Genomic DNA, 53465 nt, shown 5'->3' with positions numbered 1-53465 from the left:
ACATGTCAGTACACACGACCAGTAGGTCACATGTCAGTACAAACACACAACCAGTAGGTCACATATCAGTACAAACACACGACCAGTAGGTCACATATCAGTACACACACACACGACCAGTAGGTCACATATCAGTACACACACACACGACCAGTAGGTCACATATCAGTACACACAACCAGTAGGTCACATGTCAGCAGCAGCACGGCCAGGTGGACTGGGGACATGTCAGTACATGTTCCATGCACTCATGGCTCTGGATAATACTGCACGTTTTCTTGAATTTGTTCTGGATTTGGGGACTGTGAAAAGACCCCTGGTGGCATGTCTGGTGGGGTAAGTGTGTGTGTGTCAGTGCTGTGTGTGTAAGTTGACTATGCAAACAATTTGGAATTTCCAACACATGAATGTTTCTTTATAAAAATAAAAAAAAACAGTTTCTCGACTCTTAGCCAAGAGAGACGCATGTGTAGTATTAATATCAGCCCTCTGATTACAGTGAAGAGCCAAGACGGGCCGCTCTGTTCTGGACCAGCTGCAGCTTAACTAGGTCTTTGCAGCACTCGACCACACGACTGGACAATAATCAAGATAAGATAAAACTAGAGCCTGCAGAACTTGCTTTGTGGAGTGTGGTGTCAAAAAAGCAGAGCATCTCTTTATTACGGACAGACCTCATTCCCCCATCTTTACAACCATTGAATCTGTATGTTTTGACCTTGTTGACAGTTTACAATGTAAGGTAACAACAAGTAATTTAGTCTCCTCAACTTGTTCAACAGCCACACCATTCATTACCAGATTCAGCTGAGGTCTAGAACTTAGGGAATGATTTGTACCAAATACAATGCTCTTAGTTTTAGAGATGTTCAGGACCAGTTTATTACTGGCCACCCATTCCAAAACAGACTGCAACTCTTTGTTAAGGGTTTCAGTGACTTTGTTAGCTGTGGTTGCTGATGCGTATATGGTTGAATCATCAGCATACATGGACACACATGCTTTGTTTAATGCCAGTGGCAGGTCATTGGTAAAAAATTGAAAAGAGTAGAGGGCCTAGAGAGCTGCCCTGCGGTACACCACACTTTACATGTTTGACAATAGAGAAGCTTCCATTAAAGAAAACCCTTTGAGTTCTATTAGATAGAGAGCTCTGAATCCATGATATGGCACAGGTTGAAAAGCCATAACCCACACTTTTTATTCAACAACAGGTTTATGGTCAATAATATCAAAGGATGCCCTGAAATCTAACAGTACAGCTCCCACAATCTTCTTATTATCAATTTCTTTCAACCAATCATCAGTTATTTGTGTCAGTGCAGTACATGTTGAGTGCCCTTCTCTATAAACATGCTGAAAGTCTGTTGTTAATTTGTTTACAGAGAAATGCCGTTTTATATTTGTTCCTGGACCAACAAGCACATCACAAGAGAACAACAATGTTACTATGTCTGGTGCCCCAGCTCTGCATTTGGTTGAATGTACGGTAGGCCCGTCTGTCTGTCAGTGGCCAACCACTCTGAAAGAACACGCGATGAGCGAAAACTTCTACTTTGATCAGTGCTTATAGCCTCTCCCACCTTTATCATGTTGTTCGGTCAGCTGTACAATGGTGAGACCCTTGTTTGGATACATTTAATGTGACGACACGATACAGATCTTCACTTGCCGTGACAAATGGCTGTGTAAGGGGGCAGTACATAATGTCTGAGCTCGTTGAGAATTCAACACTGGTCAGATCCTTCATGGACCTACGTGGACGGTGCATTGGGAAAGTATTTAGACCACGTCCCTTTTTCTGCATTTTGTTATGTTACAGCCTTATTATAAAATGGGTTAAATTGTATTTTTCATCTTCAATCTACACTCAATGCCAAAGTGAAAAAGGTTTTTAGAAAATGTTGCTAATTTATTCAAACAAAAAAACTGAAATACCTTATTTATATAAGTATTCAGGCCTTTTGCTATGAGACTCTAAATTGAGCTCAGGTGCATCCTGTTTCCATTGCTCATCCTTGAGATGTTTCTACAACTTGATTGGAGTCCACCTGTGGTAAATTCAACTGATTGGACATGATTTGGAAAGGCACACACCTGTCTATATAAGGTCCCACAGTTGACAGTGCATGTCAGAGCAAAAACCAAGCCATGAGGTCGAAGGAATTGTCCAGGATTGTGTTGAGGCACAGATCTGGAGAAGGGTACCAAAATATTTCTGCAGCATTGAAGGTCCCCAAGAGCACAGTGGCCTCCATCATTCCTAAATAGAAGAAGTTTGGAAGCACCAAGACTCTTCCTAGAGCTGGCCGCCCGGCCAAACTGAGCAATCTGAAGAGAAGGGCCTTGGTCCGGGAGGTGAACAAGAACCCAATGGTCACTCTGACAGAGCTCCAGAGTTCCTCTGTAGAGATGGGAGAACCTTCCAGAAGGACAACCATCTCTTCAGCACTTCACCAATCAGGCCTTTATGGTAGAGTGGCCAGATGGAAGCCACTCCTCAGTAAAAGGCAAGAGTGTGCAAAAACTGTCATCAAGGCAAAGGGTGGCTACTTTAAAGAATCTAAAATATTAAAATATTGTAATGACCTGACTAGATCATAAAGGAACAATTGTCCAGACTGAGGCTTGAGTTAACGAATGGACGGTTTATTAACCCAACTTCACACAGACTACTGTTTGGCCGTAGCCCACGCCAAATAAATGACAGATACCCTATGAAACAACCGTGACCTTCTCTTGTGAAGCCCAGACGTAAGAGAGAGAACAATGATTTAAAGAATAAAGCTGAAACGTTTTGAGTCAATATGTATTGGCTAAGTTAACATGCTAACAACCTGTTGTCATATTCGCGTGGCTGTTGTCCTCAAGCAGAAAAGTTTTTTTTAACTTTTCAAAGTTTTTAAACTTAATTACTCAAAATGACAGCGCTGAGACAGACGTGATTTTAATTTTTTATTGTGAAAGAGGCTTTATCTATGTTGGTTGTGTTGATACGGATTCACAAACCTCCCTGTAACTTTAAAATAAAATAAAAAGCCATGATACCGAGGTGAGTGAAATAAGTTCATTAACAGCAGGCGTTGTGAAACTTGGAGAATAGCGAACAGATACGTCAAATAAGCTTGTTGACCAATCAGGGCCTGAATATGACCGCACGGTACGTAATTAATAATTTAACACGTTCGTGGTTTTTTTTGACGTAGTTATTACGCATTGATTACGCTGCCGCTCGTATTTCATATGTCACAACGATTCACACCGATACCTGTGTGCTGTGAAGCTCTGGACACAAACAATGTTCTTTCCCCAAAAGCAGAGCAAAACGACATTAGTCTGTTTCAGAAGCTATAGTTAGCTAACTATCTAGGTGTTATCATCTAAAATAGCCGTTCATTTTAGAAGAGAGTAATTTATTTGATTAAACGTGGTCAGAGCCACCTATGTGAAGATGGCCGCAATAAGGTTTAGCCACAGTCCTGGACTCTGCCGTTCGACTACAACATAATATGTAAATGACCGTGATGCAAATGAATTATAAATAGTGGAATTATACCATCATTTAATAGATCGTGCTAAACGAGTTTGGTATGTTATATAAAATCAACAAAAGACAATTTGTTAATTTGACAAAAAAAATCTGTTGAAATCACACGGTGTATTAGACTTTAGAATTGCATACTTATTTCACTGTACAGCTTTACCTATGGATTATTACACTGTACAGCCTTACCTATGGATTATGGATCAATGACATGGGGTATCAGTCTACTCAGTGGCGCCCAGAGAACATTAGCATCGCAGCTCAGTAGGGATGACCTGGGATGTTCTCTTGATAAGTGTGTGAATTGGACCATTTCCTGTCCTGCTAAGCATTCAAAATGTAACAAGTACTTTTGGATGTCAGGGAAAATATATGGAGTAAAAAATACATTATTTTCTTTAGGAATGTAGTGAAGTAAAAGTAAAAGTAGTCAAAAATATAAATATCAAAGTTAAGTACAGATACCCAAAAAAAAACAACTTTAGTAGTACGTTAAAAGTATTTTTACTTAAGTACTTTACACCACTGCTAATACCCCATTTCATTGCTCCACATTACAACATTCCAACCTTGTTCAACATTATCTAGTCTAAATATTGCATGATTCCACCAATTGTAATCTTCTGCGTCACTTTCAAAGAGGGACTTGTATTTTGAAGGCCAACCGCAAATTCCACCATTGTGTGTCTAATCCTTATTGTGGCTAGCTTCACAACACATATCCCTGTTCCAAACTGAAGCTGGTTACTGCAGAAGTTGCTAATAAAATATGTATCGAAGATATTTGCAAACATTTTTCAATCCTGATCTTATTTGAAATGCTCACGTAGATGTTTTCCCTCATTACTAAAGCGGTAATTGTAAACACATCGGTCATGGCTGGTGTGTGCTGGTTTATATTTTTTATTTAACCTTTATTAGGCAAGTCAGTTAAGAACAAAATTCTTATTTACAATAACGGCCTACCAAAAGGCAAAAAGCCTCCGTCAGGGACGGGAGCTGTTATTAAAAATATAATTATAGAACAAAACACACATCACGACAAGAGAGACCTAAGACGGCAACATAGCAACACAGCATGGTAACAACACATGTTTGCAGACGTATGTTTTTGTACAGCTTTGACAGCGCTACTGACCATAGTGGTGGTGCTTGGCTTGTACGTGCAAATTCAGAACACACAACATTCAATAATAGAATTGTGTTATTTGACGTGTAAAATTTAAAAGCTTATTTGACTAGTCAAATTGTGTTATTTAACATTTTTTGTTTAACATTTTTTTTATCCAATGTTTTATTTCATTCAATTAAAAAAAAATCTATTTTTTCTTTTAAATACGAAGCATCATCTGTCACTTTCACTAGTTAGGCATACAGACAACCGGTGGCTAGTTTAACAGTGTTACTAGCCACCGAAATGAAGGCTCGGAGTAATTTGTGTATTATCTGTTTGTCATGTTTGCTAGCTGCCTCGTTTTCCTGCTATTTGACAGCTGTCGTGTTAGGCTAGTAAAGACCCGCACAGTGGAGCTCATGATGATTTGGATATTTGTTTACATAGCCAGCTAACAACTTTCTTGTTTTTTTTGTCCTGTTTTTACCAATGCAATTCATGTGGAAACTGTCCCCAGCTTCGTGACTAATCAGCTAACATTGGCAAACTCTGTATTTAGTCTGTCAGGCAAGAAAGTAAGAGTTGATTAGGAGAGAGAGAGAGTGTGTGTGGAATGGGAGGCATGTAAACTGATTCACACAATTTATTATGGAAACCCCTTATTAGGAATAGAGTTGTGTATGGTTGAGAAAAAGAAAGAGAGGAAGGAAGCGAGACACGTTTGAGAGGGAGAGAGAGGGAGAATGTTCCTGACTACAATTGTATCCTATTTGTTGCTCTTCTCCTTTCCCTCTGTTACTGTGAGGGAGAGAGGACGCAGCGGAGGGAGAGAGAGAGGACGCAGCAGAGGGAGAGGACGCAGCAGAGGGAGAGAGAGAGGACGCAACAGAGGGAGAGGACGCAGCAGAGGGAGAGGACGCAGCAGAGGGAGAGGACGCAGCAGAGGGAGAGGACGCAGCAGAGGGAGAGGGCGCAGCAGAGGGAGAGGGCGCAGCAGAGGGAGAGGGCGCAGCAGAGGGAGAGGGCGCAGCAGAGGGAGAGGGCGCAGCAGAGGGAGAGAGAGGGGACGCAGCGGAGGGAGAGAGAGAGGACGCAGCGGAGGGAGAGAGAGAGGACGCAGCGGAGGGAGAGAGAGAGGACGCAGCGGAGGGAGAGAGAGGACGCAGCGGAGGGAGAGAGAGGACGCAGCGGAGGGAGAGAGAGGACGCAGCGGAGGGAGAGAGAGGACGCAGCGGAGGGAGAGAGGGGACGCAGCGGAGGGAGAGAGAGAGGACGCAGCGGAGGGAGAGAGAGAGGACGCAGCGGAGGGAGAGAGAGAGGACGCAGCGGAGGGAGAGAGAGAGGACGCAGCAGAGGGAGAGAGAGAGGACGCAGCAGAGGGAGAGAGGATGCAGCAGAGGGAGAGGACACACGAGAGTGCAGTATATGTTTCCATGGTGTGTGTCTGCCCTAAGTCCCACCATTCACCCTTGTACCACACAGCCTGGGCCTGAAATTACAGTTGCAAGGGGTTTTGGAGTTGTTTTTAAAAGTGGTAGGAACTTATATATTATTATTATATTATTAAACTTACAGAGTTTGTAATGGATTATAACAAGAAAATGACCATCTTGACCAAATGAGGAGCAATTACAATGTTGGACACGGGAAGAAAATGGTGGAAGTATGTGTTTTGGGGGATACTCAACATTGCCATCAAATGTGTACATTGTTTTTACATTTTAGTCATTTAGCAGACGCTCTTATCCAGAGCGACTTACAGTAGTGAATACATACATTTCATACATTTTTTTTTTTTTGTACTGGCCCCCCCGTGGGAATCGAACCCACAACCCTGGCGTTGCAAACACCATGCTCTACCAAGTGAGCCACAGCGGGGCCATTGTGTGAGGGACCCTGCAAAGGCCCCTTCCCAGAAAATGCAAGCGCTGGTCCATGAAGGCATTCAGATTGTCCATTCACGTTGTGACGTGGCTACATCAGCGTGAAGAGGGTGTGGCACCAAGGCAGGAAGAGGGTGTGGCACCAGGGCAGGAAGAGGGTGTGGCACCAGGGCGTGAAGAGGGTGTGGCACCAGGGCAGGAAAAGGGTGTGGCACCAGGGCAGGAGGAGCGAGTTGGAACTCATTTTGAAGGCAGGTGAAGTTTGAAGGGCACAAGAGAGCGTGTGGTGACGTGCATCCTGAGTGGACGCAGGGCAAAGACTGGGAGATGTGTAGAAACCTCCTTTGGGTGCTTTACGTGATCTGTGCCACTCCGCAGGATGGGACCGTGCTTCCAGAAGTTCTGTGACATGTTGTAGGCTTAATGAAAACATTGAAGTGACAGTGTGAATTTGTCCTACAAATGTTTTATTGTCTCTGAACAGTTGTGGTGTTTTTGTATCTTGTAACTCTTTATCTGTCGCTATCTAATAGTCGTTGCATTCACTGAATTGTTGTCAAAGTTGGCTACTATTTCTGAATGTTGTCAGGCCTGGTCTGAACTAAATCTACCATTTCTGAATGTTGTCAGGCCTGGTCTGAACTAAATCTACTATTTCTGAATGTTGTGTCAGGCCTGGTCTGAACTAAATCTACTATTTCTGAATGTTGTCAGGCCTGGTCTGAACTAAATCTACCATTTCTGAATGTTGTCAGGCCTGGTCTGAACTAAATCTTATTGAGAGAGGTTATCTACATCTTGAAATTAGTCTCTGATTAGTTGTTTGCATTTTTTACAGATGTAAGAATAACAGGGTTTTGAAATACTTTCTGAATATTGTCCTCTGTTATACATTTTTGGATAATTGTTTTATTTATATGTAAATAATATTTATAAGTATAATATATATTATACTTGGTACATTTTGAGTGAGTAATTTAGTCAAATGTACTACAATTTAAATACTGTAGGGTTTTTTGTTGTTGTGTTGAGTGTCTTTACACAATGGAAGACAGAACAAGTGTTATTCCTATTGACATGAATGTGGTGGCATATTATAGAAGAGGTGTCCTTTAAACTTAAGTTAACTTGTCTTTATTTGTTTTTTTTAGCCATGTCTCAGTAATCTACATCAGCATTCTAGAATTATAGTGGGTTCTAAAGGAGAGGTGGGCCGATTTTCAAGTTTTCATAACAATCGGTAAATCTGCATTTTTTTGGGGGGGGTCGCCGATTACATTGCACTCCACGAGGAGACTGCGTGGCAGGCTGACCACCTGTTATGCGCGTGCAGCAAGAAGGTAAGTTAAGTTGCTAGCTAGCATTAAACTTATCTTATAAAAAAAACAATCAATCTTCACATAATCACTACTTAACTACACATGGTTGATGATATTACTAGGTTAACTAGCTTGTCCTGTATCGCATATAATCAATGCAATTGTCAAACGGGTGATGATTTAACAAAAGCTCATTCACGAAAAAAAAACACAATTGCTGCATGAATGTACTTGACCATAAACATCAATGCCTTTCTTAAAATCAATATACAGAAGAATATTTGTTTTAAACCTGCATATTTAGCTAAAATAAATTCATGTTAGCAGGCAATATTAACTAGGGAAATTGTGTCACTTCTCTTGCGTTCATTGCACGCAGAGTCAGGGTATATGCAACAGTTTGGGCCGCCTGGCTCGTTGCGAACTAATTTGCCAGAATTTTACATAATTATGACATAACATTGAAGGTTGTGCAATGCAACAGCAATATTTAGACTTAGGGATGCCACCCGTTAGATAAAATACGGAACGGTTCCGTATTTCACTGAAAGAATAAAACGTTTGTTTTCGAAATGATAGTTTCCGGATTTGACCATATTAATGACCTAAGGCTCGTATTTCTGTGTGTTATTAAATTTGAATTAAGTCTATGATTTGATATTTGATAGAGCAGTCTGACTGAGCGGTGGTAGGCAGCAGCAGGCTCGTAAGCATTCATTCAAACTTTACTGTGTTTGCCAGCAACTCTTAGCAATGCTTGAAGCACAGCGCTGTTTATCACTTCAAGCCTATCAACTCCCGAGATTAGGCTGGCAATACTAAAGTGCCTATTAGAACATCCAATAGTCAAAGGTATATGAAATACAAAATGGTATAGAGAGAAATAGTCGACGCATCATAATTCCTATAATAACTACAACCTAAAACTTCTTATCTGGGAATACTGAAGAACTTGGAATATTGAACCACCAGGTTTCATATGTTCTCATGTTCTGAGCAAGGAACTTAAACGTTAGCTTTCTTACATGGCACATATTGCACTTTTACTTTCTTCTCCAACACTTTGTTTTTCCATTATTTAAACCAAGTTGAGCATTTTTTCATTATTTATTTGAGACTAAATAGATTTGATTTATGTATTTATATTAAGTTTAAATAAAAGTGTTTGTTTGTTGTTCATTCAATATTGTTGTAATTGTCATTATTATTATTATTTATATATATATATATATATATATATATTATATAATATATATATAATATATATAATGACAATATAATTTTATATATATATATTGCTCAAAAAAATAAAGGGAACACTTAAGCAACACATCCTAGATCTGAATGAAATAAATCATCTTATTAAATACTTTTTTCTTTACATAGTTGAATGTGCTGACAACAAAATCACACAAAAATAATCAATGGAAATCCAATTTATCAACCCATGGAGGTCTGGATTTGGAGTCACACTCAAAATTAAAGTGGAAAACCACACTACAGGCTGATCCAACTTTGATGTAATGTCCTTAAAACAAGTCAAAATGAGGCTCAGTAGTGTGTGTGTGGCCTCCACGTACCTGTATGACCTCCCTACAACGCCTGGGCATGCTCCTGATGAGGTGGCGGATGGTCTCCTGAGGGATCTCCTCCCAGACCTGGACTAAAGCATCCGCCAACTCCTGGACAGTCTGTGGTGCAACGTGGCGTTGGTGGATGGAGCGAGACATGATGTCCCCTGCGTCCCCTCTCTCCCTCCGATGTCCCAGATGTGCTCAATTGGATTCAGGTCTGGGGAACGGGCGGGCCAGTCCATAGCATCAATGCCTTCCTCTTGCAGGAACTGCTGATACACTCCAGCCACATGAGGTCTAGCATTGTCTTGCATTAGGAGGAACCCAGGGCCAACCGCACCAGCATATGGTCTCACAAGGGGTCTGAGGATCTCATCTCGGTACCTAATGGCAGTCAGGCTACCTCTGGCGAGCACATGGAGGGCTGTGCGGCCCCCCAAAGAAATGCCACCCCACACCATGACTGACCCACCGCCAAACCGGCCATGCTGGAGGATGTTGCAGGCAGCAGAACGTTCTCCACGGCCTCTCCAGACTCTGTCACGTCTGTCACATGTGCTCAGTGTGAACCTGCTTCATCAATGAAGAGCACAGGGCACCAGTGGCAAATTTGCCAATCTTGGTGTTCTCTGGCAAATGCCAAACGTCCTGCACGGTCTTGGGCTGTAAGCACAACCCCCACCTGTGGACGTCGGGCCCTCATACCACCCTCATGGAGTCTGTTTCCGACCGTTTGAGCAGACACATGCACATTTCTGGCCTGCTGGAGGTCATTTTGCAGGGCTCTGGCAGTGCTCCTCCTGCTCCTCCTTGCACAAAGGCGGAGGTAGCGGTCCTGCTGCTGGGTTGTTGCCCTCCTATGGCCTCCTCCACGTCTCCTGGTAGCGCCTCCATGCTCTGGACACTACGCTGACAGACACAGCAAACCTTCTTGGCACAGCTCGCATTGATGTGCCATCCTGGATGAGCTGCACTACCTGAGCCACTTGTGTGGGTTGTAGACTCCGTCTCATGCTACCACTAGAGTGAAAGCACCGCCAGCATTCAAAAGTGACCAAAACATCAGCCAGGAAGCATAGGAACTGAGAAGTGGTCTGTGGTCACCACCTGCAGAACCACTCCTTTATTGGGGGTGTCTTGCTTATTGCCTATAATTTCCACCTGTTGTCTATTCCATTTGCACAACAGCATGTGAAATGTATTGTCAATCAGTGTTGCTTCCTAAGTGGACAGTTTGATTTCACAGAAGTGTGATTGACTTGGAGTTACATTGTGTTGTTTAAGTGTTCCCTTTATTTTTTTGAGCAGTGTATATAAAAATCGGCAGATTAATCGGTATCGGCTTTTTTTGGTCCTCCAATAATCGGTCGATACTAAAGGGTGAGTTGCATGGATTCACTCTGTGTGTAATAATAGCGTTTAACATTATTTTTGAATGATCACCTCATCTCTGTACCCCACACATACAATTATCTGTAAAAGGTCCCTCAGTCCAGCAGTGAATTTCAAACACAGATTCAACCACAAAGACCAGGGAGGTTTTCCAATGCCTCGCAAAGAAGGGCATCGATTGGCAAAAAAAATTAAAGAAGCAGACATTGAATATCCCTTTGAGCATGGGGAAGTTATTTAATGACACTTTGGATGGTGTATCAATACACCCAGTCACTACAAAGATACAGGCGTCCTTCCTAACTCAGTTTCTGAAGAAGAAGGAAACTGCTCATGGATTTCACCATGAGGCCAATGGTGACTTTAAAACAGTTACAGAGTTTAATGGCTGTGAATGAATAAAGGGATTTTTTAAAATTATGTTACTTAGATTGACGTAGGGGTGCATCAATAGCTTATTAAGGATTATTAATGTCTGTGATAGGAGAACTGAGGATGAATCAACAACATTGTAGTTACTCCACAATACTAACCCTAAATGACAGAGTAAAAAGAAGGAAGCCTGTACAGAATAAAAAATATTCCAAAACATGCATCCTGTTTGCAACAATGCACTAAAGTAATACAGCAAAAAATGTGGCAAAGCTATTTAAGTGTTTTGTTTGGGGCAAATCCAATACAACACATTACTGAGTACCACTCTCCATATTTTCAAGCATAGTGGTGGCTGCATCATGTTATGGGTATGCTTGTAATAGATAAGGACTGAGGAGTTTTTCACAATTAAAACAGAATGGAGCTAAGCACAGGCAAAATCCTAGAGGAAAACCTGGTTCAGTCTGCTTTCCACCAGTGACTGGGAGATGAATTCACCTTTCAGCAGGACAATAACCTAAAACACAAGGTCAAATCTACACTGGAGTTGCTCACCAAGAAGACAGTGAATGTTCCTGAGTGGCCTAGTTAGATTTTCAAGTAGATTTAATTCAAAAATCTATGGCAAGACCTGAAAATGGTTGTCTAGCAATGATCAACAACTAATTTAACAGAGCTTGAAGAATAAAATAAAAAAATGGGCCAATGTTGCACAATCCAGGTGTGAAAAGCTCTTAAAGACTTACCCAGAAAGCCTCACAACTGTAATCACTGCCAAAGGTGCTTCCACAAAGTATTGACTGAGGTGTGAATACTTATGGAAATGAGATATTTCTGTAATTCATTTTCAATAGATTTGCTCAAGTCACATCTTCTTCTGCTCCTCCCTTCCGGCGTACGACGTCGCCAGAATACTAACCACCGGTCCTGGGATTCATCATTACGCGCACCTGGCACTCATCATTACGCGCACCTGTTAATCATTATGATTCACACCTGGACTCCATTACCTTCATCATTTCCTCCCCTTTATATGTCACTGTTTTCTCACCAGTTGGTATTGTTTGTGTTTACTGGCGTTGAAATGGAATTGTCTCGTTACTGATTTTTTGGTTGTTTTTTTTTAACATTTCATTGCTTCCTGCTTCCGACTCACAGCTCCGTTATTACCAACTCAAACTATCGAAGCAGCAGGAAAATCGGAAATCTCTCAGACGGTCGACGAACAAGCGTACCTTCTACGTCAACGCCATAACCAGCTGGCTCAACTGGGGACGGCCGTGGAAGAGGTTCTCCGAGAGACGCTGCATCCCAGTATCGGAGGAAACTCTAGAGCCAGTCTACCCAACGAGCCAGCGCAACGGCCCATTCAACAACCCACTCAGGTCAGCGACGCCCGTCTATCCCTGCCGGATGAATACGACGGTACACCATCCAAAATGCCGTGGCTTCCTCCTTCAGTGCGTCCTCTATTTTTCAACCAATTGGGAGCCCCCACCACCGAGAGATCTAAGGTTGCCATGGTTATTTCTCTGCTGACCGGGCGGGTATTGGAATGGGCTACGGCCGTCTGGGAGAGAGGAGAGGAGGAGCTAGATTCTTATGAGGGGTTCATGGCTCTGTTTTAAATGTATTTTTGATCATCCCGCGGAGGTCAGAGAGGGAGGTGAGCGTCTGCTTCAGCTACAGCAGGGGAATCAGACGGCTGCTGAGTATGTGCTTAACTTCCGGACAGTAGCAGCTTCCACTAGATGGAATGAGCCGGTGCTTCACACGCTATTCAGAAGAGGTCCAGACAGAACTGGCCTGTTGGGATGACTACCTCACCCTGGACACACTCATTGCGATGGCCATCCGCCCCGATAACCTCCTCCGGGAGCGTTGGTATTCTCATCGCTTCTTTCCCTCCTTCGGCAAATATTCGGGATGAGAGCCTGAACCCATGGAGGTAAGGGTCACACGCCTTTCTGTGGCAGAACGACGCAGACAGATACAGCTGGGGCTATGTCTGGATTGTGGGCAAGGAGGGCACAAGCTCCAGCGGAGTCCGGTACTTCAGGATCCGGGATCCACTAGAGCAGAGGGACGGTCACGTGATGTTCCATCCCCTGGACCAGGAGTGAGTATTCTAGATTCAGCTCTTCCTGCTAGACTCTTTTTGGTGTCCATCACTCTGGCTGACTGTCCCTCATGCCCTGTGTCTACAGCTTCAGTGGATTCCGGCGCCGCGGGAAACTTTATGGATCAGACCCTTGCCTCCTCCCTCAACATTACCATCTATCAGCTCTCCTCTCCTTTTCGAAGACTCGACTGTCGGCCCATAAGGATCTGGGACCATCACACACATCACTCAACCACTCACCCACTCACTTCGTGGAGTCCAATCAACAGGAGAACATGTCTTTCTTCAATACAAGTGCACCAGGTCACAAAATCATCCTCGGCCTCCCTTGGCGCCAATGCCATAACCCTATTATCTCATGGTTGAGGAGGAAAATCAGACTCATCTGAATGCCGGTAGACCTGCATCCCTGTTCCACGTCGGTTGAGAGTCCAATGGTTGCCCTTCAGCCCAACATCCCAGAGGAATACCAGGACCTTAAAGTGGTATTCTCCAAGACCCGCGCTACTTGTCTCCCTCCTCCTCATCGCCCCTGGGACTGTGACATCGACCTGTTTTCCGGTGCTACACCTCCACGCAAACACATCTACCCTCTGTCTGTGGCTAAGACCCAGGCCATGGAGGCCTGCGTCTGCTGGGTTCTTCTTCGTGGCCAAGGAGGGAGGATTACGCCCATGTATCGTTTACCGAGGACTCAATGACATCACCAAGAAGTATTGGTACCCTCTCCCGTTGGTGCCGTCAGCCATAGAGCAGCTCTGCAGGGCCCGGTTCTTCACCAAACTGGACCTGCGGAGTGCCTACAATCTCATCCACATCCGGGAGGGGGATGAGTGAAAGACGGCGTTCAGCACAATCTCTGGTAACTACGAGTATTTGGTTATGCCCTTTGGCTTAGCCAATTCTCCGTCAGTGTTCCAGGCATTCGTCAATGAGATGTTCAGGGACATGCTCGGACGGCAGATGATTGTATACATCGATGACATCCTGATCTTCTCGACCAACCTGAAAGATCACATCACCCACGTCCGAGCAGTCCTGGAACGCCTCTTGGTCAATCACCTGTTCGTCATGGCGGAGAAGTGCCAATTCCATCAGAGGGCTGTATCCTTCCTGGGTTACCAAATCAGCCCGCAGGGAGTGAGGATAGAGGACAAGAAGGTACAGTTGAAGTCAGAAATTTACATACACCTAATACAGTTTTTAACAATTTCTGACATTTAATCCTAGTAAAAATTCCATGTCTTAGGTCAGTTAGGATCACCACTTTATTTTAAGAATGGGAAATGTCAGAATAATAGTAGAGAATTATTTATTTCAGCTTTTATTTCTTTCAACACATTCCCAGTGGGTCAGAAGTTTACATACACTCAATTAGTATTTGGTAGCATAGCCTTTAAATTGTTTACCTTGGGTCAAGCGTTTCGGGTAGTCTTTCACAAGCTTCCCACAATAGGTTGGGTGAATTTTGGCCCATTCCTCCTGACAGAGCTGGTGTAACTGAGTCAGGTTCGTAGGCCTCATTGCTCGCACACGCTTTTTCAGTTCTGCCCAGAAATGTTCTATGGGATTGAGGTCAGAGCTTTGTGATGGCCACTCCAATACCTTGACTTTGTTGTCCATAAGCCATTTTGCCACAACTTTGGGAGTATGCTTGGGGTCATTGTCCATTTGGAAGACCCATTTGCGACCAAGCTTTAACTTCCTGACTGATGTCTTGAGATGTTGCTTCAATATATCCACATCATTTTCCTCCCTCATGATGCCATCTATTTTGTGAAGTGCACCAGTCCCTCCTGCAGCAAAGCACCCCCACAACATGATGCTGTCACCCCCGTGCTTCACAGTTGGGATGGTTTTCTTTGGGCTTGCAAGCCCCCCCCCCCCCCCCCCCTTTTCCTCCAAGCATAATGATGATCATTATGGCCCAACAGTTCTATTTTTGTTTCATCAGACCAGAGGACATTCTCCAAAAAAGTACAATCTTTGTCCCCATGTGCAGTTGCAAACCGTAGTCTGGCTTTTTTATGGCGGTTTTGGAGCAGTGGCTTCTTCCTTGCTGAGTGGCCTTTCAGGTTATGTCGATATAGGACTCGTTTTACTGTGGATATAGATACTTTTGTACCTTTTTTCCTCTAGCATCTTCACAAGGTCCGTTGCTGTTCTGGGATTGATTTGCACTTTTCGCACCAAAGTACGTTCATCTCTAGGAGACAGAACGCATCTCCTTCCTGAGCGGTATGACGGCTGCGTGGTCCCATGGTGTTATACTTGCGTACTATTGTTTGTACAGATGAACGTGGTACCTTCAGGCATTTGGAAATTGCTACCAAGGATGAACCAGACATATGGAGGTCTACAATTTTTTTGTCTGAGGTCTTGGTTGATTTCTTTTGATTTTCTCATGATGTCAAGCAAAGAGGCACTGAGTTTGAAGGTAGGCCTTGAAATACATCCAGAGGTACACCTCCAATTGACTCAAATGATGTCAATTAGCCTATCAGAAGCTACTAAAGCCATGACATCATTTTCTGGAATTTTCCAAGTTGTGTAAAGGCATAGTCAGCTTAATGTATGTAAACTTCTGACCCACAGGAATTGTGATACAGTGAATTATAAGTGAAATAATCTGTCTGTAAACAATTATTGGAAAAATTACTTGTGTCATGCACAAAGTAGATGTCCTAACCGACTTGCCAAAACAATAGTTTTTCAGCAAGAAATTTGTGGAGTGGTTGAAAAACGAGTTTTAACCTCTCTGGGACATCTGGGGGACACACTAGTCAACAGCCAGTGAAATAGCAGGGCGGCAAATTCAAAACAACAAAAATCTCATAATTCAAATTTCTCAAACATACAACTATTATATCCCATTTTAAAGATACACTTCTCGTTAATCCAACCACATTGTCCGATTTCAAAAGGGCTTTACGGCGAAAGCATAACATTAGATTATGTTAGGACAGCGCCGAGACAAGAAAAACCACACAGCCATTTTCCAAGCAAGGAGAGGCGTCACAAAAACCAGAAATACAGCTAAAATTATTTACTAACCTTTGACGATCTTCATCAGATGACACTCCCAGGACTCAATGTTACACAATACATGTATGTTTTGTTCGATAAAGTTCATATTTATATCCAAAAACCCCATTTTACATTGGTGCGTGATGTTCAGAAAATGTATTGCCTCCAAAACTGCCGGTGAATGAGCACATCAATTTACAAAAATACTCATCATAAACATTGATAAAATTTACAACAGTTATTGAAAAAATTACAGATACACTTCTTAATGCAACCGCTGTGTCAGATTTCAAAATAGCTTTACGGCGAAAGCACATTGTTCAATATTCTGAGTACAGAGCTCAGCCATCAAAGCAGTTACCCGCCAAGTTCTGGAGTCAACAAAACTCAGAAATAGTATTATAAATCTTTACTTACCTTTGCTGATCTTCGTCGGAATGCACTCCCAGGGCTCCCACTTCCACAAGAAATGTTCGTTTTGTTCGATAAACTCCATATTTATGTCCAAATACCTCCGTTTTGTTTGTGTGTTCAGATCACTATTCCAAAGGCACAATGCGCTTGCGCAAAACCCTAGACGAAAAGTCAAAAAGTTCCATTACTGTTCGTAAGAAACATGTCAAACGATGTTCACAATCAATACTTAGGGTCTTTTTATCATAAATCTTTGATAATATTCCAACCGGACAATAACGTATTCATTACAGAGGAAAAATAAGGAACGGCGTCCCTTTTGACTGCGCAGTAAACAACTCATTGGCCTCAGGCAGTCCACTTGTTGAGTCAGCTCTTATTCTCTCCCCAGTCACAGTAGAAGCATGAAACAACATTCTAATGACTGTTGACATCTAGTGGAAGCCTTAGGAAGTGCAAAATTAACCCTAAGTCACTGTATAGGCAATCACTTAAAAAACTACAAACCTCAGATTTCCACACTTCCTGGTTGGATTTTTCTCAGGTTTTTGCCTGCCATATGAGTTCTGTTATACTCACAGACATCATTCAAACAGTTTTGAAACTTCAGAGTGTTTTCTATCCAAATCTACTAATAATATGCATATCCTACCTTCTGAGCCTGAGTAGCAGGCAGTTTACTACGGGCACGCCTTTCATCCGGACGTCAAAATACTGCCCCCTACCCTAGAGAAGTTAATGACTCCAACCTAAGTGTATGTAAACTTCCGACTTTAACTGTAGATGCAGTAAGGTCATGGCGAGTCTCAACCACCATCAAGGGGTTACAATGGTTTCTGGGGTTCGCCAACTTCTACCGCTGCTTCATCAGGAACTTCAGCTCTGTTGCCACCCCTCTCACCTCCCTCCTCATAGGTCTCCAGCAGCCGGCGAGGCCTTTTGTCTCAAGGGGCGTTTCACCTCTGCCTCCTTCCTAAAACACCCAGATCCCACATTACCTTTTTTGTTGAGGTAGACGCATCCGAGGTGGGCGTGGGGGCAGTTTTGTCACAAAGACAGGGTAACCCATTGAAATTGTATCCTTGTGCTTTTTTTCTCCAAGAAATTGTCCTCCGCAGAGAGGAATTACGACGTCTGCGATCGGGAGCTCCTGGCGGTGAAGTTGGCATTAGAGGAGTGGAGACACTGGCTGGAGGGCGCCAAGGAACCATTCGTCATCCTCACCGACCATCAGAACCTAGAGTACATACGGACAGCGAGGAGACTGATTCCGCGCCAAGCCAGGTGGCACATTTCTCCACCTGGTTCGACTTCACGCTGACCCATCGCCCAGGTTCTAAGAACATCAAGGCCGATGCCCTGTCCCATATCTACGTTTCGGGAGAAGTTACTGTCCAGAAGGCACCCATAATCCCATCCTCCCGAGTCGTGGATCCAGTGGTTTGGGACGTAGATGTGGACATCCGCCAGGCTCTAGAGGGAGCCTGCATCCCGAGCGTATCTACGTTCCCAAAGGGGGTAAGGGATCGGCTGCTGACCTGGGCACACACAGCTGTCGTTGCTGGACATCCAGGTATTTATCGCAACATCCACTCCATTGCTGAGAAGAACTGGTGGCCTGTCTTGGTGCAGGATGTCACTCGGTATGTCAGCTCCTGTTCCATTGGTGCTCAAACCAAGTCCCCCCGGAATGCTCCAGCAGGGAAGCTCCTGCCGCTTCCCATGCCTCAGCAACCTTGGTCACATCTATCCATTGACTTTGTAACCGCGTCTGGTTCTCTACCAGGAACCTCCCACTCTGCCTGCCCTGCAAGAAACTGGTTTGTGTGGCCGGTCAAGGTTCTCTGGAGGGTCAACGAGGTGACGTACAGGTTACAACTACCCAGTCACTATCGCATCTCACCCTCTTCATGTCTCCCTTCTCTGGCCGGTGGTTCCTGGTCCCCTAGCTGATACTGTCTGCCACGACACTCACCCCGGATATTGAGGGGGGGTCCGGCGTACGCTGTCAGATCCCTACTGGACTCCCGACGTTGTTGGGGTTGGCTCCAGTACCTGGTGGCCTGGGAGGGGTATGGCCCAGAGGAGCGGTGTTGGGTTCCGTTGGAGGACATTCTGGACCCCAAACATCATCCGTGATTTCCACCTTCGCCGCACGGACCAACCCGCTCCTCGGGGTCGTCCCCCTGGTTGGCGTCGTCCTGCGTCTGGAGCCGCGCATCAGAGGGGGACGGACAGACGGGTACTGTCACATCTACGCCTCCCCTCTGGCGTACGACGTTGCCAGAATACTAACCACAGGTCCTGGCACTCATTACGCACACCTGTTAATCATTATGATTCACACCTGGGCTTCATTTCCTTCCCCTTTTATATGTCCCTCCCTTATGTTTTCTCACCTGTTGGTATTGTTCTTGTTTACCGGCGTGTAGCCTTATGGAATTATCTCATTCCTGGTTTTGTTATAATTAAACGTTTCACCTGCACTTCCCGACTCAGCTCTGTTATTACAGCTAAAATGTCTAAAAACATGTTTTCACTTCGTCATTATTGGGTGTAGATGGGTGAGAGAAAATGTACTTCATCAATTTTTAATTCAGGCTGTAACACAACAAAATGTGGAATAAGTCAAGGGGTATGAATACTATCTCAAGGCACTATATATATATATATATATATATATACAGTACAAACATAGTCATGGTATTATGACTTACCAAATAGTTAACTTGTTACTTTGCTCGTCAGAGGGTTGATGTTCCTGGGAGAGAGCTGAGCTCAGTTATGTGGTTAGTTCCTTCCAGTAAAGCACACATCCAGGAAATGAGTCGTGTTGATACACTGTGGAAATTTCTTCCATGGAAACTGTCTGAGTAAGTGGGTCTACATCCGTGAGTCCTGTACCACCAGGCTGTCCGCCACAGGCCACACGGCAGGAGACTACCCTGGGTCAGGCCGGGCAGCGGAGAGGAGAGGCTCCAGAGATCAGCAGGAGGGGCAGAGACCCTGGGAGAGAGAGGTTAAGATAGCGAGGACAGATTAGGACTCTCTCTCCCCCCCACGAAGGAAGCCTGTCCAGGGTCTCCGCTTCAGCTCCACAGTGGACTTTGTAGGCTCTGACAGCCCAGGATCCAGCTGCTCTTCTGGGGATAGTTCTAGAGACCGGAGCTTTGGGCTGGAGCTCATCCTACCAACAAATCAAATGTATTTATATAGCCCTTCTTACATCAGCTGATATCTCAAAGTGCTGTACAGAAACCCAGCCTAAAACCCCCAAATGGCAAGAAATGCAGGTGTAGAAGCACGGTGGCTAGGAAAAACTCCCTAGAAAGGCCAAAACCTAGGAAGAAACCTAGAGAGGAACCAGGCTATGAGGGGTGGCCAGTCCTCTTCTGGCTGTGCCGGGTGGAGATTATAACAGAACATGGCCAAGATGTTCAAATGTTCATAAATGACCAGCATGGTCAAATAATAATTATCACAGTAGTTGTCGAGGGTGCAACAGGTCAGCACCTCAGGAGTAAATGTCAGTTGGCTTTTCATAGCCAATCATTGAGAGTATCTCTACCGCTCCTGCTGTCTCTAGAGAGTTGAAAACAGCAGGTCTGGGACAGGTAGCACGTCTGGTGAACAGGTCAGGGTTCCATAGCCGCAGGCAGAACAGTTGAAACTGGAGCAGCAGCACGGCCAGGTGGACTGCGGACAGCAAGGAGTCATCATGCCAGATAGTCCTGAGGCATGGTCCTAGGGCTCAGGTCCCCCGAGAGAGAGAAAGAAAGAGAGAATTAGAGAGAGCATACCTAAATTCACACAGGACATTGGAGAAATACTCCAGATATAACAGACTGACCCTAGCCCCCCAACACATAAACTACTGCAGCATAAATACTGGAGGCTGAGACAGGAGGGGTCAGGAGACACTGTGGCCCCATCCGATGATACCCCCGGACAGGGCCAAACAGGCAGGATATAACCCCACCCACTTTGCCAAAGCACAGCCGCCACACCACTAGAGGGATATCTTCAACCACCAACTTACCATCCTGAGACAAGGCCGAGTATAGCCCACAAAGATCTCCGCCACGGCACAACCCAAGGGGGGGGCACCAACCCAGACAGGAAGACCACGTCAGTGACTCAACCCACTCAAGTGACGCACCCCTCCTAGGGACGGCATGGAAGAGCACCAGTAAGCCAGTGACTCAGCCCCTGTAATAGGGTTAGAGGCAGAGAATCCAAGTGGAGAGAGGGGAACCGGCTAGGCAGAGACAGCAAGGGCGGTTCGTTGCTCCAGAGCCTTTCCGTTCACCTTCACACTCCTGGGCCAGACTATACTTAATCATAGGACCTACTGAAGAGATAAGTCTTCAGTAAAGACTTAAAGGTTGAGACTGAGTCTGCGTCTCTCACATGGATAGGCAGACTATTCCATAATAATGGAGCTCTATAAGAGAAAGCCCTGCCTCCAGCTGTTTGCTTAGAAATTCTAGGGACAGTTAGGAGGCCTGCGTCTTGTGACCGTAGCGTACGTGTAGGTATGTACGGCAGGACCAAATCGGAAAGATAGGTAGGAGCAAGCCCATGTAATGCTTTGTAGATTAGCAGTAAAACCTTGAAATCAGCCCTTGCCTTAACAGGAAGTCAGTGTAGGGAGGCTAGCACTGGCATTGATTATATGTAACGCAGGACAAGTTCGTTAACCTAGTAATATCATCAACCATGTGTAGTTAAGTAGTGATTATGTGAAGATTGATTGTTTTTAATAAGATAAGTCTAATGCTAGCTAGCAACTTACCTTGGCTCCTTGCTGCACTCGCGTAACAGGTGGTCAGCCTGCCACGCAGTCTCCTCGTGGAGTGCAATGTAATCAGCCATAATCGGCGTCCAAAAATGCAGATTACCGATTGTTATGAAAACTTGAAAATCGTCCCTAATTAATCGGCCATGCCGATTAATCGGTCGACCTCTATTTCGTATTGTTAAATAAATAAATAATAATGAAGATATAGAAGGTTAGCCTGGTCGAAGATCTGTTTGTGCTATCCTTCCAACTCTTTGTCATGCCAAACATGACAAGGAGTGGAATGTTAGCACAAACAGACTGGTACCCAGGCTAATATAAGGTAGCCTACACCTGAAAAGTTGTCCTATTTATTTTCAAAAAATGAAGTAACTTTTTGCGGAGCATGTTATTTTCTTTTGACTACAGTTGTGTCACTGAAAAACTAAGTGCATATATATAAATATATATATATATATATATATATATATATATATATATATATATGCTGCCATATTTAATTGTAAATGATCTCATAATTCATCATCTGTACTAAGCTCCATGTTCATGGTCACTTCAGGTTTATTTAGGTTCAGGTTTATTTACAATAACATAAGCTACCATATTGTCTACTGTGGATTCTAAATGAATGAATTATGTTTGCTCACACTGTATGCTCTACGGTTGTTCCTATGATACTTGTGGTACCGATATGTATGAAACACAACATTGAACAGTGGCTCCTTTTGTTGCTGAGATGTATGACAACTAATTATTTTTTGCATATAAATTATATCATGAGACTTTGTGTGTGTGTTTATTATAACTATGTGTTACCTAATATATAAATAGGTACCCATATTTGCATTGCTTGCTGTTTGGGGTTTTAGGCTGTGTTTATGTTATACACTTTGTGACATCTGCATGGTTTAAAAGGGGCTTTATAAATACATTTGATTGAAATTAGGTTCATATTAGTGGGATATTTATATGAAGGTCAAAAACGTTATGTGTGAAATTCAACAATCTTATTTGTTATTAGTGCAGAAGGGGTTGGTGCGGACTGAACCACAGGACCGCCCAGTATGAATACATGATCTAGCTAGCAAGCGGTTAGCTCTCTGTCATGCTACTTGTTATCGGTACGGAGAGGACATCTTGTTAACATTTTAGCGGAAGAACACTTATTTATACAAAGCTACGAAGGAATATATATATATATATACACACACGTTAATGACGATTAAAAACGTAGTCGTCCGTATTGACTTTTATTTAAAGTGAAGATTAGATAGCTAGCTATTTTGTCAAGGAATTGTTTTTTTTGTTTTGTTTTTTTTCCTCGACGCACAGCCGTACGTTAGCCATCTAGCTAACGTTAGCCTAGCTAGCTATATTAGGGTCGACGTTTAACGTTAGCCTAGCTAGCTATATTAGGGTCGACGTTTAACGTTAGCCTAGCTAGCTATATTAGGGTCGACGTTTAACGTTAGCCTAGCTAGCTATATTAGGGTCGACGCTTAACGTTAGCTAACATTGAATTTGTCTGTCCGGCTAGCTAGCTAGCTACCCTGTTATACCTCGTCAGTTGCCCAGTTGGGCAAACTCGGTGAAGATTCACATTGCAACATTGATTGCAATACTCTCGGAGCGAGGATGGCGCTGAAAAGGATCCACAAGGTAACTTAACTAGGTAGCTAGTTAGCCAATTATGGCTAAAGTTGGCTAGTTAGCAATCTAGCTAACGCCCGTCCCCATATCCAAATATTATTTATCATCTGTGCCATCGGTTTTGTTGACACTAGACTGGCTAGCTCGTTAGGTAGTACCTAGCTACCTAGATAACGAGTTTGTACCATACCTATTACTAGTTATTTGGGTGTCAAACTACTGATTTCAGCACCTAAAGAATAGCCCGTAATTACACGTTATGATCGTACTGTAATTGCCTGCTATCCTTTTGGGTGCTGAAACAAGTCGTTTTTGTTAAGATCTAGCTAACGTTTAGTTATTAAGTTAAGTTAGTCGCCACTCAACTCATCGTAAATCGTACCAGTTTGATCGGCTAACTTCTGATAAAAGGCCTGTCTGATATATAAAAAAAACAACAGCATTTCTTTGAGGCAACATTGATGCTAGTTGGCTACTGAAAGTCAATTTCAGTCGTCATTGTTGTGCTGCCAGCTAGCTAGATGTTAGCTGAACGGTAGATAGCCTTCTCACCAGATCTAGCTAAAAGTTACCGGTAACGAATGCTAACGAAACGTTAGCTAGCAAAATGTACATGTAAGATGAGACCGACTAGCTAGCTAGGTGGATAACACGTTTAGCTAGGAAGATCACTAACAATGTAAATGAATATAAATGTGTGTATCTTAATTATTGTACTCTTATCTGAACCTGCTCCTCTATAAGCCACTAGCCAGCGACACCTCAGCCATTTTGATGAAGTTGGGCCATTGATATCCCAATGGAGAGACCCCCGGGGTGGGGGCATATGAATACATATGGGCATATGAATACAGTCATTACTGGTTACCACTCACTGTTACACATCTGCAGGTGTAGTTAACGGTTCATATTTGATAAACACCAGTTTAAAAGGGCTTAAATGAAGTTACATAAATACAACAGAGGTAATGCCACACAAGCTTTGTGGTCTGCGTTTTTTGGAAGTACTGCCAAATTCTCTAAAACAGCGTTGGAGGCGGCTTATGGTAGAGAAATTAACATTCGATTATTGACCAACAGCTCTGGTGAACATTCCTGGAGCCAGCATTCCAATTCCCTCAACTTGAACCGTCTGTATCATTGTGTGCATTTTATTGTCCCCAGCTGCAAAGAGCTGCAGTTAGTTCCAGAATGGGTGGCAAGGAATGTTAGTCCCAAATATTCCCAAAACTAAATGCATTGTATTTAGGACTAAACCCTAAACCTCAACTAAATCTTGTTATGAATCATGTGGAAATTGAACAAATTGAGGTGACTGAACTGCTTGGAGTAACTCTGGATTGTAAGCTGTCGTGGTCAAAACATATTTATATAACAGTAGCTAAGATGGGGAGAAGTCTGTCCATTATAAAGCGCTGCTCTGCCTTCTTAACAACACTATCAACAAGGCAGGTCCTACAGGCCCTAGTTTCTACCTTCTTAACAGCACTATCAACAAGGCAGGTCCTACAGGCCCTAGTTTTGTCGCACCTAGACTACTGTTCAGTCGTGTGGTCAGGTGCCACAAAGAGGGACTTAAGAAAATTGCAAAATTCTCAGGACAGCACAGCTGGCCCTTAAAAGTACACAGAGAGCTAACAATAATAATATGCATGTCAATCTCTCCTGGCTCAAAGTGAAGGAGAGATTGACTTCATCACTACTTGTATTTGTGAGAGGTATTGACATGTTGAATACACTGAGCTGTCTGTCTAAACTACTGGCACACAGCTCAGACACCCATCCATACCCCACAAGACATGCCACCAGAGGTCTCTTCACAGTCCCCAAACCCATCACAGACTATGGGAGGCACACAGTACTACATAGAGCCATGACTACATGGAACTCTATTCCACAACAAAATATATAAAAAAACTGGTATAAATGCACCTTATGGAACAACGGTGACTGTGAAGAGACACACACACACACACACACAGGTACAGACATACGCATACATTGTAGTATGGTGGTATTATAAATTGTTGTATTGTAGATAAGTAGTGGTGTAATAATGTTATATGATGTACTGTTTTATATTTTGTTTTATGTGTAATGTAAGTAGTGTCTTAATGTGTTTGGACCCCAGGAAGAGTAGCTGCTGCCATGGCAGGAACTAATGGGGATCCATAATAAACCCCAGGAAGAGTAGCTGCTGCCATGGCAGGAACTAATGGGGATCCATAATAAACCCCCAGGAAGAGTAGCTGCTGCCTTGGCAGGAACTAATGGGGATCCATAATAAACCCCAGGAAGAGTAGCCGCTGCCTTGACAGGAACTAATGGGGATCCATAATAAACCCCCAGGAAGAGTAGCCGCTGCCTTGACAGGAACTAATGGGGATCCATAATAAACCCCCAGGAAGAGTAGCTGCTGCCTTGGCAGGAACTAACGGGGATCCATAATAAACCCCAGGAAGAGAAGCTGCTGCCTTGGCAGGAACTAATGGGGATCCATAATAAACCCCAGGAAGAGTAGCTGCTGCCTTGGCAGGAACTAATGGGGATCCATAATAAACCCCAGGAAGAGTAGCTGCTGCCTTGGCAGGAACTAATGGGGATCCATAATAAACCCCCAGGAAGAGTAGCTGCTGCCTTGGCAGGAACTAACGGGGATCCATAATAAACCCCAGGAAGAGAAGCTGCTGCCTTGGCAGGAACTAATGGGGATCCATAATAAACCCCAGGAAGAGTAGCTGCTGTCTTAGCAGGAACTAATGGGGATCCATAATAAACCCCAGGAAGAGTAGCCGCTGCCTTGACAGGAACTAATGGGGATCCATAATAAACCCCAGGAAGAGTAGCTGCTGCCTTGGCAGGAACTAATGGGGATCCATAATAAACCCCAGGAAGAGTAGCCGCTGCCTTGACAGGAACTAATGGGGATCCATGATAAACCCCAGGAAGAGTAGCTGCTGCCTTGGCAGGAACTAATGGGGATCCATAATAAACCCCAGGAAGAGTAGCTGCTGCCTTGGCAGGAACTAATGGGGATCCATAATAAACCCCAGGAAGAGTAGCTGCTGCCTTGGCAGGAACTAATGGGGATCCATAATAAACCCCAGGAAGAGTAGCTGCTGCCTTGACAGGAACTAATGGGGATCCATAATAAACCCCAGGAAGAGTAGCTGCTGCCTTGACAGGAACTAATGGGGATCCATAATAAACCCCCAGGAAGAGTAGCCGCTGCCTTGACAGGAACTAATGGGGATCCATAATAAACCCCAGGAAGAGTAGCTGCTGCCTTGACAGGAACTAATGGGGATCCATAATAAACCCCCAGGAAGAGTAGCCGCTGCCTTGACAGGAACTAATGGGGATCCCTAATAAATGCAATTTGTCATGCTGAGACAGGAAACGGCCTTCCCTAAACTGTTCCCACAAAGTAGTCTAGAATGTCATTACATGCTGTAGCGTTAAGATGTCCCTTCATTGTAACTAAGGGGCCCGAACCATGAAAAACAGCCCCAGACCATTATTCCTCCCCCACCAATCTTTACAGTTGACACTATGCATTCGGGCAGGTAGCGTTCTCCTGGCATCCACCATGCCCGTGATTAATAGGGACTGACCTATAGCCTATCATAATCATATCAATACATTTGTTATAACAAACTCTCTGAACATCGTAAAAAAAAAAAAATAGTCCCACATTTTGTAACCTTAAAGATTTGTTAAATTGTTTGCGACGTTGTTGTGGTCGGTGCTCACGGAATCAGTAGGTTATTAAACAAACACTCAAACAGAAGCGGGTTCTGTCATATTTCAGTACATACAGAGCTTTCAGAAAGTATTCAGACCCCTTCGGGGTTTTTTTTCCCCCACACTTTGTTACCTTACAGCCTTATTCTAAAATTGATTGTGTCAAGGCACAGATCTGTTGAAGGCGCTGTCTGACAAATTGCAAGCGGTACCGCAACGCCAAGGCTCGGTTCTGCTGCTACTCTGTTTATTATCTATGCATTGTCACTTTACCCCTACCTACATTATATTACCTCAACTACCAACACTGCTGCTACTCTGGTTATTATCTATGGATGGTTACTTTACCCCACCTACATTATATTACCTCAGTTACCTAGACTAACCTGTACACAACCTGGTTATTATCTATGGATAGTCCCTTCACCCCACCTACATTATATTACCTCAGTTACCTAGACTAACCTGTACACAACCTGGTTATTATCTATGGATGGTTACTTTACCCCTACCTACATTATATTACCTCAGTTACCTAGACTAACCTGTACACAACCTGGTTATTATCTATGGATGGTTACTTTACCCCTACCTACATTATATTACCTCAGTTACCTAGACTAACCTGTACACAACCTGGTTATTATCTATGCATGGTTACTTTACCCCCACCTACATTATATTACCTCAGTTACCAACACTGCTGCTACTCTGTTTATTATCTATGGATGGTCACTTTACCCCACCTACATTATATTACCTCAACTACCAACACTGCTGCTACTCTCTGTTTATTATCTATGGATGGTTACTTTACCCCACCTACATTATATTACCTCAACTACCAACACTGCTGCTACTCTGTTTATTATCTATGCATGGTCACTTCACCCCACCTACATTATATTACCTCAGTTACCTAGACTAACCTGTACACAACCTGGTTATTATCTATGGATGGTTACTTTACCCCTACCTACATTATATTACCTCAACTACCAACACTGCTGCTACTCTCTGTTTATTATCTATGGATGGTTACTTCACCCCACCTACATTATATTACCTCAGTTACCTAGACTAACCTGTACACAACCTGGTTATTATCTATGGATGGTTACTTTACCCCACCTACATTATATTACCTCAGTTACCTAGACTAACCTGTACACAACCTGGTTATTATCTATGGATGGTTACTTTACCCCTACCTACATTATATTACCTCAGTTACCTAGACTAACCTGTACACAACCTGGTTATTATCTATGGATGGTTACTTCACCCCACCTACATTATATTACCTCAACTACCAACACTGCTGCTACTCCTACATGTACATATTGGCTCGACTAACCTGTACCCCGCACATTGTCTCTGTACCGTAACACCCTGTATATAGCCTCCACATTGTCTCTGTACCGGTACCCCCTGTATATAGCCTCCACATTGACTCTGTACCGGTACCCCCTGTATATAGCCTCCACATTGACTCTGTACTGGTACCCCCCTGTATATTGCCTCCACATTGACTCTGTACCGGTACCCCCTGTATATAGCCTCCACATTGACTCTGTACCGGTACCCCCTGTATATAGCCTCCACATTGACTCTGTACCGGTACCCCCTGTATATAGCCTCCACATTGACTCTGTACCGGTACCCCCTGTATATAGCCTCCACATTGACTCTGTACCGGTACCTCCTGTATATAGCCTCCACATTGACTCTGTACCGGTACCCCCTGTATATAGCCTCCACGTTAACTCTGTACCGGTACCCCCTGTATATAGCCTCCACATTGACTCTGTACCGGTACCCCCTGTATATAGCCTCCACATTGACTCTGTACCGGTACCCCCTGTATATAGCCTCCACATTGACTCTGTACTGGTACCCCCTGTATATAGCCTCCACATTGACTCTGTACCGGTACCCCCTGTATATAGCCTCCACATTGACTCTGTACCGGTACCCCTGTATATAGCCTCCACATTGACTCTGTACCGGTACCCCCTGTATATAGCCTCCACATTGACTCTGTACCGGTACCCCTGTATATAGCCTCCACATTGACTCTGTACCGGTACCCCCTGTATATAGCCTCCACATTGACTCTGTACCGGTACCCCCTGTATATAGCCTCCACATTGACTCTGTATCGGTACCCCCTGTATATAGCCTCCACATTGACTCTGTACCGGTACCCCCTGTATATAGCCTCCACATTGACTCTGTATCGGTACCCCCTGTATATAGCCTCCACATTGACTCTGTACCGGTACCCCCTGTATATAGCCTCCACATTGACTCTGTACCGGTACCCCCTGTATATAGCCTCCACATTGACTCTGTATCGGTACCCCCTGTATATAGCCTCCACATTGACTCTGTACCGGTACCCCCTGTATATAGCCTCCACATTGACTCTGTACCGGTACCCCCAGTATATAGCCTCCACATTGACTCTGTACCCGGTACCCCCTGTATATAGCCTCCACATTGACTCTGTACCGGTACCCCCTGTATATAGCCTCCACGTTAACTCTGTACCGTAATACCCTGTATATAGCCTCCACATTGACTCTGTACCGGTACCCCCAGTATATAGCCTCCACATTGACTCTGTACCGGTACCCCCTGTATATAGCCTCCACATTGACTCTGTACCGGTACCCCCTGTATATAGCCTCCACATTGACTCTGTACCGGTACCCCCTGTATATAGCCTCCACATTGACTCTGTACCGGTACCCCCTGTATATAGCCTCCACATTGACTCTGTACCGTAACTCCCTGTATATAGCCTCCACATTGACTCTGTACCGGTAGCCCCTGTATATAGCCTCCACATTGACTCTGTACCGGTACCCCCTGTATATAGCCTCCACATTGACTCTGTACCGGTACCCCCTGTATATAGCCTCCACATTGACTCTGTACCGGTACCCCCCCTGTATATAGCCTCCACATTGACTCTGTACCGGTACCCCCCCTGTATATAGCCTCCACATTGACTCTGTACCGGTACCCCCTGTATATAGCCTCCACATTGACTCTGTACCGGTACCCCTGTATATAGCCTCCACGTTGACTCTGTACCGGTACCCCCTGTATATAGCCTCCACATTGACTCTGTACCGGTACCCCTGTATATAGCCTCCACGTTGACTCTGTACCGGTACCCCCCCTGTATATAGCCTCCACATTGACTCTGTACCGGTACCCCCTGTATATAGCCTCCACGTTAACTCTGTACCGGTACCCTCTGTGTATACAGCCTCGTTATTTTACTTTTTAATTTATTTTATTTAGTGAATATTAACTTAACTCTATTTTCTTAACTACATTGTTGGTTAAAGGCTTGTAAGTAAACATTATACGGTAAGATTGTTGTATTCGGCGCATGTGACAAATAACATTTGCCAAAAGGCAGCTAAAGGACTCTGACCATGAGAAACTTGGTCTAAATGCCAAGTGTCACGTCTGGAGGAAACGTTGCGTCATCTCTATGGTGAAGCATGGTGGGGATGTTTTTCAGCGGCAGGGACTGAGAGACTAGTCAGGATTGAGGGAAAGATGAACAGAGGAAAGTACAGAGAGATCCTTGATTAAAAACCTGCTCAGGACTTCAGACAGTGGTGAAGGTTCACCTTCCAACAGGACAATGACTCTAAGAACACAGCCAAGACAACACAGGAGTGACTTTGGGACTAGTCTCTGAATTTCCTTGTGTGGCCCGGACTTGAAGCCAATCTTAGGTCTCTTGAGAGACCTGAAAATAGCTGTGCAGCGACACTCCCTATCCAACCTGACAGAGCTTGAGAGGATCTGCAGAGAAGAATAGGAGAAACTCCCCAAATATAGGTGTGCCAAACTTGTAGCGTCATACCCAAGGCTGTAACGTAACATTTTTAGTCATTTAGCAGACGCTCTTATCCAGAGCGACTTACAATAGTGAATGCATACATTTCATGCATTTTTTTTGTACTGGCCCCCCGTGGGAATCGAACCCACAACCCTGGCATTGCAAACACCATGCTCTACCAACTGAGCCACAGGGAAGGCAAAACTGTGTGGAAAGGTAAACGGGTCTGAATACTTTCCAAATGCACTGTATATATGGATGATTTATTAAAGCCAGGCACATTTAACAGTTAGGCTATTGATTACAGAGTTCATTCATTTGGTGTCCTCTCTCCTCAGTTTTCTTAGACAGTTAAGGAAAAGTCTGTTTTCTCATTTCCTAACTCCGCTGCTGCCTCCACCGCATTGTTGTCAACAGTCAATATGGTGTTTTAGCTTTGCTAACCCTGGACCCAGGCGATACTTACATCCCTAATGGCACCCTCTTCACCACTTTTTTATAGTGCACCACTTTTGACCAGGCCCCATAGGTCCGTTTTGTCTGTAATGTGAACAGTACAACAGCTTTCCGTCAGTGGTTGCCGAACACGGTAGAGGTTATGCTTTTGCCACATTTGTATAGGTGGTGTCGATTGACCGTCTGACTAGTTCTTGGAGAAATGGCTGCTTCCTTTTTTCACAACAACACACAGTTGGGTTGTTAATCACTATGCACCAAGAAAACAAACAGCAGTGAGGAGGGACTTCCTGAACTTTCAAATACCAAACACTTTTTTTTTCTCCCTTTGCCATACGTTTTTGCTACGGTGTGTGCTCTACTGAGTATGGCCCCGGTGTAGGTTACTTTGGGCTCATAGCCTATAAGCCCAGTGACAAGCTATCCACTCATTCTTCTTTGTTCTCAGACTCACCCTGTTGCTTTAATCATTCAAAATGTCTGCCTCTGGTTTCGAGCTAATTGTTCCTCGTCTGTCTTGTTGATTGCAGGAGCTGAACGATCTGGCTCGTGACCCTCCAGCACAGTGCTCAGCAGGACCGGTGGGAGACGACAGTAGGTGTCTTAAGACTTTTTTGTTTTGTTTTTATGGTTCTGTTGAAGGCAGTTATTCTTCATCTTGGTCCTGGAGAACCAAAAAGGGCTGAATATTTTAGTGTTTTTTGCCCGAGCACTAATACACCTGATCAAAGGTGCGTTAAGAAACACTGGTTAAATATTATAATGATCCTAAATCCCCGTCAGGTTAATGTGTGGTAGGGGGGGGGGGTTAGCAAAGGGGATCGATCCTAAATCCCCGTCAGGTTAATGTGTGGTAGGAGGGGGGGGGTTAGCAAAGGGGATCGATCCTAAATCCCCGTCAGGTTAATGTGTGGTAGGAGGGGGGGGGTTAGCAAAGGGGATCGATCCTAAATCCCCGTCAGGTTAATGTGTGGTAGGAGGGGGGGGGGTTAGCAAAGGGGATCGATCCTAAATCCCCGTCAGGTTAATGTGTGGTAGGAGGGGGGGGGTTACTAGTTAATGTGTGGTAGGAGGGGGGGTTACTAGTTAATGTGTGGTACGAGGGAGGGGGGGTTAGCAAAGGGGATCGATCCTAAATCCCCGTCAGGTTGATGTGTGGTAGGAGGGGGGGTGTTAACCTGAGGTTAATGTGGTGGATTAGGAGGGGGGGGTTACTAGTTAATGTTGGTGGGATGAGGTATGTGGTGGGAGGTTACTAGTTAATGTGTGGTAGGAGGGGGAGGGGGTTAGTCTAAGATGGTTAATGTGTGGTAGAGAGGGGGGGTTCAGGTCTGAGGTGGATAATGTGTGGTGGAGGGGTGGGGAGTTGACTAGTTAATGTGTGGTGGGGGGGGGGGTTATTAGTTAATGTGTGGTGGTGGGGGGGGTTGACTATGTGGTGGAGATGTTGTGGTGGTGGGGGGGTTACTAGTTAATGTGTGGTAGTAGGGGGGTTACTAGTTAATGTGTGGTAGGAGGGGGTGGGTTGAGCTAGTTAATGTGTGGTAGGAGGGGGGGTTACTAGTTAATGTGTGGTGGGGGGGGGGTTACTAGTTAATGTGTGGTGGGGGGGGGGGTTACTAGTTAACCTCTTGGGGCTAGGTGGGACGCTAGCGTGCCACCTGTGGTGCACTCCATCAACAGCAGGTGCATTTCAAGAGCGGCAAATTTGAATCCAAATAAATGTCAAAATTCAAATTTTTCAAAAATACAACTATGTTACACCATTTGAAAGATAAACATCTCCTTAATCTAACCACGTTTTACGATTTCAAAAAGGTTTTACGGCGAAAGCATAAATTTAGAGTATGTTAGGACAGTACATTTACAAGAGTTGTGTGTAATGTTTTGTCAAGTCAAAGACAGGGTCACCAAAACCATAAAACCAGCTAAAATGATGCACTAACCTTTTACAATCTCCATCAGATGACACTCCTAGAACATTATGTTAGACAATGCATGCATTTTTAGTTCTATCAAGTTCATATTCATATACAAAAACAGCGTTTTACTATGGCATTGATGTTGAGGAAATCGTTTCCCTCCAATAACCGGCAGTCAAGTCAGCGTCACAAATTAAATAATTAAAATTAGAAAACATTGGTAAAATATTATATTGTCATTTAAAGAATTATAGATTTACATCTTTTGAACGCAATCAACTTGCCAGATTTAAAAATAACCTTACTGGGAAATCACACTTTGCAATAATCTGAGCACTGTGCCCAGAAAAATACGCGTTGCGATACAGACTAGACGTCATGTTGGGGAGATCTAAAATCGAAAATACTATGTAAATAATCCATTACCTTTGATTCTCTTCATCAGATGTCACTTCCAGGTATCACAGGTCCATAACGAATGTAGTTTTGTTCAAAAAAGCTCATCATTTATGTCCAAAAATCTCCGTCTCGTTAGCACATGATGTAAGCCAGCCGGACTTCTCGTCATGAACGAGGGGAAAAAATATATTTCCGTTCGTTCAAACATGTCAAACGTTGTATAGCATAAATCATTAGGGCCTTTTTTAACCAGAACATGAATAATATTCAAGGTGGACGAATGCATAGCCTTTTATAACGTATTGGAACGAGGGTACCCAACATGAAGTAGCGCGCCAGGTGTCTAATGGGACATCACCGTTCCATGGCTCTTGTTCGGTCAGATCTCCCTCCAGAAGACTCAAAACACTTTGTAAAGGCTGGTGACATCTAGTGGAAGCAATAGGAAGTGCCAAAATATTCCTAAACCCCTGTGTTTTTCAATGGGATAGGTTTAAAGTCAATACAACACATCAGGTATCCACTTCCTGTCAGAAAATGTCTCAGGGTTTTGCCTGCCAAATGAGTTCTGTTATACTCACAGACACCATTCAAACAGTTTTGGAAACTTTAGAGTGTTTTCTATCCATATATAATAAGTATATGCATATTCTAGTTACTGGGTAGGATTAGTAACCAGATTAAATCGGGTACATTTTTTTTATCCAGACGTGCAAATGCTGCCCCCTAGACCCAACAGGTTAATGTGTGGTAGGAGGGGGGGTTACTAGTTAATGTGTGGTAGGAGGGGGGGGGTTACTAGTTAATGTGTGGTAGGAGGGGGGGTTACTAGTTAATGTGTGGTGGGGGGGGGGTTACTAGTTAATGTGTGGTAGTAGGGGGGTTACTAGTTAATGTGTGGTAGGAGGGGGGGGTTACTAGTTAATGTGTGGTAGGAGGGGGGGGTTACTAGTTAATGTGTGGTGGGGGGGGGGGGTTACTAGTTAATGTGTGGTGGGGGGGTTACTAGTTAATGTGTGGTAGGAGGGGGGGTTACTAGTTAATGTGTGGTAGAAGGGGGGGTTACTAGTTAATGTGTGGTAGGGGGGGGGGGGGGTTAGCAAAGGGGATCGATCCTAAATCCCCGTCAGGTTAATGTGTGGTAGGAGGGGGGGGGGGGGTTAGCAAAGGGGATCGATCCTAAATCCCCGTCAGGTTAATGTGTGGTAGGAGGGGGGGGGGGGGGGGTTAGCAAAGGGGATCGATCCTAAATCCCCGTCAGGTTAATGTGTGGTAGGAGGGGGGGGTTACTAGTTAATGTGTGGTAGGAGGGGGGGGGGGGGTTAGCAAAGGGGATCGATCCTAAATCCCCGTCAGGTTAATGTGTGGTAGGAGGGGGGGGGGGGGTTAGCAAAGGGGATCGATCCTAAATCCCCGTCAGGTTAATGTGTGGTAGGAGGGGGGGGGGGGTTAGCAAAGGGGATCGATCCTAAATCCCCGTCAGGTTAATGTGTGGTAGGAGGGGGGGGTTACTAGTTAATGTGTGGTAGGAGGGGGGGGTTACTAGTTAATGTGTGGTAGGAGGGGGGGGTTACTAGTTAATGTGTGGTAGGAGGGGGGGTTACTAGTTAATGTGTGGTACGAGGGAGGGGGGGTTAGCAAAGGGGATCGATCCTAAATCCCCGTCAGGTTAATGTGTGGTAGGAGGGGGGGTTACTAGTTAATGTGTGGTAGGAGGGGGGGGTTACTAGTTAATGTGTGGTAGGATGGGGGGGGGTTACTAGTTAATGTGTGGTAGGAGGGGGGGGGTTACTAGTTAATGTGTGGTAGAAGGGGGGGTTACTAGTTAATGTGTGGTAGGAGGGGGGGTTACTAGTTAATGTGTGGTAGGAGGGGGGGGTTACTAGTTAATGTGTGGTAGAAGGGGGGGTTACTAGTTAATGTGTGGTGGGGGGGGGGGTTACTAGTTAATGTGTGGTGGGGGGGGTTACTAGTTAATGTGTGGTAGTAGGGGGGGTTACTAGTTAATGTGTGGTAGTAGGGGGGTTACTAGTTAATGTGTGGTAGGAGGGGGGGGTTACTAGTTAATGTGTGGTAGGAGGGGGGGTTACTAGTTAATGTGTGGTGGGGGGGGGGGTTACTAGTTAATGTGTGGTGGGGGGGGGGGGTTACTAGTTAATGTGTGGTAGGAGGGGGGGTTACTAGTTAATGTGTGGTAGGAGGGGGGGGGTTACTAGTTAATGTGTGGTAGGAGGGGGGGTTACTAGTTAATGTGTGGTGGGGGGGGGGTTACTAGTTAATGTGTGGTAGTAGGGGGGTTACTAGTTAATGTGTGGTAGGAGGGGGGGGTTACTAGTTAATGTGTGGTAGGAGGGGGGGGTTACTAGTTAATGTGTGGTGGGGGGGGGGTTACTAGTTAATGTGTGGTGGGGGGGTTACTAGTTAATGTGTGGTAGGAGGGGGGGTTACTAGTTAATGTGTGGTAGAAGGGGGGGTTACTAGTTAATGTGTGGTGGGGGGGGGGGTTACTAGTTAATGTGTGGTAGGGGGGGGGGGTTACTAGTTAATGTGTGGTAGTGGGGGGGGGGTTACTAGTTAATGTGTGGTAGGAGGGGGGGGGGTTACTAGTTAATGTGTGGTAGGAGGGGGGGGTTACTAGTTAATGTGTGGTAGGAAGGGGGGTTACTAGTTAATGTGTGGTAGGAGGGGGGAGGTTACTAGTTAATGTGTGGTAGGAGGGGGGGGTTACTAGTTAATGTGTGGTGGGGGGGGTTGCTAGTTAATGTGTGGTGGGGGGGTTACTAGTTAATGTGTGGTAGGAGGGGGGGGGTTACTAGTTAATGTGTGGTAGGAGGTGGGGGGTTACTAGTTAATGTGTGGTAGGAGGGGGGGGTTACTAGTTAATGTGTGGTAGGAGGGAGGGGTTACTAGTTAATGTGTGGTAGGAGGGGGGGGTTACTAGTTAATGTGTGGTAGGAGGGAGGGGGGGGTTACTAGTTAATGTGTGGTAGGAGGGAGGGGGGGGTTACTAGTTAATGTGTGGTAGGAGGGAGGGGGGGTTACTAGTTAATGTGTGGTAGGAGGGAGGGGGGGGTTACTAGTTAATGTGTGGTAGGAGGGAGGGGGGGGGTTACTAGTTAATGTGTGGTAGGAGGGAGGGGTTACTAGTTAATGTGTGGTAGGAGGGAGGGGTTACTAGTTAATGTGTGGTAGAAGGGGGGGTTACTAGTTAATGTGTGGTGGGGGGGGGGGGGGGGTTACTAGTTAATGTGTGGTAGGGGGGGGGGTTACTAGTTAATGTGTGGTAGTGGGGGGGGGGTTACTAGTTAATGTGTGGTAGGAGGGGGGGGGTTACTAGTTAATGTGTGGTAGGAGGGGGGGGTTACTAGTTAATGTGTGGTAGGAAGGGGGGTTACTAGTTAATGTGTGGTAGGAGGGGGGGGGTTACTAGTTAATGTGTGGTAGGAGGGGGGGGGTTACTAGTTAATGTGTGGTAGGAGGGGGGGGGGTTACTAGTTAATGTGTGGTGGGGGGGGTTGCTAGTTAATGTGTGGTGGGGGGGTTACTAGTTAATGTGTGGTAGGAGGGGGGGGTTACTAGTTAATGTGTGGTAGGAGGTGGGGGGTTACTAGTTAATGTGTGGTAGGAGGGGGGGGTTACTAGTTAATGTGTGGTAGGAGGGGGGGTTACTAGTTAATGTGTGGTGGGGGGGGGGGTTACTAGTTAATGTGTGGTAGTAGGGGGGTTACTAGTTAATGTGTGGTAGGAGGGGGGGGGTTACTAGTTAATGTGTGGTAGGAGGGGGGGGTTACTAGTTAATGTGTGGTGGGGGGGGGGGTTACTAGTTAATGTGTGGTGGGGGGGGGGGTTACTAGTTAATGTGTGGTGGGGGGGTTACTAGTTAATGTGTGGTAGGAGGGGGGGTTACTAGTTAATGTGTGGTAGAAGGGGGGGTTACTAGTTAATGTGTGGTGGGGGGGGGGGTTACTAGTTAATGTGTGGTAGGGGGGGGGGTTACTAGTTAATGTGTGGTAGTGGGGGGGGGTTACTAGTTAATGTGTGGTAGGAGGGGGGGGGTTACTAGTTAATGTGTGGTAGGAGGGGGGGGTTACTAGTTAATGTGTGGTAGGAAGGGGGGTTACTAGTTAATGTGTGGTAGGAGGGGGGGGGTTACTAGTTAATGTGTGGTAGGAGGGGGGGGGTTACTAGTTAATGTGTGGTGGGGGGGGTTGCTAGTTAATGTGTGGTGGGGGGGTTACTAGTTAATGTGTGGTAGGAGGGGGGGGTTACTAGTTAATGTGTGGTAGGAGGTGGGGGGTTACTAGTTAATGTGTGGTAGGAGGGGGGGGTTACTAGTTAATGTGTGGTAGGAGGGAGGGGGGGGTTACTAGTTAATGTGTGGTAGGAGGGAGGGGGGGGTTACTAGTTAATGTGTGGTAGGAGGGGGGGGGTTACTAGTTAATGTGTGGTAGGAGGGAGGGGGGGGGTTACTAGTTAATGTGTGGTAGGAGGGAGGGGGGGGGTTACTAGTTAATGTGTGGTAGGAGGGAGGGGTTACTAGTTAATGTGTGGTAGGAGGGAGGGGTTACTAGTTAATGTGTGGTATGAGGGGGGGTACTAGTTAATGTGTGGTAGGAGGGAGGGGGGGGTTACTAGTTAATGTGTGGTAGGAGGGAGGGGTTACTAGTTAATGTGTGGTAGGAGGGAGGGGGGGGGTTACTAGTTAATGTGTGGTAGGAGGGGGGGGTTACTAGTTAATGTGTGGTAGGAGGGAGGGTTACTAAATGTATTAACATGTTGTTTAATTAATATTTTCCTAGTTAATGTTGTTAATATTTCTCTCTCTCTCTCCCAGTTAGCGTTTACCACCAGAATTTACCACCCCAATATTAACAGCAACGGCAGCATCTGTCTGGATATTCTCCGATCACAGTGGTCCCCTGCTTTAACTATTTCTAAAGGTGAGTTACGACGACTCTGTGATGGACAGATCCACTGAAAGTGCATTATGGGGCAGTTTTTACCGGACACAGATTAAACCTCGTCCTGGACTACAAAAGTTATTTTTCAATGGAGATTCCTGAGATGTTTTCTACATTTTTTTTTTTGAATGTGCCTCTCTGTGTGTGTATCATAAAGGAATCAGACATTTCTACATCACAGAATAGTCCGTAGCGGGAGAATACAACCCTTGTTCCTAGTTCCACAACAGAGAGAAACAGGGTTTTAACTCTCGTATTTTCCTCTGCAGTTCTGCTCTCCATTTGCTCCCTCTTATGCGACCCCAACCCAGACGACCCTCTAGTACCAGAGATCGCTCGCATCTATAAAACAGATAGTGACAAGTAAGTAATGTTGTCTGTTGGAGACATCACTATTATTCTGTATAAACCCTGTGAAAATTATGGATTTTTCATCACGTTTTGCTCACTGGGAAGGTGATAAACGTAACTTCCTGTCTGCTTTCAGTTGGCGACATGTAAACACGATAATGGTCTGCAGCCGAGACAAAGCAGAATAATGTCCCCGTTGTCTCTCAAAGCAGAATAACGTCCCCGTTGTCTCTCAAAGCAGAATAATGTCCCCGTTGTCTCTCAAAGCAGAATAATGTCCCCGTTGTCTCTCAAAGCAGAATAATGTCCCCGTTGTCTCTCAAAACAGAATAATGTCCCCGTTGTCTCTCAAAGCAGAATAATGTCCCCGTTGTCTCTCAAAGCAGAATAATGTCCCCGTTGTCTCTCAAAGCAGAATAATGTCCCCGTTGTCTCTCAAAGCAGAATAATGTCCCCGTTGTCTCTCAAAGCAGAATAATGTCCCCGTTGTCTCTCAAAGCAGAATAATGTCCCCGTTGTCTCTCAAAGCAGAATAATGTCCCCGTTGTCTCTCAAAGCAGAATAATGTCCCCGTGTCTCTCAAAGCAGAATAATGTCCCCGTTGTCTCTCAAAGCAGAATAATGTCCCCGTGTCTCTCAAAGCAGAATAATGTCCCCGTGTCTCTCAAAGCAGAATAATGTCCCCGTTGTCTCTCAAAGCAGAATAATGTCCCCGTGTCTCTCAAAGCAGAATAATGTCCCCGTTGTCTCTCAAAGCAGAATAATGTCCCCGTTGTCTCTCAAAACAGAATAACGTCCCCGTTGTCTCTCAAAGCAGAATAATGTCCCCGTTGTCTCTCAAAGCAGAATAATGTCCCCGTTGTCTCTCAAAGCAGAATAATGTCCCCGTTGTCTCTCAAAGCAGAATAATGTCCCCGTTGTCTCTCAAAGCAGAATAATGTCCCCGTTGTCTCTCAAAGCAGAATAATGTCCCCGTTGTCTCTCAAAGCAGAATAATGTCCCCGTTGTCTCTCAAAGCAGAATAATGTCCCCGTTGTCTCTCAAAGCAGAATAATGTCCCCGTTGTCTCTCAAAGCAGAATAATGTCCCCGTTGTCTCTCAAAGCAGAATAATGTCCCCGTGTCTCTCAAAGCAGAATAATGTCCCCGTTGTCTCTCAAAGCAGAATAATGTCCCCGTGTCTCTCAAAGCAGAATAATGTCCCCGTGTCTCTCAAAGCAGAATAATGTCCCCGTTGTCTCTCAAAGCAGAATAATGTCCCCGTGTCTCTCAAAGCAGAATAATGTCCCCGTTGTCTCTCAAAGCAGAATAATGTCCCCGTTGTCTCTCAAAGCAGAATAATGTCCCCGTTGTCTCTCAAAGCAGAATAATGTCCCCGTTGTCTCTCAAAGCAGAATAATGTCCCCGTTGTCTCTCAAAGCAGAATAATGTCCCCGTTGTCTCTCAAAGCAGAATAATGTCCCCGTGTCTCTCAAAGCAGAATAATGTCCCCGTGTCTCTCAAAGCAGAATAATGTCCCCGTTGTCTCTCAAAGCAGAATAATGTCCCCGTGTCTCTCAAAGCAGAATAATGTCCCCGTTGTCTCTCAAAGCAGAATAATGTCCCCGTGTCTCTCAAAGTAGAATAATGTCCCCGTTGTCTCTCAAAGCAGAATAATGTCCCCGTTGTCTCTCAAAGCAGAATAATGTCCCCGTGTCTCTCAAAGCAGAATAATGTCCCTGTGTCTCTCAAAGCAGAATAATGCCCCCGTTGTCTCTCAAAGCAGAATAATGTCCCCGTGTCTCTCAAAGCAGAATAAGGTCCCCGTTGTCTCTCAAAGCAGAATAATGTCCCCGTTGTCTCTCAAAGCAGAATAATGCCCCCGTTGTCTCTCAAAGCAGAATAATGCCCCCGTTGTCTCTCAAAGCAGAATAATGTCCCCGTTGTCTCTCAAAGCAGAATAATGTCCCCGTGTCTCTCAAAGCAGAATAATGTCCCTGTGTCTCTCAAAGCAGAATAATGCCCCCGTTGTCTCTCAAAGCAGAATAATGTCCCCGTGTCTCTCAAAGCAGAATAAGGTCCCCGTTGTCTCTCAAAGCAGAATAATGTCCCCGTTGTCTCTCAAAGCAGAATAATGCCCCCGTTGTCTCTCAAAGCAGAATAATGCCCCCGTTGTCTCTCAAAGCAGAATAATGTCCCCGTTGTCTCTCAAAGCAGAATAATGTCCCCGTTGTCTCTCAAAGCAGAATAACGTCCCCGTTGTCTCTCAAAGCAGAATAACGTCCCCGTTGTCTCTCAAAGCAGAATAACGTCCCCGTTGTCTCTCAAAGCAGAATAACGTCCCCGTGTCTCTCAAAGCAGAATAATGTCCCCGTGTCTCTCAAAGCAGAATAATGTCCCCGTGTCTCTCAAAGCAGAATAATGTCCCCGTTGTCTCTCAAAGCAGAATAATGTCCCCGTTGTCTCTCAAAGCAGAATAATGTCCCCGTGTCTCTCAAAGCAGAATAATGTCCCCGTTGTCTCTCAAAGCAGAATAATGTCCCCGTGTCTCTCAAAGTAGAATAATGTCCCCGTTGTCTCTCAAAGCAGAATAATGTCCCCGTTGTCTCTCAAAGCAGAATAATGTCCCCGTGTCTCTCAAAGCAGAATAATGTCCCTGTGTCTCTCAAAGCAGAATAATGCCCCCGTTGTCTCTCAAAGCAGAATAATGTCCCCGTGTCTCTCAAAGCAGAATAAGGTCCCCGTTGTCTCTCAAAGCAGAATAATGTCCCCGTTGTCTCTCAAAGCAGAATAATGCCCCCGTTGTCTCTCAAAGCAGAATAATGCCCCCGTTGTCTCTCAAAGCAGAATAATGTCCCCGTTGTCTCTCAAAGCAGAATAACGTCCCCGTTGTCTCTCAAAGCAGAATAACGTCCCCGTTGTCTCTCAAAGCAGAATAACGTCCCCGTGTCTCTCAAAGCAGAATAATGTCCCCGTGTCTCTCAAAGCAGAATAATGTCCCCGTGTCTCTCAAAGCAGAATAATGTCCCCGTTGTCTCTCAAAGCAGAATAATGTCCCCGTTGTCTCTCAAAGCAGAATAATGTCCCCGTGTCTCTCAAAGCAGAATAATGTCCCCGTGTCTCTCAAAGCAGAATAATGTCCCCGTGTCTGTGGAGAGGAGGTTGTTTTGTGGCGGTCTATGTTTATGCATGTAGTCCTCACTCAGGGCTGGTCTCGCTGGATTCCCTGGACGTTTTCTCATCGTTCAGCCAACAACCGTCTTCCACAGTCCTTGTAAGGCTTTAGTTTGGTTGTGTGGACAACTCGTTTTTTTTTAAATTATTTTCTTCTGTCGACTATAATCTTTCGGGGATTGAGTGAATGTGTTTCTCTGTGCTTATTGTACAGGCAGGGATTATTATTAAGTTCAGATGTTTCATGACACGGGCGACGTGTAATTGAGTGTTCGTTCATGGTGTTGATCGTCGTCAGGGCCTGTGTATCCTTAAATCGGTCTGAGTGCTGATCTATGATCAGCTTGGCCTTTCAGATCATAATCGATGAGATGATCTGGACAGGTGGGTTCTTGATCCGAGATCAGGGCGCCAACTCTGAGACACTACGCGGATAAAGGCCCAGATGTTACCGCTCTCTTAAATAATGCTATTTAAATCACATTATTTTACCAACAATGCAGTTCTAAGAAAAAATAGAGTTGAGAAAATATTTACAAAACAAACTAGAGTAAAAGAATAACAGTAATAATAACCAGGTTGTGTACAGGTTAGTCTAGGTAACTGAGGTAATATAATGTAGGTGGGGTAAAGTAACCATCCATAGATAATAACCAGGTTGTGTACAGGTTAGTCTAGGTAACTGAGGTAATATAATGTAGGTGGGGTAAAGTAACCATCCATAGATAATAACCAGGTTGTGTACAGGTTAGTCTAGGTAACTGAGGTAATATAATGTAGGTGGGGTAAAGTAACCATCCATAGATAATAACCAGGTTGTGTACAGGTTAGTCTAGGTAACTGAGGTAATATAATGTAGGTGGGGTAAAGTAACCATCCATAGATAATAACCAGGTTGTGTACAGGTTAGTCTAGGTAACTGAGGTAATATAATGTAGGTGGGGTAAAGTAACCATCCATAGATAATAACCAGGTTGTGTACAGGTTAGTCTAGGTAACTGAGGTAATATAATGTAGGTGGGGTAAAGTAACCATCCATAGATAATAACCAGGTTGTGTACAGGTTAGTCTAGGTAACTGAGGTAATATAATGTAGGTGGGGTAAAGTAACCATCCATAGATAATAAACAGGTTGTGTACAGGTTAGTCTAGGTAACTGAGGTAATATAATGTAGGTGGGGTAAAGTAACCATCCATAGATAATAAACAGGTTGTGTACAGGTTAGTCTAGGTAACTGAGGTAATATAATGTAGGTGGGGTAAAGTAACCATCCATAGATAATAACCAGGTTGTGTACAGGTTAGTCTAGGTAACTGAGGTAATATAATGTAGGTGGGGTAAAGTAACCATCCATAGATAATAACCAGGTTGTGTACAGGTTAGTCTAGGTAACTGAGGTAATATAATGTAGGTGGGGTAAAGTAACCATCCATAGATAATAACCAGGTTGTGTACAGGTTAGTCTAGGTAACTGAGGTAATATAATGTAGGTGGGGTAAAGTAACCATCCATAGATAATAACCAGGTTGTGTACAGGTTAGTCTAGGTAACTGAGGTAATATAATGTAGGTGGGGTAAAGTGAACCATCCATAGATAATAACCAGGTTGTGTACAGGTTAGTCTAGGTAACTGAGGTAATATAATGTAGGTGGGGTAAAGTAACCATCCATAGATAATAACCAGGTTGTGTACAGGTTAGTCTAGGTAACTGAGGTAATATAATGTAGGTGGGGTAAAGTAACCATCCATAGATAATAACCAGGTTGTGTACAGGTTAGTCTAGGTAACTGAGGTAATATAATGTAGGTAGGGGTAAAGTGACCATCCATAGATAATAACCAGGTTGTGTACAGGTTAGTCTAGGTAACTGAGGTAATATAATGTAGGTGGGGTAAAGTAACCATCCATAGATAATAACCAGGTTGTGTACAGGTTAGTCTAGGTAACTGAGGTAATATAATGTAGGTGGGGTAAAGTGACCATCCATAGATAATAACCAGGTTGTGTACAGGTTAGTCTAGGTAACTGAGGTAATATAATGTAGGTGGGGTAAAGTGACCATCCATAGATAATAACCAGGTTGTGTACAGGTTAGTCTAGGTAACTGAGGTAATATAATGTAGGTGGGGTAAAGTAACCATCCATAGATAATAACCAGGTTGTGTACAGGTTAGTCTAGGTAACTGAGGTAATATAATGTAGGTGGGGTAAAGTAACCATCCATAGATAATAACCAGGTTGTGTACAGGTTAGTCTAGGTAACTGAGGTAATATAATGTAGGTGGGGTAAAGTAACCATCCATAGATAATAAACAGGTTGTGTACAGGTTAGTCTAGGTAACTGAGGTAATATAATGTAGGTGGGGTAAAGTGACCATCCATAGATAATAAACAGGTTGTGTACAGGTTAGTCTAGGTAACTGAGGTAATATAATGTAGGTGGGGGTAAAGTGACCATCCATAGATAATAACCAGGTTGTGTACAGGTTAGTCTAGGTAACTGAGGTAATATAATGTAGGTGGGGTAAAGTAACCATCCATAGATAATAACCAGGTTGTGTACAGGTTAGTCTAGGTAACTGAGGTAATATAATGTAGGTGGGGTAAAGTAACCATCCATAGATAATAACCAGGTTGTGTACAGGTTAGTCTAGGTAACTGAGGTAATATAATGTAGGTGGGGTAAAGTAACCATCCATAGATAATAACCAGGTTGTGTACAGGTTAGTCTAGGTAACTGAGGTAATATAATGTAGGTGGGGTAAAGTAACCATCCATAGATAATAACCAGGTTGTGTACAGGTTAGTCTAGGTAACTGAGGTAATATAATGTAGGTGGGGTAAAGTAACCATCCATAGATAATAACCAGGTTGTGTACAGGTTAGTCTAGGTAACTGAGGTAATATAATGTAGGTGGGGTAAAGTGACCATCCATAGATAATAACCAGGTTGTGTACAGGTTAGTCTAGGTAACTGAGGTAATATAATGTAGGTGGGGTAAAGTAACCATCCATAGATAATAACCAGGTTGTGTACAGGTTAGTCTAGGTAACTGAGGTAATATAATGTAGGTGGGGTAAAGTAACCATCCATAGATAATAACCAGGTTGTGTACAGGTTAGTCTAGGTAACTGAGGTAATATAATGTAGGTGGGGTAAAGTAGACCATCGCATAGATAATAACACAGGTTGTGTACAGGTTAGTCTAGGTAACTGAGGTAATATAATGTAGGTGGGGTAAAGTGACCATCCATAGATAATAACCAGGTTGTGTACAGGTTAGTCTAGGTAACTGAGGTAATATAATGTAGGTAGGGGTAAAGTGACCATCCATAGATAATAAACAGGTTGTGTACAGGTTAGTCTAGGTAACTGAGGTAATATAATGTAGGTAGGGGTAAAGTGACCATCCATAGATAATAACCAGGTTGTGTACAGGTTAGTCTAGGTAACTGAGGTAATATAATGTAGGTGGGGTAAAGTAACCATCCATAGATAATAACCAGGTTGTGTACAGGTTAGTCTAGGTAACTGAGGTAATATAATGTAGGTGGGGTAAAGTAACCATCCATAGATAATAAACAGGTTGTGTACAGGTTAGTCTAGGTAACTGAGGTAATATAATGTAGGTGGGGTAAAGTAACCATCCATAGATAATAACCAGGTTGTGTACAGGTTAGTCTAGGTAACTGAGGTAATATAATGTAGGTGGGGTAAAGTAACCATCCATAGATAATAACCAGGTTGTGTACAGGTTAGTCTAGGTAACTGAGGTAATATAATGTAGGTGGGGTAAAGTAACCATCCATAGATAATAACCAGGTTGTGTACAGGTTAGTCTAGGTAACTGAGGTAATATAATGTAGGTGGGGTAAAGTAACCATCCATAGATAATAACCAGGTTGTGTACAGGTTAGTCTAGGTAACTGAGGTAATATAATGTAGGTGGGGTAAAGTAACCATCCATAGATAATAACCAGGTTGTGTACAGGTTAGTCTAGGTAACTGAGGTAATATAATGTAGGTGGGGTAAAGTAACCATGCATAGATAATAACCAGGTTGTGTACAGGTTAGTCTAGGTAACTGAGGTAATATAATGTAGGTGGGGTAAAGTGACCATCCATAGATAATAACCAGGTTGTGTACAGGTTAGTCTAGGTAACTGAGGTAATATAATGTAGGTGGGGTAAAGTGACCATCCATAGATAATAACCAGGTTGTGTACAGGTTAGTCTAGGTAACTGAGGTAATATAATGTAGGTGGGGTAAAGTAACCATCCATAGATAATAACCAGGTTGTGTACAGGTTAGTCTAGGTAACTGAGGTAATATAATGTAGGTGGGGTAAAGTGACCATCCATAGATAATAACCAGGTTGTGTACAGGTTAGTCTAGGTAACTGAGGTAATATAATGTAGGTGGGGTAAAGTAACCATCCATAGATAATAACCAGGTTGTGTACAGGTTAGTCTAGGTAACTGAGGTAATATAATGTAGGTGGGGTAAAGTAACCATCCATAGATAATAACCAGGTTGTGTACAGGTTAGTCTAGGTAACTGAGGTAATATAATGTAGGTGGGGTAAAGTAACCATCCATAGATAATAACCAGGTTGTGTACAGGTTAGTCTAGGTAACTGAGGTAATATAATGTAGGTGGGGTAAAGTAACCATCCATAGATAATAACCAGGTTGTGTACAGGTTAGTCTAGGTAACTGAGGTAATATAATGTAGGTGGGGTAAAGTGACCATCCATAGATAATAACCAGGTTGTGTACAGGTTAGTCTAGGTAACTGAGGTAATATAATGTAGGTGGGGTAAAGTAACCATCCATAGATAATAACCAGGTTGTGTACAGGTTAGTCTAGGTAACTGAGGTAATATAATGTAGGTGGGGTAAAGTAACCATCCATAGATAATAACCAGGTTGTGTACAGGTTAGTCTAGGTAACTGAGGTAATATAATGTAGGTGGGGTAAAGTGACCATCCATAGATAATAAACAGGTTGTGTACAGGTTAGTCTAGGTAACTGAGGTAATATAATGTAGGTGGGGTAAAGTGACCATCCATAGATAATAACCAGGTTGTGTACAGGTTAGTCTAGGTAACTGAGGTAATATAATGTAGGTGGGGTAAAGTGACCATCCATAGATAATAAACAGGTTGTGTACAGGTTAGTCTAGGTAACTGAGGTAATATAATGTAGGTGGGGTAAAGTAACCATCCATAGATAATAACCAGGTTGTGTACAGGTTAGTCTAGGTAACTGAGGTAATATAATGTAGGTGGGGTAAAGTAACCATCCATAGATAATAACCAGGTTGTGTACAGGTTAGTCTAGGTAACTGAGGTAATATAATGTAGGTGGGGTAAAGTAACCATCCATAGATAATAACCAGGTTGTGTACAGGTTAGTCTAGGTAACTGAGGTAATATAATGTAGGTGGGGTAAAGTGACCATCCATAGATAATAACCAGGTTGTGTACAGGTTAGTCTAGGTAACTGAGGTAATATAATGTAGGTGGGGTAAAGTGACCATCCATAGATAATAACCAGGTTGTGTACAGGTTAGTCTAGGTAACTGAGGTAATATAATGTAGGTGGGGTAAAGTAACCATCCATAGATAATAACCAGGTTGTGTACAGGTTAGTCTAGGTAACTGAGGTAATATAATGTAGGTGGGGGTAAAGTAACCATCCATAGATAATAAACAGGTTAGTAGTAGCAGGTCTAGTCGTTAGGTAGTACTGAGGTAATATAATGTAGGTGGGGTAAAGTAACCATCCATAGATAATAACCAGGTTGTGTACAGGTTAGTCTAGGTAACTGAGGTAATATAATGTAGGTGGGGTAAAGTGACCATCCATAGATAATAACCAGGTTGTGTACAGGTTAGTCTAGGTAACTGAGGTAATATAATGTAGGTGGGGTAAAGTAACCATCCATAGATAATAACCAGAGTAGCAGCAGTGTTGGTAGTTGAGGTAATATAATGTAGGTAGGGGTAAAGTGACCATCCATAGATAATAAACAGAGTAGCAGCAGCATAAAAAAGGGGGGGGGGGTGTCAATGCAAATAGTCTGGGTATCCATTTGATTAGCTGTTCAGCAGTCTTATGGCTTAGGGGTAGCAGAGAGAATTCTCTGACTAGGGTGGCTGAAGTCTTTTGGCTATTTTTAGAGCCTTACTCTGACACCGCCTGGTATAGAGGTCCTGGATGGCAGGAAGCTTGGCCCCGGTGACGTACTGGGCCGTTCGCACTACCCTCTGTAACGGTTGGAGGCCGAGCAGTTGCCATACCAGGCGGTGATGCAACCAGTCAGGATGCTCTCGATGGTGCAGCTGTAGAACTTTTTGAGGTTCTGAGGACCCTGGGATGATGGTGTTGATGTGAGCCAGGACCAGCCTTTCAAAGCCCTTCATGGTTAGACGTGAGCACTACAGGGTGGTAGTCATTAAAAATATATATTTAACGTTTATTTAACCTGGCAAGTCAGTTAAGAACAAATTCTTCTTTACAGTGACTGTCTACCCCGGCCAAACCCCCTAACCCGGACGACGCTGGGCCAATTGTGCGCCGTCCTATGGGATTCCCGATCGCGGCCGGTTGTGATACAGCCTGGGATCGAACCAGGGTCTGTAGTGACGCCTCATTTATGCAGATTACCTTGACGTTCTTGTGCGCAGGCACTATGGTGTTCTGCTTGAAACGAGTAGGTATTACAGACTCGGACAGGGACGTAGAAATCCGTAGGGCCGTTCCCCCGGCAGACCGTAGGGCCGTTCCCCCCCGGCAGACCGTAGGGCCGTTCCCCCCCGGCAGACCGTAGGGCCGTTCCCCCCCGGCAGACCGTAGGGCCGTTCCCCCCCGGCAGACCGTAGGGCCGTTCCCCCCCCGGCAGACCGTAGGGCCGTTCCCCCCCCTGGCAGACCGTAGGGCCGTTCCCCCCCCGGCAGACCGTAGGGCCGTTCCCCCCCCGGCAGACCGTAGGGCCGTTCCCCTCCCGGCAGACCGTAGGGCCGTTCCCCCCCTGGCAGACCGTAGGGCCGTTCCCCCCTGGCAGACCGTAGGGCCGTTCCCCCCCCCGGCAGACCGTAGGGCCGTTCCCCCCCCCGGCAGACCGTAGGGCCGTTCCCCTGGCAGACCGTAGGACCGTTCCCCCTGGCAGACCGTAGGGCCGTTCCCCTGGCAGACCGTAGGCAGACCGTAGGGCCGTTCCCCCCCCGGCAGACCGTAGGGCCGTTCCCCTGGCAGACCGTAGGACCGTTCCCCTCCCGGCAGACCGTAGGGCTGTTCCCCCCTGGCAGACCGTAGGGCCGTTCCCCCCCCCGGCAGACCGTAGGGCTGTTCCCCTTAGTAGTAGGGCTTTGGTGAAAACTAGTGCAGTCGATAGTGTGCCGTTTGGGAAGCTGCATCTATTGTTTTTGTTTTTTGTTCTCCCTCATGCAGATACAGCAGAATAGCAAGAGAATGGACGCAGAAATACGCCATGTGATGACTGGCCTCGCGGAAGGAGAACGTCGTCGTAGCTGGAGTCAACTTCAATAGCTGGTTTCCATTATTTTGTTCATTTTGTTATTGAATTAGACTCATTTTGCCCCCATTTTTTTTTTCTCCACTCCTTCATTCATGTGCTATTAAAAAGATAAGTGTTTATTCCTCGGACAGTCAACATGTACTGGTTTCATTTATTATTATTTTTTTTAAGTGAGAGATAAAAAGAAAAAAAAAAACACATTTTTAATGTAAGTCTTTTCATGGGTTCTGAACTCTTCATGTTGAGCATGCAACAGCAGTATACGGCCGTGCCGATTGGCCTCTTGGTTATCACACTAAAACCACTAGACAGCGTTTTCCGTCCGGGTTGTTCTGAGGACGTCGAAGACCAAACCGGACAGACGTGTCGCTTCAGGATACAATAACTGGTGTGTGTGATGTCGTTGGTTGTGTCTAAAATGGCAACTCTATTCCCCTGTATTGTGCATTACTTTTAGCCAGGGGTCCACCAGGGGGAATATCTCTGAGGATCCTGGTCTACCAGGGGGAATATCTCTGGGGATCCTGGTCCACCAGGGGGAATATCTCTGGGGATCCTGGTCGACCAGGGGGAATATCTCTGGGGATCCTGGTCCACCAGGGGGAATATCTCTGGGGATCCTGGTCCACCAGGGGGAATATCTCTGGGGATCCTGGTCGACCAGGGGGAATATCTCTGGGGATCCTGGTCCACCAGGGGGAATATCTCTGGGGATCCTGGTCCACCAGGGGGAATATCTCTGGGGATCCTGGTCCACCAGGGGAAATATCTCTGGGGATCCTGGTCGACCAGGGGAAATATCTCTGGGGATCCTGGTCCACCAGGGGGAATATCTCTGGGGATCCTGGTCGACCAGGGGGAATATCTCTGGGGATCCTGGTCGACCAGGGGGAATATCTCTGGGGATCCTGGTCGACCAGGGGAAATATCTCTGGGGATCCTGGTCCACCAGGGGGAATATCTCTGGGGATCCTGGTCGACCAGGGGGAATATCTCTGGTGATCCTGGTCCACCAGGGGGAATATCTCTGGGGATCCTGGTCCACCAGGGGAAATATCTCTGGGGATCCTGGTCCACCAGGGGAAATATCTCTGGGGATCCTGGTCCACCAGGGGGCATATCTCTGGGGATCCTGGTCCACCAGGGGGAATATCTCTGGGGATCCTGGTCTAAAGTTGTGCATTATATCAAGAATTCGATGCCATTTCAGTGGTAGCAGTGTTATGCTTTTTAATATTGTTTGTCGACCCATGGCCTGAGAGAATATTTACCTCATAACCAAATGTGTGAACAGACAAACAAATGCTGCGGGTATGTCAACAACATCCAGTCAGCCAAAAAAAGAAAAAAAAATAACTGTAATGTATTTTATGCATGTGATAGGAATAGGGGGATGTTATCCATATGAAGTGGATATGTTGCAGGGGGTGGGCAAATGGGGAGGGGAAATTTATTAAATGAAAGCTTTCGATCTTTGATGAATTTTTTTTTTTTAGAAGTTGAGAGCTTCTCGTTAGGTCACCAACCTAAACACTGTCTTGTAGCCCTGAGACGTGCCGAAGAGCTATTGGTTCAACTATCTACTGGTTCCTCTGTCGCCATTTTGTTTTTTATTTCGTTTTTTTTTTCTTCTTCTGTTTTCCCATCAATAAAGTTAAATCATAAAACACTTTCTAGGCTCTTATCAATTTTATTGTTGTCTACTGTAAATGTTCTACATGCCTGTGTGTTTTTTGAGCTGTTGAGTTTATAATGTAGTGATTTTAAAGGGTAGATCCAGATTCTGTGCAATAAAGGTTCAGACCTCTTGGCAAAGGTGGAAGTGTCCTTTTACATACAGGGAGGCCATTGGTGGTGGTGTCAGGCAGCACTGAACAGCGAGGAAAGCTGTGATAGTTAATTAACTATCTTTTGACTCCCTTATCTACCCGGTTCACATCACTGTACTGAACAAAAATATACATGCAACTGTCAATTGGAATATATTCATTACGCCAATATCTCTGGATTTCACATGACTGAGAATGCAGATATGCATCTGTTGATCACAGATACTGAATGAATGAAATTAGATTTTTGTGTCAAATCGCCAATTTGGCAGCCCATCCCTTATGGGATTAATTGGCAGCCCATTATGGGATTAATTGGCAGCCCATCCCTTATGGGATTAATTGGCAGCCCATTATGGGATTAATTGGCAGCCCATCCCTTATGGGATTAATTGGTAATCCATCCCTTATGGGATTAATTGGCATCCCATCCCTTATGGGATTAATTGGTAACCCATCCCTTATGGGATTAATTGGCAGCCCATCCCTTGTGGGATTAATTGGCACATTAACAAACATTACAATAATTTACTATGGTAATTAAATGATAACTCTTCCAGCGTTCTCTGCATTGTCCATCACATGAAGAGTGAAACAAATACAATACATAGTAGTCAATGTTATCCAAACAATAATTATATCCCTAGAGCAGTACAATAATATACACACACATACATACTGCATATATACACATACATGCATACCGCATGTATACACATACATACTGCATATATACACATACACACTGCATATATACACATACATACTGCATATATACACATACATACTGCATATATACACATACACACTGCATATATACACATACACACTGCATATACACACATACATACTGAATATATACACATACATACATACTGCATATATACACATACATACATACTGCATATATACATACTGCATATATACACACATACTGCATGTATACACACACACTGCATATATACACATACATACTGCATATATACACATACACACTGCATATATACACATACATACTGCATATACACACATACATACTGAATATATACACATACATACATACTGCATATATACACATACATACATACTGCATATATACATACTGCATATATACATACTGCATATATACACACACACTGCATATATACACATACATACTGCATATATACACATACATACATACTGCATATATACACATACATACATACTGCGTATATACAAACTGCATATATACACATACACAATACATATATACACATACACACTGCATATATACACATACATACTGCATATATACACATACATACATACGGCATGTATACACATACATACTGCATATATACATACTGCATATATACACATACATACTGCATATATACACGTACACACTGCATATATACACATACATACTGCATATACACATACACACTGCATATATACACATACATACTGCATATATACACATACATACTGCATATATACACACACACTGCATATATACACATACACACTGCATATATACACATACATACTGCATATATACACATACATACATACTGCATATATACACATACATACATACTGCATATATACATACTGCATATATACACATACACACTGCATATATACATACTGCATATATACACATACACACTGCATATATACACATACATACTGCATATATACACATACATACATACTGCATATATACACATACATACATACTGCATGTATACACATACATACTGCATATATACACATACACACTGCATATATACACATACATACTGCATATATACACATACACACTGCATATATACACATACATACTGCATATATACACATACATACTACATATATACACATACATACATACTGCATATATATAAACATACTGCATGTATACAAATACATACTGCATATATACATATACATACTGCATATATACATACTGCATATATACACATACACACTGCATATATACACATACATACTGCATATATACACATACACACTGCATA

General features: G+C 44.1%; 1 protein-coding gene across 1 annotated transcript; it reads left to right on the top strand.

Annotated features, from left to right (window-relative positions):
- Positions 1–22645: 22645 nt before the first annotated feature.
- LOC106563190 (ubiquitin-conjugating enzyme E2 D2) lies at positions 22646–49750 on the top strand. The gene is made up of 5 exons (XM_082957449.1): positions 22646–23224; positions 31814–31964; positions 38359–38544; positions 38835–38928; positions 49528–49750. The coding sequence occupies exons 1-5, from the start codon at positions 23201–23203 to the stop codon at positions 49571–49573; spliced, it is 501 nt and encodes a 166-aa protein (XP_082813575.1). The 5' UTR covers positions 22646–23200; the 3' UTR covers positions 49574–49750.
- The last annotated feature ends 3715 nt before the right edge of the window (positions 49751–53465 follow it).

Source organism: Salmo salar, chromosome 01, assembly GCF_965601325.2.
Source record: "Salmo salar chromosome 01, fSalSal1, whole genome shotgun sequence".
NCBI classification, from domain to species: Eukaryota; Metazoa; Chordata; class Actinopteri; order Salmoniformes; family Salmonidae; genus Salmo; species Salmo salar.
The sequence above is the reverse complement of the archived record's forward strand: the minus strand, read 5'-3'. Positions and strand labels throughout refer to the sequence as shown.

What these genes read in the sequence shown, in the direction of transcription:
- LOC106563190 (XM_082957449.1), top strand. Translation starts at nt 23,201, where the DNA reads ATGGCGCTGAAAAGGATCCACAAG. An exon ending in TGCTTTAACTATTTCTAAAG is followed by an intron (nt 38,545 to 38,834) that starts GTGAGTTACGAC and finishes TTTCCTCTGCAG; the next exon opens with TTCTGCTCTCCATTTGCTCC. An exon ending in TATAAAACAGATAGTGACAA is followed by an intron (nt 38,929 to 49,527) that starts GTAAGTAATGTT and finishes TCCCTCATGCAG; the next exon opens with ATACAGCAGAATAGCAAGAG.